General features: G+C 38.4%; 2 protein-coding genes across 5 annotated transcripts; both read left to right on the top strand.

The window, feature by feature from the left end:
* Positions 1–3,765: 3,765 nt before the first annotated feature.
* LOC307004485 (uncharacterized protein) lies at positions 3,766–8,131 on the top strand. 3 transcript variants are annotated; one of them, XR_013799049.1, is made up of 7 exons: positions 3,766–4,748; positions 5,044–5,146; positions 5,285–5,526; positions 5,616–5,669; positions 6,367–6,563; positions 7,242–7,334; positions 7,398–7,465. XR_013799049.1 is itself a non-coding variant. In XM_079623809.1 (7 exons), exons 1-7 carry the CDS (start codon positions 4,562–4,564, stop codon positions 7,801–7,803), a joined length of 1,068 nt encoding a protein of 355 aa, XP_079479935.1. In that variant the 5' UTR covers positions 3,766–4,561; the 3' UTR covers positions 7,804–8,131. The 3 variants fall into 3 exon arrangements, 2 of the variants coding, with proteins under 2 accessions (XP_079479935.1, XP_079479936.1); XM_079623809.1 differs by lacking the exon at positions 7,242–7,334 and adding an exon at positions 7,679–8,131 and having other exon boundaries at positions 7,398–7,557; XM_079623810.1 differs by having other exon boundaries at positions 7,242–7,522.
* A 9,951-nt stretch (positions 8,132–18,082) lies between these two features.
* On the top strand, positions 18,083–52,215 carry LOC307003766 (tripartite motif-containing protein 16-like). 2 transcript variants are annotated; one of them, XM_079622553.1, is made up of 8 exons: positions 18,083–18,154; positions 19,645–19,889; positions 39,438–40,011; positions 41,670–41,765; positions 41,851–42,084; positions 49,515–49,674; positions 49,827–49,874; positions 50,107–52,215. In XM_079622553.1, the coding sequence occupies exons 3-8, from the start codon at positions 39,442–39,444 to the stop codon at positions 50,637–50,639; spliced, it is 1,641 nt and encodes a 546-aa protein (XP_079478679.1). In that variant the 5' UTR covers positions 18,083–18,154; positions 19,645–19,889; positions 39,438–39,441; the 3' UTR covers positions 50,640–52,215. The 2 variants fall into 2 exon arrangements, with proteins under 2 accessions (XP_079478679.1, XP_079478678.1); XM_079622552.1 differs by lacking the exons at positions 18,083–18,154; positions 19,645–19,889 and having other exon boundaries at positions 38,525–40,011.
* The last annotated feature ends 19,874 nt before the right edge of the window (positions 52,216–72,089 follow it).

The following is a 72,089-nucleotide window of genomic DNA, read 5'->3' as shown; positions in this document are numbered from 1 at the left end:
TTTTTATTAATATCTTTCACAAGCGCACATACCTGTATTTACTTCCTGTTTTCGGTCGAAGTCCACAGTAGTCAACTGTCGAGTTCACGCGCTTGATTATAGACAACTAAGCAACAGTGGAGACTCAGATTGTCAGCTGTCAGCCGAAGACAGTGCTGTGTGGTGTTTTGAGAATATCAGCTCTGATGGATATTTGTAAAAAAAATCATCTTAGTTACCTATGATCACGCGCGTGAACTCGACAGTCGACTACTGTGGACTTCCCTCTACTGTGGACCGAAAACAGGAAGTAAATACAGGTATGTGCGCTTGTTGAATTAACATAATTTTTATTAATATCTTTCACATCTAATGCAGTCAGATTCACCGTGTTCACTCTGAAGGAATCATCTAACATGGCTGGGCACTTGTAATGACACATCAAGGATGATACGAGAAATAAAAGCAGGTTTAAAATTAGACCCCATTCAAGTCAATAGGGTGCAAATTTTAAAAAGAGGATAACACGGTGTAGGCAACACCGATTTTTGTCATTGTTCTCTGTATTAACAGCAAAATTAGCTCAATGTTAAAATTGACCAGAGTTCTCCTTTAAGACTTTTCAAAAATTACTTTTGCTGCTCTATACTCACCTAGTTTAGTAAATTAATTTGCCATAGCTTATGATGATATGTTTTTATTCATTTGTTGTTTTTCTCTATAATAAAGTAGTGTCTATTTAGTGGATTCTGGACCGTGTAACAAATAAAAGAGTGACCATTAGTCCCACAAACACAGATGTAGATATTCTATAGTGATTTCTATAGTGATTTTTACACACACACACACACACACACACACGTGAATGATACATTTATGGCCTTTTCTGTGATTGGGCAGTATTTTGTGATTGTTTCAGTTAGTATGAATTAATATGAGAGACAGAAAGTGAGAGATTTTTATACTAGTGCATCATTTTTTATGTTGATTTCTCATTTATCTGTTTCCCTAGGTTGGAGAAAGAAAACGGTTTCCCTAGGTTGGAGAAAGACAAACTCTATGTTTGATTCATTTCAAGATGAGTTACAGGCCTTTGGAGCTGCAGAGAACGCTACAGTGAGTATCTGTAATTCAGCTGAATACCAAGATCAGGGTGACCAGGGAGAAATTTCTGACATTGAAGATGATTCTCAGAGTGATGATGACATAGAAAATGTCAGTATATCACTAACTGAGTCTTTGTGTGACTGGGCAGTTCATTTCAGGGTATCTTTAGTAGCTTTGACTGCACTTCTGGCCATCTTGAGAGTTCATCATCCTTTTCTACCAAAGGATGCTAGAACTCTTCTCAATACCACTACTTCTTACAACATCCATACTGTAGCTGGTGGCACTTACCACTACTTTGGCATTTTGAAAGCTTTTTCAAAAAGCATGGAACGGGTCTGGTCTCACATTCCAAGCAGACATGAATTCAAATTGCAGCTGCATGTAGATGGTTTGCCTTTGTTTAAGAGTTCTTCGGTTCCGTTCTGGACAATTCTTGGCTTGCTACAGGGTGTTGTGAAGAAGCCAGTTGTCATTGCTCTATTTTGTGGTACCTCAAGCCAAGTTGTCTGGGTGAGTATTTAAAAGATCTTGTCAGTGAGTTACAAGTGCTAAGCAAAGGATTCCTTATAAAGGGGAAACAGTGCTTCTTGAAGGTCACCTCAGTCATCTGCGATGCTCCAGCAAGAGCTTTCACCAAAGGAACAAAACTTCACAATGGTTACTCAGGTTGTGACAAGTGTGTCCAAACAGGCATTTATCTTAAACATAGGATGACATTTCCAGAAGTCAACAGCCCACTCCGAACTGATCTTTCTTTTGAAATTATGTCTGATGAGGACCATCATGTCACAAAGTCACCATTAATTGATGTAGGTATAGGCATGGTGTCATGCTTTCCTCATGCTTACATGCATCTTGTATGTCTTGGAGTGGTACGCCAACTGTTGGATTTGTGGATTCCATCAGGGCCCTTACTCTGCCGCTTGTCTGCTCATCAGATGAACCTTATCTCTAGTGAACTTGTAGGCCTGAGACGTTTCATTCCCATGGATTTTGCTCGTAAACCCAGGGGGCTTTCAGAAAGGCTCAGGTGGAAAGCCACAGAGTTGCGACAGTTCTTGTTGTACACAGGGCCAGTGGTTCTCCAAAATGTGTTGTTGGCTTCAGTCTACAACAACTTCATGTTGTTATCTGTTGCCATTTTAATCCTTGCAAGTCCTTCATTGTCTTCAGATCTTCACGACTTTGCACACACATTGCTTGTGTCATTTGTGACACATTTTGGTGAATTGTATGGTCCTGAATTTGTTACTTACAATGTTCATGGGCTTCCCCATCTTTCTGGGGATGTTCGAATACACAGGAATCTGGATCTAATATCTGGATTTCCATTCGAGGATTATTTAGGTAAGTTGAAAAAGATGATAAGAACCCCGCACCATCCACTGGCCCAGGTTATTCGGTGAATCTCTGAAATGGATCCTTTTACAGGAAATGATAAATCGTCACATGGAAAGAGAAAGTTGCAAAAGGAGCATAACCATGGCCCAGTTCCGCCCTCCATGATGGGTCTACCCGTACTTCAATTCCAGGAGCTTGTCATAGGTGGTACCAAAATGAATGTATCAAGCGAGGCAGACAGATGTGTAAAGATTGGTGGCTCCATTGCTTTGATTGACAATGTCCTTCAGTCTCAGGGCAAGATATATATTGTCTTCAGGGAATATTAATTAATGGAACCGTTTTTTGAGTATCCTCTGAATTCTTGTGAGCTGGGTATCTACCTGGTTGGCAAAATCTCATCAAGCCTGAAAATCATTCAGTTGTTTGATCAGGTTGAGAAATATGTGAGGTTACCAAAACAAGATAAATTTGTTGCAGTGCCACTACTGCACTTGTGTCAATTATTTAATTTAGCCCTTTTTTCTTGGTCAGCTTTGAAGTGAAAGGAGAAACTGAATAAAAGCTGCTAGTTCCAGTGTTCCTGTTATCATAATTATTATTATTATTATATTCAGTTTTTTTTATCAGTTTCCTTTGTTCTTAGTTTCTCTGCCTGGACCTAGAATCTCGGTTCGTTTGATTAGTCATTTCATTCACCTGTTATCATATAAAAGTTCTCTGGTGTATAAATACTTTGTGTTTGGTTCAGTTCAATGTTGGACATCTTCAGTATTAAGTTGGTTGTGTTTATTTCTCCTGTGTATCCCCAGAGCCAATGCAAACTCCTCAGTCCATCTCAGAGCTTGGTGCGGACCTCTGCCTAATTAGATCTGTGGTCTCCAGATTCACTCCCCTGCCGAGCCCCCACCCTTGAGTCTTCGCCCTTCATGCCGGTTCTATCCGGCCATCTGGGTGATCCGGTTCCATCTGCAGGGTTCCCACGGGTCCTTGAAATCCTTGAAAGTTTGTGAATCTGAAAAAAAGTTTTCAAGGCCCTGGAAAGTTTTTTAAAGTAAACACACACAGATACAGGTCCTTGAAAGTGCTTGAATTTATTTTGTGTTAATAAATTTAATGAGTTTTCTGTAAAACATTCCATATTATTCCTTCCGGTGCGCTAATGTGTTATTTCGCCAACACTTTGTGGCCTATGCACACTAGCTTGCTTGATTTACGTTAGTTATGCGCATTCATGATTGTTAAGTGTTTCCCGCGTGAGGTTGTGGTACGTTGCCATGACGTTCACACGCGCAAAACTGTAACAATGTATCTTAAAGGTAACACGATGTAACCTTTCTCTCACTTGAAGTGTGTCCCCACATTAAGTCCTTGAGTTTGAGGGTATTGGACCTGGAAAGTCTTTGAAAGGTCCTTGAATTTGACGTAAACCGAGGTGTGGGAACCCTGCATCTGGAAATCTTCCTCCTCCTATGTTCCTGCTTGATTTCCTGGTCCCATCTCCTTTTTTTTGTCCATTTTGTCAAGTTCCTTGTGTCCTTCTGTCCCACTGGTGCCGTCCTGCTTCTCTGCTCTGCCCCAGCCACTTGCTCCATGCAGCTATCTGGTGCTGCTTCGGGCTTTCCGTCCACCTGCTCGACTAGAGGTTGAGTCCCTGGCTTCACATCAGGTCTCTAGGCCCTTGTCTCCACCTCGGCCTGGCAGCTCTGCGCTCCCTTGACTCCACCATGGTTCGTCAACCCTGGGACTCATCCCGGCTCCCTCTTCCCTCCGGATCAGCTGTCATCGCTCTGCCTCCAGCTGCGCCTCGACCCTCCACGCCTTTGGCTCCACTGGGCTTCTTCCCTCTAGCTTCTTTGTTGTCCTCACTCCCTACGCCTCGGGCTCGCGAAGCAGCAGCTCCACAGTGGGCCTCCAGGCCCTGGATATTGCCAAATTTCTATTCTAAAGAGATTTCTAAATAACAATGCCCTTGCCACACTTGTATTTACAAAAATATTTGGTTTTGATTTAAAAGAATAAATATCAAAAGAAAATGTGGGCATAAAATGGGGTGGAAACATGCATATGCGCCAAAATATGTTTATATTTGTGTATATGCTTATGAAAACTAGATTTTGTTCTAACAGATATGTTTAAGGTAGTAGAGTTTTCCGAAACAAGGGAGGTGGAGCTGGTCCCAGGCATTTGGGTCGAGAATGGCCAGTGCTGTTGGCCTAAATCATTAAGGGGCATGGCCCTCTACATGGCCATCAAAAACATGATGGCTCCCAACCAAGACTGGGACCGGTGGGAGGTCCGAACAATGTTTTCTACAGGTTAATTTTTATATTTTCATGCTGGTTTTGACTTATTCTGCCATTTTAGTGTATACATGACCACTGGCTAAGTTATATTATTACACGACCCTCTTGAATGTGTGACATTGATTGGTCCATTGTAGCATTTGATCGAGCAAGTGGTTCATTATTAGATTATATTGTCCAACCCGCAGTATAACTGACCGTTGTTAGGCTCAACAATGTGTTTTGTATGCTGTTTGGAAAATTATTAGCCTTAGTCTTGCAAAGTAATACATTTGTTCCTCCTTGAATTTAACTTTTTTTTGTACAGACAGTTATGTAGAGGGCAGGAGGAAGCCCAAAGAGGCAGAGACCTGGTCAGATCTCCAGTCCGAGGCAGAAGTGTCTGGCCAAAGACCACCTAGGCATAAAATGTATGGATATTTTTTCAGCACATTACTATTCCTTGATGCTTTCATGCTGTATTTTAAGCAATATTTATCATGAAACATTGTAGAATTTGTCAATATAGTTGATTTCATTTTGATCAATTTTGTTTATTATTAAAATAGCAAGAATGTCCGTATTGGTCCACCTGGAGGTCACGAGGAGTGTCTGTTAGACTCTGAGGATGAGTCTGCCCCACCACCCAAACAAAATGTACCATCTGCCCCCACTATACACTTCCCTACAGTGACCCCAAACACCAGTTTCCCCTCTGATACCACCACCACTTTACCACCACTATCACCAGCACCACTTGGCACATTTTCTGACATGATCCAAAACTGGCAGCCGATGGACAATATGCCATGTGAGTTTTCTTTTGCTTTATTATTTGCTTTTTTTGTAGGTATTAATTTAGTAGAATATTTTATCCTCAATTCAAGTTTTCTTTTGTAGCACTGCCAGGTTATCAGACATTTCGAGTGCCACCCCGGCAATCATCAGAATCAGGTAGGACTAACAGTGAATTCCACTCAGGCATCATACTGGAATATGTATAAGTTATATTAATAAGTAAATATAAGTAATAAGACTAAGGACCAGATTTATTACCAGCTTGCATCAGTGCAAACTTTCTTTTGGGGTTAAAAAACACTTTCAGGATTTACTAAATGACAATAAAAAATTTGTGCTGAAAAGGTATGGAGCGGGTATTTTTTGCGGCTGACGCAATATTGTTATATTCTAAATATTAAATATTAAGTATATAAATATTCTTATACAAGAAGTTGCATATGCAGTTGTAGGAGTTTCACTATCAGATGCAAAATTTATGAGAAGAGAGTTTTTAAACGAATCACAACGTGATTTACTAAAACTTGTGCTCGTCAGTTTACTGGTATTTGCGCTATTGTTGTTTAGTGCCCAAAAAAAGCATGTTAAACCAGCTGCCAATTTGCGCTGCTCTTGGTAGATTGCGTTGGTCATTATGGAAATGAATTGGCGAATCACTGCTGAATTTCAGCAACATACAGAAAAAAATTCATATTTACACAGGTTTATATTTTTGGAATGTTCTACATTTTTGGAATTGCTCTCACACTAATTTGTCCTGTTTAGTAAATCTGTCCCTAAGGATGCAGATGTATATTTTTTTGTTACTTTTTATATATATTTTTTTTCAAAATCATGAACTTCTTTATTATAGCCATGTTGAAGGAGGTGTTGACAAAAGTAGAGATGGTGCTGGACCAACAAACAACCATCCTAAGACTGCTGCAACTGCGGGAGGCCCAGGTGCAGCCTTTAGGTATTGAGGAAGGTTTACTGCCCCTGCAAGACCTCACCCAACTTCTCAGTCTGGAGCAAAGGATGCAGCACAACCCAGATTTCAAGCAAACGCTGGTGAGAATTTCTTTCTTTCTAGTTATTAATGATTTATACTACAGGGCCGTTGAATTATTATAACTTCTAAGACATTCAGTGCTTGGGTCACTTTTTCCAAAACTCTTAATACAGTTGTCCTTACCAGCTTGGCACAGCAATAAATGTTAAATTTAAAATGGACTACATCTACCAAATCACTTAATACGTGTCCCAAACAAGTTTTCTGCCGGCCCTTAAAAAGTCTTATATTTGGTTTGATTAAATTTAGGGCCATAAAAAGTCTTAAATGGTACAACAAAAGTCTTAATGAAGTAGAAGAATTGGACATACCTTATTTATTTTTATATAATGGGTTTGTTCTGTAACGGAATACGATTTTCATTTTATTTGTGCAGGTCATTTTATTTAACAGAGGTATTTAAAAGCCTTACATTTTAAAAACTCTGCGGATACCCTGCCAAATCAACTCATTCTTCCATAACAATAGCAAAGGTTGTCACTCAACAACGTCCTAAAAAAAAACAGGTAGCGTTACACAGTGACTTGTTGTATAAAATTTCTTTACTAAATAAAACTTAATAGTTTTGAAAAGAGTATGCACACCTGTGCAAATGGCCCTGTAGTTAGAGTTTTGGTCAAAAACAACTGTAAATAATTACATAGATACTAAAAGTGTTTTTTTTTTTTACTTGCCAGACCAATGTTGAAACAACATGAACATGAGGAAACAACTATAACCTAATTTTGGTAGAGGTGATAAACAGACCGTAGACAGGAGCGCTGACACAGGTGACGAAGCAATACATATTTATTCATAATTTTTATATTGTTTAAAAAAAAATTTGGTTTCAGGTAAACTGGTTGGGGCTTATTGGTGGGGCGGATATACGTGACTGCACCTGGCGCATAATGAAGAGGGTGATTGCCAACTCCCTGGCGAAGAACATGAATTGGAGGGGATTGAATGGAAAAACATCACTGGCCACTCTCCAACTCAGAGAAGTAGTGATTTGTAAGTATTTTGTTTTGTGCACATACATAAAAAGTTACATGTGTATTGAGTAATTGGTCATTGGGATTATAAAAAAAACTGTAATGCTTAAGCTTTAATAGTAGTGACCTTACAAATGCAGTTCGGAAGAACCCCCTCACGGCTGCTGAGATGGTGGTTGAGGGCGCCATGAAGAGGTGGCTCCAGCTGGCAGGAGATCGAGAGGGTGGACGCAAAAGGAGACTTTTGCAAAAGGAAGTTGTTTAGTGTCTGTGTGAGAGTGCGTGTGAGTGCGTGTGTGAGTGCGTGCGAGTCTGTGTGTGAGCAAGGTTGTATGTGAATAAGTGTGAAAGCGTGTGTGTGTGAGTGTGTGCATGAGTGAGTTTGTGAGTGTGAGTGTTCTTGTTTTAATTTGTTTTTACAAAAAAAATTTAACTTGCATATTTAAGTGCACTTGTTAATTTTTATAAATGTTTGTTTTATATTGAACATTTTGTTAACAACATGGTAAACATTTATGTATGTTATTCATTAATTTTGAATAAAAGCCCAATCTTTTTCAATTGATTTTGTGTTTCCCTGATAAAATGAATTACATTTAGCAGTTTCTGGGCCACATCTGGCCCGGGGACCAAGCCGTCTCTCAGCCAGATCTGGCTTACAGTGCCTGGGCCAGACCTGGGCCATATAAATAAATAAGAGTCATTTTACAGTGCCTGGGCCAAATCTGGGCCAGAGGAAGTTGTTTGAGTCCGTTTTCAGTGTGTTGGGGCAGTTTTGGGCCGGGGACCCAGCCAGAACTGGGCCAGAATTGAAGCAAGGATAAGGCCCAGAGTGGACCAGACTAATTTTGCTATCTGGGTTTAAAACCCCTTCCTCGGCACCCTCAATTTTGGCAAGTGATGCATTCATGACATAACCAAAATAAAAAGATTTCTGCTCAGAACTCATTCTGAATAGACACATAACCAACATATATTTAGAAAGCCAACCCTTGAGAGTTTACAGTTCAAGACTCAAAATTCATCAAACTGTTATAAATATTGAGATATATAAGGTCAAACATAAAACAAAAACAACAAATATTAAGAATATATTTATTAAATGTATAAAAAAATGTTTAATGTAGGATATCAACTTATAACCACAACTAAAGTGTAGCTACAAGTGTGGTCATGCTTCATTTTAAATCTGAGGATGATATCACTAAAAGTATGCATTTTATGAAGCCTATTATAAGGTCATATCATGGGAGGCTTTGGAGAAGTTTTAGAAAAGGCTGCTAAGATGCTTATCAGATATTTTTATTGCCCTATAAATACCCATTTACAGTCTTTGACTAATATCTGGCGAGGAGAAATGGCCCATTAGTGTAAATCGACCAACATTTAACACTTCTGCCAGTGAGAGACTTAATCTTCCATTATTCTTTTATTCTTATTCTTTAGTTTGAGATCAGCCATAATAGCCTGCATTCCTGTGTTATTTGCTTGGTCATCTAAATCTCTGCCATCCCACTAATACAAGTAATACATATATTATCTTCAGTCTACGAACAAAAAAATAACTGTTCTTGAAAATTCTTAAAAAAAAAAAATTGTATGGAATAACGTTAGTCAAGCTCATGTAGCAGGTGCATTTAGCTCACCATGTAGCCTCAAGCTAAATGGCACAATATAATTTATTACTATTACAGTTTTACTTAAAGCTCACTTTAAAACACCATCGAGTATTTGAATCATATTCCGGTCGTGGTTTAAAATAGTTTCAAGTCAAAAAAATATTTTGAAATATGTTTTATTTAGCATTTTATACGAAGCTAGGGGCTATCTTTACTAGCATGCATACTGTAACATTCTTTGTTCCTATACAATAACCACAATCGAACAGAAAGCACACACACAAACCAGATATACTTGAATCCTGAATTTATTAGCTTTTTTTAATCACACGAAGAGATGTTTAGTTGCGTTTGTCTCGTAGCTCAGAATGAGGAAGTAAACAGACAGCGCGTCAGTGAAGAAGGACAGCCTTTTGGTCACGTTGGACCAAGCGGCAACCTCCCCGTCTCTCTCTTGAAACCAACACGGAAGTGAATTAAACAGCAGTTCATCGACTGGCCGCTTGAGGCTGGCTGCAGAAGGGAGTCAAATCTGTATCTCCCCCATGTTAAAATGCCCAACTTTACAGCAGAAAAAAACATGTTTACAGCCTGGTTCTCTCTGTGGCTTTATAGATACAGCTAATTTTTTTATAACTCACCCGTTTAGTTGATTAATATTTAAAGTTCTGCTAAATTAAGGGTGTGTCCACTTTTGAGTGACAGGTGGATTCCCGCTGATGTAAATGCTAGCCGGTTAGCCGTCACTTCACCTCAGCAAATTCCAGCTGCTGAACTTGCCATCTCTGCCGTGTTTGGGCCTTTTTTTGGGATTATTTCATATAATTTAATACAGCCATTACTTCGCCCACGGCTTTGGATTCCGCCGTTGTCGTCGAGTGTCGTTCGAGAAAACAACCAGCGCTGTATTCCAGTTGTTCTCCTCGGTGAACATGCACTAATGGATGTCTGACAATTTCGATGCTTTTTGGAGTTTTCAGATTTAAAAACGTCTATAGATGTAAAGGCTACACTCGTTCTGCAGTGCCGTTGCTCTGGGACAGATTATAACATGCTTATGTTCCGTCAGATGAAATCCTGCAGGTGTCTGTGTTTCTCCGTCCATGCAATAAATGCACATCCTTGAATGAGCGCGGATTTCTAGCGCATTTAACGTTACTTGAACTTCATAGGTAATATATCTATGTTTTGACCCATTTGAGAATTGAGATGCGGCCAAAATCAGAATTTAAAATGGACTGAATAATAAAGCTCTCTACGAACTTGACGAGCGATGCCGCGCTGACGGACCATAGACTGTAATAAAGAGTGACTGACATGTATGCACATAAGCATAACCACGGTCACACACACACACACACACACTCGGAGTAATATTGTAATGTAAAGTTACTGCATAATACATTTTCAACTAGCAGAATAGCTGTACAGAATCACGATACACAGTCTCACTTGTAGCTATGTCTTTTAATTATTATAATATTTCGAAGGGCAAAAACAGGACCTTTTAATTGGCATTCTGATTTTAATCATCAACTGTCAGTGTCACTTTAGCGCGAGCCCCTGTGCAGTCGCAGACTTGGTACTGTGAGTAGCATATAGCATTAGCTCCCAAGCCTGCACTAACCATGGAGCTAACTCCATAACGTCGTGCTAGGTGGGCGTGGTTTCAGATAGCCAGGCTCCTCAGCTCCCCCTCTTTTCCCATATTCTGTTATCCGGGAGTGACGAGCGGTGACGCGAGGCCAAGATGGCGACGGCCGGCTCCGCCCACTTTAGGCTTTAAAAATGCTTTTCAGAAACCTACGGGTGACGTCACGGACACTACGTCCATATTTTTTTACAGTCTATGCGTTGGACACGTGAGAGATGATTGACAGATAGAAACTAATAATATCGCGCTGATGTCATGGTTTACTCGAGTCAGGAAGAGTAGAGTCATCGCTAGCTCTGTTTGCTGTTTTTAGCTCCCTTGATCGCTTATTTCAAGTATATTTAGAAATGAAATGTGTTTCTGCATTATAAAATATATTTTTTAAAAGTCATAATAATTCATTATATCTTCAAATGTGCGCACCATTGGACTAATATCCCTCGCGGATCGTGTATATTGTATGTATATGAACACAAATAAACCGGAGATGAGATGAATGGCTGCTGTATAAATGGTGATTTCTATTCAAAATAACGAACGTTACAGATTAATTATTTTTACACTCCTGGCATAAATTAAGAATTTAATGTCACTGCAAACCAGTTTAATTATAAACAGTGATCAAATATCATAGCTGGAGTTTTAAACCTTTCTAATAAAGCTAATATTGTCCAGATTAAGTAAGAGTGTGAAGTTTTAACTAGTAATGAAATTAACAAAACGATAATCCAGGATCACTGACTACGTTTACATGCAGCCAATAACCCGTTCAAAACCGGGATATTAGCAATAACCCGGTCGCGCACGGCCATGTAAACACCGGCAAAAACCCGGATATGCTCATATCCCGGTTTTTAAAAACCGGGATATTATACCTGGGGTACCCCTTTTCTAAGCCGAATATTTGGTCTTGTAAACGCGTTTCGGCATATCCCCATCAAAATGTGTGTTCTGCGCATGTTCTATTCGCAAGGAATCTTGGTCTTTTGAGTACAGACGGCGCATAAACAAAACCCGCGTGCAGTATAGCGGAGGAAGTAAACAAGTCGAGGTTAACATGGCGAGACGCAGCACAGCACCACACTTTTGGAGCGAGGAGACCAATTTCTTCATATGTGTGGCACAGCTCCAGCTACATTTCCCATCTCTTGCTCAATTTCTCTCCTTCTATTAATAAAGACCACGAGGCACAGTAGTGTCAAGTGCTGCTGGTGGATCAGTACCAGCGCCAAAGCGAAAACAAAGACTATCGCTATCTGCCCCAAACTATTCATTATCCGCGTGCTGCTGTTGTTGTTGTTGTTGTCTTTGGATACAGGAAGAAGAATCGGAAATGACGCATATTGCGTCTTAATGTTGTCCGTACGTCCAGGAGCTAACCGTGCGTCGCCATTTACATCGGGATATTGTGCGACTGATTACACATTCCATGTATACAGGAGTAACTCTCTCTGCTCACGCATGTAAACGGGTTATCCCGAATGTTTCAGAAACCCGAATAGTGACCTTAACCCGACCATAACCCGAATTTTAACAGCTTGTAAACGTAGTCACTGGTGATCCTTGCATAGAAAGGGGTTAAGAGCTGTGCGCGCCTGTCACGGTTCATGAATCCGTTGTCTCCTTCTGGTGTGTGTGTGTGTGTGTGTGTCTGTGTGGGCGTGGTTACCCATTACCATGCTGATTATCTGCGCCAGCTGTCTTCAATCCCCGTTCCCTTTATATGTGCAGTAATTCACATCTCATGTTGTCAGATCGTTGGGGCTTCCCCGGTGTCGTGTCCTGTTCCTGTGTGGCTCTCTCTCGTCTCCTTGTTGGCGAATACTCGTCTTGTGGATTCTCGTCGTTTTTCTTCACTCGTTCTGGATTGTTTATTTGTTCCTGGTTCCTGAGCATGCCGATCACCGCACGCCATCCCCGGGTTGCTTATCAAAGTCCCTGCGCCACATCTCCACCTGAGTGTTTGTCTCCCCGACCTGTGTTTATCTGACCACCGTAATAAACGCCTTTTTACTTGCACTTGTATCGTCTCTGTTTCATAACAGCGCCCTGTTGAACTGTCGGCAGCCTGTATTGTATGCGCCTCGATACCCCATGTATGCGGGTTATTTCTGTTTGATGCTCATTTTTATCTTATTTTATTAAGTAACGCTGTGGATGGTAGAACGTGTGACAGTTACACGAGTTTGATTGGGGAATAAAGTGCGAGTTGTAAGATGCCAATCGCCTCCATGGGTCTGTCTGGCCTCTGCTATAACTTTAGCTGTGAGCTACCGGTATCCCTATTTTTCTTTCTGACTTCTGACACAACACGTTACACAAGGTAGACACTTAGCGTGACGTCGACCATCGTAGCGCGCGTATTGCAAGCCTGGGGTTCGCTTCGGTGGAAAAAAATTCTAAGGTTCGGCCCAGTATTCGGCCGAAACCGAATCTTGGATTCGGTGCATCCCTAGTTATTATTTCAAAATAGACTATCCAAATAGCTATTCATGGGGAACGGAGTAAAATATACATTAGACCAACCAAAGGAAGCTTTACAAAGAAATGAAATGTGACTGACTGGTATGGGGGACCATACACCAGACGAGACCAAATAGAAATAGTAAAAAGTTTTAAAGGAAAGGCAAGGCAAGGCAAGTTTATTTATATAGCACATTTCATACACAATGGTAATTCAAAGTGCTTTACATAGAAGAAATTAAAATAATCAAAAGAAATAAGAATAATTAAAACAGTTTAGAGTAAAAAAAAAAAAAGAGAAAGAGAATTGCATACACAATGAAATGCGTAAAGGAATTTGATTTAGGAACGGAAGCATTAATGGTGGGGGTAAGAGAAGACAATAAAAAGGTTGAATTCTGGAGTGACCGAGTAGAGACTACATACCCCTGCACCGCAGAATTGTTTAAAGGATAATTCCGGTATTTAACACCTTGAGTCTATATTGTAGTTTGTTTTGGATGAACAAGAGTGGTGGACAACATTTTTTTGACAATGGTTCCTCTCTCGAGTTTTTGACTATAATAGAATTGGCCATGGACCCATTTAACATTGGAGTCAATGGGCATGTCCGAAAATGTCATTAAAACAGCCAATAATGTTCGTTTACAAAACTGTTAAACTCACCGAGTGGTTAGTGGTGTTCGTTGATGATTATAAACAATATATCTTCGCAATATATGATTCCAATCCGTTTATTTTGCTATAGTGGAACTATTTTTTCAGACACTTCACAACTGTGTAACTTCCGCTCAATATTTGAATCTGAAGCGTTAGCACACTCCTGACCACTTGATGGCGATAACTGATGTTTATGTCTCGCGGGACACTCACGGTCACAGTCGAGTTCAACTTCATATTACAAGTAAGAATTAATGAAATGTTTGTTTATTTCGCTTACTCTCCCGGAGCACAGTTGCTCTGCTCGCTAGCCTTATGAGAAACGGAAGCGAGCAAAAAGACTACATCGACCAAATGTAAACAGCCCCCTTTCCGTTTCCGGTAGCGCATTTATATTAACGAGCACTCAGTCCTTCAACAGAATTCAATGGGATTTTACAAAATGGCGAATAAAACACGACAGAAACTGTATTTCGCAACACTTTTTGTTTCTGGAACATCAACTAACATCACTAATCACTCGGTGAGTTGCACAGTTTTGAAAACTAATGTTAAAGGTTGTTTTAATGACATTTTCGGACATGCCCATTGACTCCAATGTTAAATGGGTCCATGGCCAATTCTATTATAGTCAAAAACTCGAGAGAGGAACCATTGTCAAAAAAATGTTGTCCACCACTCTTGTTCATCCAAAACAAACTACAATATAGACTCAAGGTGTTAAATACCGAATTATCCTTTAACAAATGGCAACATGCAACTTTCAGTGCACCCATAATGCAATAATATGCAGCAATGACTATAAATAAAAGTATTGCCAGAAACCATGTCCTGTAATTATGAAGCTATGGAAGGTACCCAGTGGACAAAAGAGAATCTGAAAATAACCCCGTTGATTCTGAAACAGATGATTGGAGAAACGCAAATTAGAAAAATATGCGCTATTATCCCCTATATTAATTATGAAAGTGAATGGAAAAGAGCTATTACACCCAGTTGATGATTTCCTGGAGCTTAGGAGCGCATTGGATACACCGAATAGACTTTTGGATAAAAACCAGGAGCCCTTCAGATGTAACATGAATAAAATCAAAAGTAGTGAAAAGAGCGTTTGAAGATATGGGTGGAAAAATTAAAGAAGTGGCAGAAAATGTATGGAACATAATAGTAGACACATGGGGAATACTAAGAATAGTACTATACTGCATAGGGGGCATAATAGTAACAATTGTGATTGTCTTAATTAAACTATTGAACATATGCATACATTGCAGGCAACTGCGTCAAATAGCTAATAAAGCCAAATATAGAAGAATCCCCCTGTCAGTCGATTTCTCAGAATCGAAAAATGACAGCGAAGCGGAAGGGGAGGGGCTTATAGCTAACTTGAGATTATAAAGGTTGAAAGACTCGGGGCATCAGCTCACTCATCTGGAGACCCAGCTTACTGACCTGATCTGCCGAGCAAGAACCTCTTTGAAGGAACCAGGGAAATGGCATTCACCTCCGAACCAAATTCATGGGTAAATGATTCCAATATGACTGAACCAACTTGCTCCAATCCGCCGGTAAATAAATCTCAAATCATAATCTATAATATAATTCTGAGCTTTTATTGGCTAATGATGATAGTGGGATTAAGGGGACTATGGCAAATTCCAATTGCGATGTGTAACAGCCTTATTCAATTTACGTAAAAGGCTGAATTTGGCGGGAATATTAATTGGACAAGTTGTGAAAAGCCCTAGAATGGAAACTGGGAAGTCCATTAACAGAAAAAAATGACTGTCCCAAATGTTTTTCCAGTCATGGTTGGATCTTTGGAAAAAAGTGTTCTGTTTGTTGAAAACATGAGAGACTTTGGCTATGAACTTGACACATGTAGCACTGTTCATGTTTCTCACTCTGTTGGTATGTTCAGTCAGACTTTTCAAACTGGTTGTGTACTTGCTTTAAAATGTGACTTAAGAGAAGAGCGTCTCTTTGGTGAAGTTTTACATATAGTTCCACATTGTGAAAAATAAATTGTTTTAGTTTTTCTTAGAGTTCTATCCAAAGACTGTAAAAAAATATGGACGTAGTGTCCGTGACGTCACCCGTATGTTTCTGAAGAGCATTTTTAAAGCCTAAAGTGTGCGGAGCCGGCCGTCGCCATGTTGGCCTCGCGTCACCGCTCGTCACTCCCGGAAAACAGAATATGGGAAAAGAGGGGGAGCTGAGGAGCTTGGCTATCTGAAACCACACCCACCTAGCGCGACGTTATGGAGATAGTGCAGGCTTGGGAGCTAATGCTATATGCTACTCATAGTACCAAGTCTGCGACTGCAAAGCTTTGGACGGAGCACTGACAGGAGGGGGCGGAGCTTAGAAGAGGTGCCACTTTCAAATCTGGCTAGCTCTCCAACATTACCTACCCTAGCTTTAAATTATATGAAATAATACCGAATAAAAGCACAAAGACGGCAGAGATGGCAAGTTCAGCAGCTGGAATTTGCTGAGGTGAAGTGACGGCTAACTGGCTAGCATTGACATCATTGGGACTCCACCTGTCACTCAAAAGTAGACACACCCTTCATTTTGCAGAACTTTAAATATTAATCAACTAAACGGGTGAGTTATAAAAAAAATCACCCCCCTCACAGTTGTTATGAAGGGAAAAATTAGCTGTATAGACCAAAACCACATAGAGAACCAGGCTGTAAACATGTTTCTTTCTGCTGTAAAGTTGGGCATTTTAACATGGGGGAGATACAGATTTGACTCACTTCTGCAGCCAGCCTCAAGCGGCCAGTCGATGAATTGCCGTTTAATTCACTTCCGTGTTGGTTTTCAAGAGAGAGAGGGGAAGGTTGCCGCTTGGTTCTATCACAAATGTACTTTCACCCACACTTGTATGCTTATGCCGTCCAAAGAACAATTGAATATGATTTCTTACAAAGAAAACCTTTTTGTAAATCCAAGATATATATATTTTTTTAAATGTCTTTATGAAATGTAGCAGTTAAGTTTTAATAAAAATATATTTTTAAAAAATGCTTTGTTTTTTCGTTCATTTTAACTGGTCAAAAATAGCACATCTATGACACAAATTGTGTGCAATTTTTCATTTAACACATCCGTTTTAAGAGTGTGGACATTGTGAGTCTTGCGCTTTCCCAGATATGTTTTCTACTAATATTAATATCGTAAGCTCTGCTGTCATCAATTTTCTCTGCCAAGCTAACTCTATGATCCCTGTAATGTCTCTGTTGAAAAATGTAGAAGCTATACAGTAAAATGTAGAAGCTATACAGTAAAATGTAGAAGCTATACAGTAAAATGTAGAAGCTATACAGTAAAATGTAGAAGCTATACAGTAAAATGTAAGAAGCTATAAAGTAAAATGTAAGAAGCTATACAGTAAAATGTAAGAAGCTATACAGGCTCGATGGTGGTAGTTGAACAAACAGGGTTACAGGATTATCTATTTACTCTGAAGATTATTTATATTACCTTTGCATATTTTTATTCATCTAAACTAAGTTCTTAATACGTGTTATACTACATAATATATGAGTATACAATTATTATTATAAATAAGCATTGCTAAAAGCCAGATTTTTGTCTATAAAGATTATTTGCTATATAGTGTTATTGTTTTAGTTTTATTGACAACCTTATTTAATGTAGTAAAATATTACATTTTAATATGCCTAGTGAAAAATGCATTAAACAAAAATAAAAAAAAATGGCTTGTTTGCATGAAGAAAATTGACAAATATGATTTCTGCACTTAAACATAACTGCTGTTGCTTTTGTAAAAAGAATCTCACATATTAGATGTTATACACATTTTCAGCACATTATTAAACATGTATTTATGTAATTAAAAAATTAATACCTGACACTTGCTTTATTATACACTGCAATGTGTAAACAGGACTTTTTAAACAATATAGGAGTTAAGTTTAAAATAAAAAATGTATTAAAGTCAGACAGGAGTATAATCAATTCTATGAAGCCTCTATGCGGGTAAATAAGGGGAATTTATGCTGGTTGATATGGGTAAAGTAGTACAGGAAAGTGTTAATGGTGCATTTCTGAGATAGGTGGCGGTAATGCACATATATGGGTGCGATCCGCCGTAAAACAAGAAGAAGAAACGGGACTTTTATTTTGGCGTGGCGGTGTGACGTCATAGAGTCGCGCTCCTGCGTGTGTTGTGATTTGGCTGGAGAAAGGTTTGTGTTTTTTAGCATTTAAATCATTGCAAACGGTTCTGTTCATTTTATAGTTTTTACAAGCGATGTTAAATTAATTGTTGTTATTGATTGATCTAACATTAATAAATGTTATTTTTAGTTTTAGAAAAGTGCATCCACACATTAGTAACAGAGACCAGACAGCAAGCCAACATTGAATAACGTTAAATATTGATTTTACATCTAAATAATCATTATGGTTTATATTGAAATTTCAATGCAAAATAAATGTTGAATCACCATTCATATATCGATGAAACCTGACGTTATTAATGTTGATGGCAACAACATTGATCTATAGTTATCTTTATGATTGATTAAGCATTGATATTTGGTTTACCGGGCGATTGCCAATGTGTTGAAAAGTCATTGATTTAGAGTTGACCGGAAAACGACCTGTGGTTGAAAAGTCATCGACATATCGTTGACCGGGAAATATGATTGAAAATCCATCGACTTAAGTGTGTCTCATTTCGCTCCCTGTATCGGGAACTATATCAGTTTATCATAAACACAAATAAGGTCATTGGCAAGATATTTTTAAACCCGTTGTTTCCCAAAATGATTTTTATTTATTTATTGAATGTCAGTCTCATACAAATACTAAACATGACAATAATCCAACATATAGTGTACAAGTATTAAATAATTATACATGACAACAAATAGGGAATATAGGCTATATGTTTAAGAAAATAACAGGTATGAGATCATCCTATAAATAGCATGAAAGCTTCATATAAAGACCCAAGACTCAACATGATCAATATAATTTTTTATTTCTATCTGAAATAACAAAAAGTTGGGGTTTCCTTTAGCCCATTTTTGTTTTATGTATATGGTATTTCCCCATAATTGAACATAGATTACCAATAAAGGCCACATTTGGTGGTAATCTTTGTCTATTAAAATAAAAAAATATTTTTCAGAAAAGTAAATTTCATTCCTAAACATTTACAAAGAAAACATTCCAAATCTACCCAAAACATTTAGCTATAAATGCAATTAAAAAATAAGTGGACAACATTTTCTTTCTCAATCCCACAGAAATCACATTTCACATCTATATCAGTTCGAAACCTAAGAGAAAGAGTTTTAACTGGGTGCATCCCAAAATGATTCAGTGATTCGAATCACCGTGCGCTGACGTCACGTGCTGGTCAAAACAGTGTAAATACAACGAGAACACAAACGTGTATAACAACTTTTACTAACAAATCACAAATGTTTGTGTTTAATTGATTGAATGTGATCTACAAATATAAAAATACATACCTAAATATGAATGTCCAATATTATTAAATTGTAGTGCCACTTTTTAATGCGTTTAGTCTAATCAGGTGATTTAAGTCCATTAACTCTCTCTCTGACTGACTCTCTCACCAGTGCACTGAACTAGAGCTGATTGAGACACAGAGATTTAGTGTGGATTTATTTTTCTTTCTGTTAATTATTCTCATCTCAAACAGGACAAACACACAGAACAACTCCTGGTGAAGCGACTGAGATCCACGAGACACTGTTATAAAGATGGCATTGATTAAAGAGGAGAGTGAAGACCTGACGATTGAGGAAGTATTCAGTGTGAAACAAGAAGAAACTGAGACACAAACAGATCTGGTGTTTATGAAAGAGGAGAGTGATGCTTTCGTGTTTATGAATGAGGAGCGTGAAGCTTTCGGAGTGAAACAAGAAGATGCAGAGGAACAAACAGGTTGGTTCTGTCAGGACCACTATTGTCAAATATGATTGACAATTAGCATACAATTAGGATTGGCGGTATGGTTCTGTTCTGGGCAAGAACTCCCTGCCAGTCTTGCATGGATAAGAGCAGCGATAAACAGGACCAACATAAATGTATTGCATTTATAACAAAGTATTGAACTATCCCTTTAATACCAGGTGTAAACGGTCATAGTTCAAGTTACGCAGTCCGTTAGTGTTCAAGAAGCTCTCCAGCTTCAGTGCATGATGATCAGTGCTGTTATTTGACACAGCAGCTAATATTCATTTTTAAAAATGAATATTTCCTTTTTCTAAAACATTAATGCCTTATTTTTTTAACACTTTTTTTTATTGAGATGTAACAAATTATTTCAGCATATTACAACATTATACATTAAAATAGTTAGATATTTTTTTTTACATAAGTTTAATATTAATAAACAATACTTTACAAAAAAAATACAATAATATTAATAATAAAAATAAAAGGTCAAAACCGTTACCTATACATTAACAAGAGTTGGAAATAGTCATGTATACAAGAGAAGCCAATTGTGATATAAGAAGGGGTAAATTAGGAAAAACATTAAATACATTACCGTATTTTCCGGACTATAAGTCGCTCCGTAGCATCAGTCGCATCAGTCGAAAAATGCGTCATGAAGAGGAAAAAAACATAATTCGCACTCGACTATAAGTCGCATTTATTTAGAAATTGATTTCACAAAATCCAAGACTAAGAACAGACATAAGTTATTCAGCTACACAACAGCACACAGAACAACAGGCTGAATAGTGTCCGGCATGTTAACGTAACACAGAGTTTCCCGCAGCACATTGGAACTCTAATGCACTTACTCTGTGTGTGCGGCTGCGGGAGAATAAAACATATAAAAACTAATAAATTGTTATTCATCTGTTGCAGAAAAGCAACAAGAACAACTAAAACAAAATAGAAACGATTTACAGGCCAGAGTTTCTATTTGTAACATGTTTGCAGCGTTGAGCGATGTAGCCAATCACAGACATGTGTGTTGATTTCTGGAACGCAATGGCCAATCAGAAGCATTTAAGATAGAAACCCCTCACCGCTGAATTCTGCATGCTGGAAAATCCTCGGATTATAAAATATATTATAAAAGCTTCATTATGCAGTCAGCTTTATTGACAGGGTATCTGCACATTTTTTTAAGTCAAATTTAAGGCTTTTTAAGACCTGAAGAAATCAAAATTAATACCGTGGCGTGCAATATTAACAAAAATCTGTATACATTTTGTTGATAATAATTAGATGATATTTTACTGATTTTGTACTGGTACCATGGCTGGTTTAGGCCTGTTGTTGACAGCAGACTCACGAAGATATTCATATTTCACATATTCTATGCAGTGGTCAGTTCACAGTAGTGACTGAAATAAAAAAAATTATTAAGGGGCAATATTTACCACCTTAAATTGATTTCCAGGGGCATTTTCACCTAAATATGGAAATTATGTATAAACGCATTTAGAGGTATGCATCACCTTTTATGTCAAATTAAATTCTATTAGAATAAGACCGTACCACTGTCAAACTAAATAATTTAATTAAAATCCATCCTTGCAGTGCAGAGGTGACACAGAAGCGGCATCCGAACTGGCATTACTATATTTACACTTAATTTGCAATTGCTTAAAGGTGCTGTATGGAGTTTTTCTACTAAAATGAATCCATTTTTTATTACCTGTGTGTGAAGGGGTTGTAATCTCACAATAAAATGATCCACTTGGCGGGTTTTGCTATTACCTCTGAAAGCAAGTATTCCTATTTCTATGTGAAGTCTCCGGGTCGGATTTGCCGCGAAATCCAGTGACGTGACTGAGACCTGCATGCGCGCTCCCGAGCGTCTCGACTCTATCCTCGTCTACTGACTTTGCAGTCAACAGCGACGACACTGCAACTTTATGACATGGAGTCTGCTAATACTAGGAAACGACCAGCACAACACAGACTCCAACACAAACTCCACATAATAATAAAACACAAAAGAAAGCACGCGCACGTAAACGTATTGGTTGCAATCTGAAACATCACCGCTAGATGCCGCTGAAAACTCCATACAGCACCTTTAAATAAAGCTATTCAATATTTAAATATGAAATTATTTATAATTTTAACATTTTAATTAAAGGGTACTTTAAATATGAAACGAAACCCGTGAGTAGGTGGCAGTAAATCACTGTCTTAAAGGGGTGGTTTACTGCTTTTTTTCTTTACATGATTGTGTTTATGGGGTGCAATATAATATGTCTCCGTCTTTTTTTTTTTTTTTTAAGCCTTATTTTTTATAAATTTTCCCTTTATTGTAAGCCGCTTTCTCCTCTGTCATTTGAACGACCGGTTGACTTCCTGATTCTATGAAACCACTCCCTCAGAAACAGGCATGGGCTCAGATTGGTTAGTTGGGCCGGTGTGTTGTGATTGGCTAAATTGCGCAGTGCACGTCGTCCGGAAACTTCACGCCCATCACGCCCATTACCTTTACGGGCGAAAGTCGCATGTGCTCCGGTCAAATGTAAATAATGGTGTCAATACTGCCGTCAGTTTGAGCCAGAATCAGACCCAGAAAGCGCCAATGAAGAGTCAAGCAGAACCTCCCCAAACACGGCTCTTACAAAACGTTTCTGAAAGGTAAATTTTTTTATTATTATTATTCTATTCTACTATTATAATATAATAATTTCGATACGCTGTTACTTGAAAATGCCACTGCTGTTTGTTAGCTTTTGAGATATGGTTTTCTCCCGATTAAACATTTCATATAACAGAATAAATGACTGAGTAACACCGCAGCTGAAGTTTGCTGTTGCGATTACATATACTTTTTTTTACTTTATACACGTTTGTCATAGACACAAGAAATAGCATAACTAAGTGGCTATAACGCGAGCGCTGGCATTTGTTTACGTCCTTGATCAAACTAAAACATTACGTCTGAAATTATACATGCAAATACATTTAAAATTATTAAGTCTTACTGTACTTACAGGTTGTGGCCCAACAACGGCTGCCTCTGCGTTTAATGTTGGAACTGCTTCATGTTTTAGTAACAGTTTCTTGTTTAATCCGGCATTGAATTAGTGGAGATTCTGGAAGCTGTCTTCCGTAAAATGCGCAGCACATAGAGCTACGATTGTAATTTTCAGGAACATAATCAAACAGAAATTGTAGCCATTGTTGAGGAACTACAGCGTCCATAGGAAGCCCGAACACAGAAGACCTGACAGCTGGGTGAAAATAACACACTTTCGACGGCATGGCTACAGCTCTCCACTATAATTCTTCCTCTTCCACAACGCCGCAGAAATATGGCCACGCCCCCTTTTTTGCATATTCCGGAGGGAGGGTTGATGTAAATGTATGGGTTAGCTACGTATAAAACCCGGGAAGTATCTCGTTGTAGTCCCATTCGAGTCGTTTTTGTAGGCATTAAACTTCCTGATTTTTAAAAGACGATATATCTGCTTACGTTGAACTTTCAGCGCAGCAACTTTGCAGATACTGTTCATGCACCAACAGCAACATTACACACTATTTAAAATGAAAAAAGTGAAATCGCAATCAACCACCCCTTTAAGCGAGTTGTTGGAGTCATTTATTCAACCGATTTGTTCAAAAGGCCGATTCATTCATTGAATCAAATTATTCGTTCAAAAAACTGTCTGTTGGACTTCAGTTTCATTATGAAATTCTCGTCGGCGAAATAAAGGGGGAAACAAACAATATTGACAATATAAAAAGTAACGCACAATGTTAACTTTATTGTTAATTTAACTGTTGTATAAAATAAATAGCACATTTGCAATTGTGCACAGGAAAACGGCACTCTTGCTCGTGATATTCTAATATAACAACATAATATAATATAAATATAATAAGACAAACTCATTTGAGGACATACCTATAACTGCACTGACACATCACACAGTGAAAGCAAGCATGAGACAAACGCGATGTCAGCTCGAACTCGCGGTGCCTCGTACGTAGTTAAAACAATGATTACAATATCATCATAGTTCATAGACAATCCTAAGCACAAAGAATGAATTTACTATTGAACTGACATTTACTCGTTCTCTTATCCTCGCGTTCAGGAGACAGACGTAGGCTAATACGCTGCCGTAAATGTTGTGAATTGTCACGTGAACAAGCAAATCCACAAAGATAGAATAATAAAAAATAATATGTACGCTAATTAGATAGTTTTCATTTGGAAAGTATTTAGATGCGTCAAAGTGTCATCTAAAATGTAAGATCTTTCATAGGTAAAAATAAGACTTAAAGACTTTTTATGGCCTTAAATTTAAAAAATCGAATTTGCAACCTTTTAAGACTTTTTAAGGATCCGCGGGGACCCTGATTGATAATAACAGAGATGTATGAGATCGCGATGAACTGATTAATAAGAGAGCGCGCATTTTCGCGCATTCAGTCATGCCAAACCATGCATGCAGCCTGCGTGCTTTTATGTTAAATTAACAGTGGTTTGTGAATGTTAATGCTTTAATAACAAATTATATTAGAAATAATAACAATTTATTAGGAGCATTTATGCTGATGTGTATGGTGGCGACACGTAGGCTAACACAAAGTTAAGTTAAGTTACACAAAGTTAAGTTACACCTTAACTAACACATTTTCTGCGGGAAACCCTACACAATAGCATAAAGAACATATACCTGGGAGGCTGAATAGGCTAAATTAACATAAGCCAGCGATTCCAACAAGTTACCGGTAAGCAAGTTCACCAAGCTCCCGCGATCTCATTCCACAACACTGAATCCATTGAATTATTCTTCCTCGTGTCGCTTGTGAACAACTCCGCTAACTAGAGCGCCCTCTCGCGGCTGTAGACGGTAATGTTTTCAGTTTGGTTCATCTCAGTCAGTATGAATTCATTTTGATATAAGTCACACCGGACTATAAGTCACAGGACCAGCAAAACTATGGAAAAAAGTGAGACTTATAGTCCGGAAAATACAGTATTTTTTGTTTCAGTAGCAAGAAAATGTGAGTGAAAATTATGGGAATTAACCTATATTATCTCCTTCTACCTCATTCATTATATTACTGAAATCAAAAAAAAAAAAAAGGTTGTCAAATATTTAAAAAATATTTAAATATATTCAGTTTACTTTTCAAAATATGTAATCTTTTTCCATCGACAAACAAAAGGACATATTATTGAAACAATTCATTATATATGGCTTTTCCACTTTCTTCCAATACATAGCTATTAGGTGCTTTGCATGAAGTATACACAAGTCAATGAGTTTATGTGCTACTACAATGTACAATATTCTCTGGAAAAATCCCCCAAATAGAAATGGCTGGTTTAATTGGGAGATTGACAGATACCATCTGAAAAATTATTAAAACTATCTCTTTCCAAAACACCGTCACCTTAGGACAATTCCACATGCAGTGCGAAAGTATCAGCTGAGCATTTGATGCATGTGTCTGGAGTGTTTGATTAATTTTGTTTAACCTTACTGGAGTAAAATATGTTCTCAAATTAATACAGTACAACTGGATTATGAGATTACTGTTAATAGTTTGCGATTGAGCTTTCATACTTTTCCCCATGTATCTAAGCATGATGCATTATTAACCCCTTATCAAGCACCCCCCTTTTTTTTAATAGAAATGAAAATGCACATCCCGAACTTAAATGGTTGTTATTCAAGAATGCTTTGGAATATTGATGTAAGATTGGTCTTGTTTTAAGACATTTGGCAGATTTTTGTAGAAGTGAAATAAATTAAGTTAAACCGAAAAAAAGTTATAGAAGTTTGAGTTTATGAAAATGTACAACGTTAAAAATTTAATTATTCATATTTTATATAAAATATATATTTTCAAAACCTGGTGGACTTTAAAACGGAAAAAAAAATCTTAAGTTGTGTTTTAAATCTCAAAAAAAAAAATCTTTCAGTGAGATTTTGTTTGGGTGCAGTACCAAACTTTTCCACTAGTTGACATTACTGCCCATATAAGGGCGCCACCATTTCCATATGTTGTTTGAGTGATCTGAACCATTATTTTTACAATTTTCATGAAGTAGACATTCTATTCAGAAGTAGTATTGGAAGTTTGGCAGAATTTGAAATGAATTCAACCTCTAAGAAACACAGAAAGAACACGTATGTGCATTATAGCTCGCTACCACAAATGGTGAATCTATAATTTTTTTCTTTATATTTAAAACATTTTCAGACCTTTTTGTTCTAAAACAATTGAATGGATGCTATCTTTTGAACTATTGGCATGAAAACAAACTTCTACCATTCTTTCATGATTTTTCATGTTCATCACTATTTCAAAATAAAGGTCTGAACACGCCTTAGGAGTATGAAAATATTCTTGTTGCAAATTGATAAATTACGGCTCCTCTGTAATGTATTTTAAAAATCAGTCACCAAATAGAGATTGTAAGCTTTCAATACTCTCTAGGGGTGTAACGATACACCAATGCCACGGTTCGGTTCATATCACGGTTTTGGAGCCTCGGTTCGGTTCGGTTCGGTTTGCTGTGGGTGCAGGAGGTTCCTGGCAGGGCACCAGCAAAAATAAAGAACACTATTCACTTTTAACTTAATAACAATACCAATAATTTAACTCATTAACTATCTTTTTACTGTATTATTTATTAATCTCTGTTAATCTTAGCTAATAAAAATACAGCTGTTCATCCTTTGTTTATTCATGTTACTTCACAGTGCATTAGGCTAACTAATGTTAACAACTTTTGATTTTAATAAGGCTACTAGTAAATGGTGAAATTAACATTAACAAAGATTAATAAATGCTGTAGAAGTGCAGTTTATTAATAGTTAATGTTAACTAAATGTACAACCCGAATTCCGGAAAAGTTGGGACGTTTTTTAAATTTGAATAAAATGAAAACTAAAAGACTTTCAAATCACATGAGCCAATATTTTATTCACAATAGAACATAGATAACATAACAAATGTTTAAACGGAGAAATTTTACACTTTTATCCACTAAATGAGCTCATTTCAAATTTGATGCCTGCTACAGGTCTCAAAAAAGTTGGGACGGGGGCAACAAATGGCTGAAAAAGCAAGAAATTTGGAAAAGATTCAGCTGGGAGAACATCTAGCAACTAATTAAGTTAATTGATATCAGGTCTGTAACATGATTAGCTATAAAAGGGATGTCTTAGAGAGGCAGAGTCTTTTAGAAGTAAAGATGGGCAGAGGCTCTCCAATCTGTGAAAGAGTGCGTAAAAAGATTGTGGAATACTTTAAAAACAATGTTCGTCAACGTCAAATTGCAAAGGCTTTGCAAATCTCATCATCTATAGTGCATAACATCATCAAAAGATTCAGAGAAACTGGAGAAATCACTGTGCGTAAGGGACAAGGCCGAAGACCTTTATTGGATGCCCGTGGTCTTCGGGCCCTCAGACGACACTGCATCACTCATCGGCATGATTGTGTCAATGACATTACTAAATGGGCCCAGGAATACTTCCAGAAACCACTGTCGGTAAACACAATCCGCCGTGCCATCTGCAGATGCCAACTAAAGCTCTATCATGCAAAAAGGAAGCCATATGTGAACATGGTCCAGAAGCGCCGTCGTGTCCTGTGGGCCAAGGCTCATTTAAAATGGACTATTTCAAAGTGGAAAAGTGTTCTATGGTCCGACGAGTCCAAATTTGACATTCCTTTTGGAAATCACGGACGCCGTGTCCTCCGGGCAAAAGAGGAGGGAGACCTTCCATCGTGTTATCGGGAGCTATTACAACAGCATGGCTACGTCGTAGAAGAGTCCGGCTGCTGAATTGGCCTGCCTGCAGTCCAGATCTTTCACCTATAGAGAACATTTGGCGCATCATTAAACGAAAAATACGTCAAAGACGACCACGAACACTTCAGCAGCTGGAAACCTATATAAGGCAAGAATGGGACCAAATTCCAACACCAAAACTCCAGACACTCATAAACTCGATGCCCAGACGTCTTCAAACTGTTTTGAAAAGAAGAGGAGATGTTACACCATGGTAAACATGCCCCCGTCCCAACTATTTTGAGACCTGTAGCAGGAATCAAATTTGAAATGAGCTCATTTTGTGCATAAAATTGTAAAATTTCTCCGTTTGTTATGTTATCTATGTTCTATTGTGAATAAAATATTGGCTCATGTGATTTGAAAGTCTTTTAGTTTTCATTTTATTCAAATTTAAAAAACGTCCCAACTTTTCCGGAATTCGGGTTGTAGTTAACTAGAGTTTAATAAATTGAACTTTATTGTAAAGTATTACCGATTTAGACGTCTGGTGATGTTGGATAGATCAGTTGTTATAACCATTCATAAATGGAATCGGTTCAAAATGAGTCATTAGTGCGCGAATCGGAGGAGTCATTAGCGGACGTGTACGCGTTTGTGTGATTACCCCGGCAGTTTAGGACATTGCACAAGATTTGTGTCAACACAGTAAACATTTAATCACTGGATAGGTTTTTAGGTTTATTAAAAGTGTGGTTTGTCTCAGCTGAATGTGCGGAATGCTTTTCAGAGAAGATAAGGCAACGTTTTTTTAGCATAATACACACCGGTAATTCAGGAAAAAAATCTCCGACCTTTTACCATCATGTCAATTCAAGATTTTGATTAATATGCGCGAGGGAGGGAGTGCAAGACAGTTAAGATGGTGAGAGTGCGCGCGCGCGGCCGGGCTCTCTCTCTCGTTCTCTAACATGCGCCCTGTCACAAGCGCAGCAGTCTGTCATGTACATCACTCACCGATCAAATAAGGCTTTGGCGGGATAAAAATTCACTTTGGCGGCCGCCAAAAAATTTTATATGTAGCGGACGGTGTTGATTCTGTGGCGCACCGCCCACGAATTAGTCTATGTGTGGGAAACAATGCAGGCTAAACTGGCAAGCGTGATCGATCACCAAATATAACGTGACATGCACTTGGAAATCAAAAAATAGTGTATATTTAGTAAAAATACAGCTTTCATTCGTTGTTACTCTGTAGGCTACTAATTACTATTTAATCAAATGTCAGAAAAAATTGTTTTGTGACATAAAGTGAATTGGGAGCTGGGCCGGGCAGTAGGGGACAGGGCGCTTTCGGTTTGAAATGAGAGTATCGGTTTTTCGGTTCGGTTTGAATATCGTTACACCCCTAATACTCTCCAAAACGGACATTTAGACATAATATTGTGTATTTGTCCATTCAGACGCGAAAGAGAGCTCAATTCAGTCCTTGACCGCAGCACGCTTCGGGTCGTGTGTGTGTGTGTTCGCACAGAAAAGCATATTGAATAAAGCTCTCTTTCACGTCGTCACTCTTATTCAGATCTATCCATATGTCTGCTCTTCTCTTTCTCCCAAACATTGAATTTTTTTTAATGATTTGAGACATGCATCAAGCGCATGCCAACTCGTGTGCCGCCGGTAGATCAGCACGCTACAATTCAAATGTGCGCATGCGCATCTACCACAAACGCAAATCAGTTCTGACTGGATCACTTCCCCAATCGTCCCTCCCTAACATTTCCGTCTAGTTTTTATTCGTTGACGAAAATGTCAATACGTGATATATATATATAGTGTATAAATATATATAAAATATATATAAATATAGTGATCGTCATTTAAAATGGGGTTTTATTTAGTTATTGTCTTGTTTTCGTCTGTGAAAAAATTAACACTGCCTAGGTTGCATTTTGGTGACAGTTACCCTTAAAGTACGCACGTACATGCGCGTAGTAACACAAGTGGCATTACGCATTCCTGATTTTTGTCGCGCATGCGTACCTGCGTACCAGTTATGTGCACCCCTGAGTATAGGATATTACTGTTTTAAATATATAATGGCCGTGGGCCGGTGCCAATATAAGGGGTTAAAGGGATAGTTCACTTTGAAATTAAATTTTGATAAGTTTTAGCTTACCTGAAGTTCATCCAAGATGTAGGTGTCTTTGTCTCCGCAGTAGTTTCAATTTTGATATTTTTAGGTCAAACCGTTCTTGTCTGTCAGTCATATAATGCAGGTATATAGGTACTGTCTCCAAAAGCATGCAGAGATGTCTCTAATAGCATACAGAGAAAAGTCCAAATGAAAAAAATCCCCATCGTAAGTGCACATTGATGGCCTAAGACACGAAACAAGCGGTTTGTGTGATAAAACGAACAGTATTTATATAGTTTTGATCTCTTTTACACAACGACATCCAAGTGATCTGTTTACTTAATCTGCGCAAGCACCGGAATGCTCCAGAAGTGGAGTTCGCGTGAGCTTACGTAATTTTTTTTTTTTACATTGGTTTAAACATCCCGGATAAGCGCAAACTAGTACCATTTCTATTAGCCGTCCTACCTACAATCTCTGTTCTGTGCATAGGTTCTGGTGTAAACAATGAGTGACGTACACGCGTGAGAGATCACTTCCGGCGCTTGCGCAGACTAAGTAAACAGATCACTTGGATGTGGTTGTGTAAAAGAGATAAAAACTATATAAATACTGTTCGTTTTATCACACAAACCGCTTGTTTCGTGTCTTAGGCCATCAAAGTGCACTTACGATGGGGATTTTTTTTTCATTTGGACTTTTCTCTGCATGCTATTAGAGACATCTCTGCATGCTTTTGGAGACAGTATCTATATACCTGCACTATATGACTGACAGACAAGAACGGTTTGACCTAAAAATATCAAAATTGAAACTACTGCGGAGACAAAGACACCTACATCTTGGACGCACTTCAGGTAAGCTAAAACATACCAAATTTTTATTTCAAAGTGAACTATCCCTTTAATAATAACTAGCACTCTAATTTATCTCGTATTACTTTCATCAACAATATGGTTTAATGAAATAATTTCATTAATGTCCATGTGAAGCCTATTCCATTTTATTTATGGCATATGCATTTTGATTATTTTTTATGCAAGTGACTTGTTTGCATTATTTAGCCATTGTTTTATTTCTTTGAATACAAGTAGTAATAGTCAGATAAATATGACTTAAAATATACAGGTGTTTGTCCACAAATGCAAACATATTTCTCAAGGTATCCAAGAGAATGTTGTCGTCTATGTTGCCACAAGATCTAATGATAATAGAAGCTGAAAACAAAACGGTTACTCTGCAAAACTGAACATGGATTAAAGGATGCTATTTTAGGCTAATTTTTGTCTGTTGCTTTGTGTCATTAGACTGGGTTTAACTTATGTGTCACTGTTCACCATAGACCTGATGGCGCTGAAAGAAGAGAGTCAAGAACTGAATGAAATGAAAGAGAAAGATCAGTTTGACAATCATCATGATTTCGCAACTGGAGAAACATCTTTAAATTTCTCAAAGACTGATAAGACAACAACTAGACGTTTTGATCAACAAGGAATTCTTGAAGTCCACATGAGAACTCACACTGGAGAGAAGCCTAACACCTGCCTACAGTGTGGAAAGAGTTTCACTAAAAAAGATAACCTTAAAGCCCACATGAGAATTCACACTGGAGAGAAGCCATTCACATGTGATCAGTGTGGAAAGAGTTTCGCTCTAAAAGGAACCCTTAAAGGCCACATGAGAATTCACACTGAAAAGAAGAATTTATCTTGCTTTCAATGTACACTGAGATTTTCAAGTAAGAAAACCCTTAATGTCCACAAGCGAACTCACACTGAGCTTTACACCTGCAGAAAGTGTGGAATACAGTTCAGCCTAAAACGAAACCTTACAATCCACATGAAATCTCACACTAAAGAGAAGCCTAACACTTGCCAACAGTGTAGAAAGAGTTTCTTTAAAAGAAAATGCCACATGAAAATTCAAACTGGAGAGAAGCCTTACACCTGCAAACAGTGTGGAATAGGTTTTTCACGTAAGGCAACCTTTAATGCACACAAGAGAACTCACGCTGGAGGGCAGCTTTACACCTGCAAACTGTGTGGAATACGTTTCAGCTGAAAAAGGAAACTTTAAAGTTCACATGAGATCTCACACCGGAGAGAAGCCGTTTACATGTGATCAGTGTGGAAATGGTTTCAGATGGAAAATATCCCTTAATAACCACATGAGGATTCACACAAAAGGAAACTGTTTTATGTGTCATCAGTGTGGAACGAGGTTCACAGACAGGAAACACCTCAATAATCATAATCAAGAAGCCTTTCACCTGCCTTCAGTGTGAAAAGATTTTCACAAATCATACAGACCTAGAACATAATTTGAAAACTTATCCTGGCAAGTAATTGTAGTGTTCTTCGGTGTGGCAAGAGGTTTACAAAATAGAGCAGTTTCACATTACACATTCACTCTGGATGAAGACCAATTCATTTGATCAGTGTAATAAAACATATTCTGTCGTCACACTTACATATGGTCATGCAGATGTAAGACCCTGTGTGTTTGTGTGGAATGCTTTTTAAATAATAATAATTTGTTACATTTATATAGCGCTTTTCTGCGTACTCAAAGCGCTTTACAGAGAAGGGGGAACCTCCTCAACCACCACCAATGTGCAGCATCCACCTGGATGATGTGACGGCAAAGAACGGCCACCACACACCAGCTTATTGGTGGAGAGACAGAGTGATGAAGCCAATAAGTATATACTGTATAGGGATGATGGACAAGGGGCAATGAGGTAAATGGCTTGATCATTTAAAATGGCACCAGAAAATGTGCATTTTTGTGAAAGTAATTTTAATCAACATATTAAAGTCACTTTCATCGTGTTATAAAATTACACAACATCATAACAAATATTCATAACCTAAAGAGCAAAATTCTCAGTTAAAAAATACTGCTCAGTGTACATGTCCCACACTAGAGAGTGTTAAAATAACACTGAACCAGTTTTTAAGATGAGATATTTGATTAATCGAGTCATGATTGAGCATTAGTGATGAACACCTGCTGTTAACAAGCAGAATCACTGAAGGAAAGTGGAACAAGAACAGAAAAAGAGAAGAGATGGAAACAACAGATTTACAGCTACACAGCCTTGGAAGAAATCAATTGCAAATAAAATGACACATTACATCTCTCAAAATCTCAGTAGAGAATGATTAAACTAAAAAAACAGTATTACCAGCTTCACTTATTACAAACAATTTTGTAATAAGTGTATATTAAATTTTGTAATAACTGTAATTTCTTTATTAGGAAAAGGAGAAAATCTTTAGCATATAGCAGGGCTGCCAACTCTCACGCATTCAGCGCAATTGACACTTTTCACACGTTCTCACTTAGAGAAAAATTGGAGCGAAGAGGACACTGACAGACTAGACAGAGCAGGTTACTTTTGATATGAAAAAAATTCTCAGATCTCAAGTTCTGTCCTTTTTATTACGAAATTTAGACAATAAATTACAGTTTTCCACTTGTAAATGTGACGTGACCGATCTCTGTGCCTCAGTTCAAGTAAACCGATCATGTTATTTTTATTTAAAGATACAGTACAACTTACCGAAAGGTATATATGCCTCATACATAATATCGATTAATCAGTGTTTTTCAACCACGGAAAGAGGTCAATAAAACAGCAGGAGAACAATTATGGCACAGAACTGTAAGCTGGAGAAACTGGAAGAACTGGTTGAGGAACGACCACTCCTCGAGAAGACAAAGGACCTTTCTAGAAAATAACATTTGGACTCTCTTGCCATATTGCCCCATTCGAGACACGATCACACTTGAGTTGACCACCTCCCAATTTGCACATCATTCCCTTCACCCATCCCTACCTGAATTCACCCAAAAATCTATATGGTTTAATATGATCAATTATCATACAATATTTGACATGTTTGGTATCATTTGAAATGTCTCAGTGCGACTGGTACAAAGGTCTCATTCCCAAAGAAGTGAAACAAAAGGTAATAAGGTTTTTAAGTGTTTATAGATAACTGGCACACAGAGGAGGGTGGGTCTCTAGACAAATCTCAAAAGTCTCCTACTCCCAAAAGGTGTCAACTCTGTATGTAAATTCCCATTGTTAGCAGATGTTTCCATATGAAAGAAGTTTCTGTCTGTATAATGAAATGCAACTAGAAGATCAGGGCGATTCTGTACCTCAGATCAGCCCATGATGTTGAATGATCTCAAAGACTACAGCATCATGTATTTCGTAATGTCGGGTTCGCATCTCTTCTCTTTATTCCAGAGCATTTTATGTTTTGTATTGATTATCTTCTAATTGATTATGTAATTGGCATGATACATTTAAGTGACATAATAAATTATAAACATTTGATTTTATTCTAGCAGACTCATTATTTGCAGCAAAGAGTTAAAAGTAATAGTCAAACTAACATTCATTCACATTTAATGATGCACAGATATCATTAAAACCTTTTCATTTATGGAGTCAGATGAAATAACGAGAAAATACATATATGAAAATGTATTTCATTTAATCAAAATATTTTGCCACGAGAAAAGACAGTAACACGCAGTGACCTTCCCCGCTGGTCGGATGCCTCCATTGGGCTGATTGAGCGCGGGCTTACAGAACATTACATTTACCTCAGGGGAGTATTTTGCTAAATATGTGCACTATATTACATATTTATTAAATTTTTACTTGTGTCATTAAATAATTGTTATTATAATGAAAACCGCATTATATTTAATTTAATTTGTTATTTTTAACCTTTAATAATACCAGATGATAGGGCTCTGTATGTTTACAGCATTATGTGAGATATATTTTTTCTTTCTACTGTAGCCTACCTAATATTTATCCAAATGAGTCAATATTGAATCAAGATTCAAATCCCAAGAATTGAATTGAAATAGTGAAAGTTGTGTTAAGCAATAATACAAACTCTACTATGTAAACATTGTAAACATTTTCACTAAACTTTATAAAATTATTTTTAGTTACCAAATGTTTTGACAATCACAATTACACCTATTGTGATGCAAGTTTTTTTTTTTACAGATCTCGACTTGGCATGTATAGCTCTACTTGCTTGCAGGCTCTTATACTGACAAGGAAATAAATTACTAGATTTGTTGCCTAATTTATAATTGAAGGATACTAATTTGACTTGACAAAATGGTATTATACTTCTATTTCAACTTCATAATGCTGGCCAAAACTAAGTTACTAGAGGATGCGAGACAACTGTATCTCTATCTCAGAAAGTCTTTTGCCTCCATGCTTTTTAAAATCTGTCTGGAATGCAATGACATGGTCCCTAATGACAGTTTGAGAACCTCCCACAAGGTTGAGTCAGACACATAATAATAATAATAATAATTAATTACATTTATATAGCGCTTTTCTGGACACTCAAAGCGCTTTACATAGAAGGGCGGAATCTCCTCAACCACCACCAATGTGCAGCATCCACCTGGATGATGCGACGGCAGCCATATTGGGCCAGAACGCCCACCACACACCAGCTTACTGGTGGAGAGGAGACAGTGATGAAGCCAATTAGTATATATAGGAGGAGGATTAGGAGGCCATGATGGACAGAGGCCACTGGGCAAATTTGGCCAGGATGCCGGGGTTACACCCCTACTCTTTCGAAAGACATCCTGGGATGTTTAATGACCACAGAGATTCAGGACCTCGGTTTAACGTCTCATCCGAAGGACGGCGCTCTTTGTCAGTATAGTGTCCCCGTCACTACACTGGGGCGTTAGGACCCACACAGACCACAGGGTGAGCGCCCCCTGCTGGCCACACTAACACCTCTTAACACTTCTTAACACATTTGATTGAACAATTTCAAATGGCTGTCAAGCAAAGGGTTTGATAAATATTTTTTTGGTTCAAAAACTGTTCACTATTGTTGTGTGAGGTGTGATTTTCAGTAATAAATGACAAAAATCTAATTTTCGTTTTTGAAATTCTCTCGATTATTGTACATTTTTCACTCATACTTCCTTTATAAACACATTACATATATCTTCTGAATCCATAGATACCAAACACATGGTGTTCCATCTCCATTACATATGGTTTATAAGCCCAAATGTAAAAATAGAGAAAACGGACCAAAAACGGCTTAGTCCCCAGAGGGTTAAAGCGATAGTTCACTTTGAAATAAAATTTTGGTATGTTTTAGCTTACCTGAAGTGCATCCAAGATGTAGGTGTCTTTGTCTCCGCAGTAGTTTCAATTTTGATATTTTTAGGTCAAACCGTTCTTGTCTGTCAGTCATATAATGCAGGTCTATAGATACTGTATCTAAAAGCATGCAGAGATGTCTCTAATAGCATGCAGAGAAAAGTCCAAATTAAAAAAATCATTGTTCAGGTCAATCAAAGGCATACGTTGAGCCGTACAGCCAATCACACGCGTTTCTGCTGAGTTTAAAAATGCAACGTCCAATCGAAGGCGGTTAGATTAGTTTCCGGGGAAGAAATCCGGTGTAAACTTGGTCACTTGGACGTTGTTGTGTAAAAGAGATAAAAACGATATAAATACTGTTCGTTTTATCACACAAACCGCTTGTTTCGTGTCTTAGGCCATCAATGTGCACTTACGATGGGGATTTTTTTAATTTGGACTTTTCTCTGCATGCTATTAGAGACATCTCTGCATGCTTTTGGAGACAGTATCTATAGACCTGCATTATATGACTGACAGACAAGAACGGTTTGACCTAAAAATATCAAAATTGAAACTACTGCGGAGACAAAGACACCTACATCTTGGATGTTCAAAATTAAATTTCAAAGTGAACTATCCCTTTAAGTAAGAGAAGTTAGGGGTGATTTCTCCTGACCTAAAGGAATGACTTAAGGGTGTTGCATATTACTAAATGGTTCTCTTAGGTAAGGAAAAGTGTTTCACACCAGCGACCCAGGTTTTTCCATTATAAAATTATATTGTTGCCTTAGACAAGCTACTGTATGTGTTAACCCAAAGCAGCTTCACAGAAAATAATCGATAAAACGGATATAGAAATGGATAAACGAAAGCAAAAAAAGAAAGCCAAATTGGACAGTGAAGAAATGTATACTTGATGAATATGGGATCTCTTCAGAATTCTGCCTTTTAAAACTTCTACTTAACTAAAACTAAAACTTAAAACCTTCAAACTTAAAAAAACATCTGACTTAAAGCTATTAAGTCTACTTCAAACTTTTTTCAAACATTTTTACTGGCTCCCACCCCATTTGTCCAGTCATCTGGTTTTGAGAGCAAGCATACCATCTGCTCTTACAGAAAGGTACTTGCACTCTAGGACACTCTACATCAGAGCACTTGATTTCAAATAGTCAGATGCTGGGAACGAACATGGTGCCAGATCTTTCTGTTGCTCTGCCCCCTTGTTTCTTTCTCTAGTGCCTCAGAATTGGAGAGTGTAACAGTCATGGCGACAGTGGCAATGAATCCAAACTCCATCAGGTGAAAGAATGGAGAAAAAACCTTGGGAGAAACAAGGCTCAGTCCGGGAGGGCAGTTCTCTTCTGGTCAACGAACAAACACGGTGTCATTATTGTCTAGTTGACAGGATGTCTATTTAATTTACTTAATGTTACATTTAATGCTGTTACATTTAATGCATTTAGTGCTTTTTTCTAACAGTTTGGACTTTAATAAAGAGAGAAAACCTGCACAACATTTTCACAGGCATTTTGTTTTAATAGTTAGATGGATATCGTAGATCATGATGTATCATTAGAGGATTGTCTAGCAATATATTGATTGTCACAGAATTGCTGTATCGTGATATTATCGGTATCGTGAGCATCGTATCGTGAGGTACCCTGTGTAACGAATAGGGGTGTGAATCGGACAGTTCATCACGATACGATATCGATTCTCTCAGCAAGCGATACGATATTTGCCGATACCTCAACAAATTCTGCAATACGATTACGATTCGATTCAGGGCTATATCGATCGATTAATCGATATTTAGATACTATGTGCCAAGTGTACACAACCAGTTACGTTTATTAACTCACAAATGCATCCAAAAATATATAACATGAAAGTTTAATTAAACTCTTTGAAAATTGCACACCCTCTCCCAATTGGGACATTTACAAGATAACGTTATATGAAAATGAACAAGAACGGAGTTAGGCCTATCTGTTTTTGCAAATGAAGCAAGATTCCGTGAAAAAGTGTCACAGTGTCTGGTTGGTGATCCCTGGGTGTCCACTAGAGGTCTTTATACCCTGTCTGTTCAGTCTTTGTGTAATGTCACCCTGTACAGTTGCAAAGGAACGATTCGAGCGTCGTCTTCTGTTCCTCTTTTAGAGAAAAAGGCAAGTCTAAATCTTTTATTGTAGCGCCCAAAGCCGTTTCAAACAACTGGTGTTCATCCATAGCTATCTTGCAATGTTAACTAATGACTAATGTAATCTCGCCTCTGGCCCGCTTATATCAGATAACCCGATGTGATTGGTACAGCTCAGATAGAGGGGCATATTTAATCGTGACCTACAAATTATGTAGAAAAAATTAACATTTAAGTTGTTCCAATATTTCTGGTATTTTTCATATGTGTAACTCAAAAGTATAATCACAGAAGGTACAGATACACTAAAAAGTCGAGCAACAACACTAGGGCAAGTAAAATAGTTGAGTTTACAGAATTAGTTTTAATAAGAGGGCAGTGAGAATAATGTAAATCACTATATAAGACCATTGTTGTCATTGTTACATTTATTTGTTGATTGATTGGTAGGTTTTATAATTTTATAGATCATGCTGCCAACAGCATTTTGGAAACAAAAACCAGTGAGGTCAGCAAAACCTTAGCCAATGACAGGAAGGTCCTCTGGCAAGGAAAGGCGAATACTTTGTCAAGCAGTCCTAATATGGCCTAGTACATTCAAATTAATATGATTTGAGAATAAACTGTTGACGCCATAAACTTTCTAAATGGATAATTCCGCCAGACATCCGAGTAACCATATTGTCAAGACGATACTGTTGTAGTGGGACTCATTTCTCAGTGGTCCAAAACACGGCTGCCCGTCTTCCCACTGGCAGTCGAAAACAAGATCATATCACCCCAATCCTACGTTCTCTGCATTGGCTACCAGTCCGATACAGAATTGATTTTAAAATGTTATTATTTGTTCACAAATCTCTCAGCAACCAATCCCCCAAATACCTTTCTGACTCAATTGTCACTCACAATCCATCCAGATCACTTAGATCAAGAGAGCAACATCTCTTGTCTGTCCCACGATCTCCCTTACAATGCAGGGGTGATCGAGCTTTCGCAGTGGTCGGCCCTAAACCACATTAGCTGAATTCAAATCCTCAAATCTTTTCTCTTGTGCGTTTAATTTACCGTAACTTGTATGTTTCCAGCCCTGTTCTTTGTTTCTTTTTTACAGGACTTTGGCCAACCAAGGTTGATTTTAAATGTGCTTTATAAATAAAATTGATTTGATAGACACATCTATTTAGCACACGACACTCAAACTCAGAACCAGGAAACAGGAAATCACATGATTTCAGGGAAAGTGAAACTGAAGTGTAGTTGAGCTGTTGTGTGTTTGTGTCTCTGTCTTCATGCAGTAAAATGGCAGAAGCCAGAATATCTCAGGATGAGTTCCTGTGTTCAGTGTGTCTGGATCTCCTGAAGGATCCAGTGGCCATTCCCTGTGGACACAGTTACTGTAAGATCTGTATTACAGACTGCTGGGATCAGGAGGATGAGAAGAGAGTCTACAGCTGCCCTCAGTGCAGACAGACCTTCAGGCCAAGACCTGCTTTAGCTAAAAACACACTTCTGGCTGAAGTGGTGGAGAAACTGAAGAAGACTAAACTTGCTGCTGACTGTTACGCTGGAGCTGGAGATGTGCAGTGTGACGTCTGTACTGGAAGAAAACACAAAGCCGTCAAGTCCTGTCTGGTGTGTCTGAACTCTTACTGCCAGAGTCACCTTGAACAACACGAGAGTTTGTTTAAAGGAAAGAGACACAATCTGACTGATGCCACTGGACGACTGCAGGAGATGATCTGCCAGAAACACGACAAGCTCCTCGAGGTTTTCTGCCGCACTGATCAGAAGTGTATATGTGTGCTGTGTATGGATGAACATAAAAACCACGACACTGTATCAGCGGCAGCACTGAGGACAGAGAATCAGGTATGAACTTACATACGTCCCATTATTATCATTTACTGTGTGAACTCCATTTAAGTTTCAGTTTCTTTAAAACCTACCTTCCAAAAATCGCAGTCTGCTCTGATTGGTCAACTGCCAACTGCGATGGGATGCCAGAATAAATGTCGCTGGCAATGAATGCTTATATTCACTCGTAATGATGATTGACAGGACTGAATGATAAGGCTCCATTTTAACCAAGGTTATTCTGCATTAGGAATTATGGTTTAGATTCAGGGTTGTAAAAACAGTGTCTTGAACAGCTGACAACACAGTACTAACTAACTCAACCAGGCCTCGCCTCTTTATTGAACATATGCCTTGGGCGGGTATTATTTAAATGAAGAATAGTGTGACGTGTTTGTCCCGGAAGAAAACTCAAGACTACAATGGGGACGTTTCAGGGAGTTCAGGAACAATAATTAAAAGTGACTTTGTCTTTGCAGACCTTTTTCATGCTCAAACAGCAACATCACACACTAAAGAAAGATGAACATGTAAAAAAAGCATAATGGACCCCTTTAAACCAGTAGTTCACCCGAAAAGTTATCAACGTTACTAATGGCGTTATGTTTTTCAGTAACCAAACGAATGACTGTTTCCCCCGTTAATCCTGCGTCTCAATGTCAATAATATCCATCCTAAACAGTATGTGAGATTAAAATATAATAATAAGTGTGTCAAAAAGCATAGTATGTTAAAAAGAGTATGCCAGAAGTCCCCGGATGGTCTACTATTTTCGCTGGATTTTCAAAGTGTGGATCCGTGCACACTCTAAACGCTAATATTACCCACAACCCATTGCAGTTTTGAGGAGGAACTACAAACACGAGTAAAGTGTTAAAAAACTACAAACACGACGGATTTGCACGACCGACGGTGAGAGGTTTAGATAACGGTTTGAGTGACTAATCAAAGTTTTAGCAGATAGAAAAATATTTATTTAATGTTATCCATTTTATATTTCATCTGCAATAACAATATGGACTTTCATAAAGATCCGTTTGGCCATTAACTTTTAAATGCACCATTATGCATTAACATGAGGAGAGTCTCTGCATAAAAGATCGTTGACTGCAGATCAACGTGTTACTGCATTTCTCTCTAATACGGTAGGAAATTAAATGTGGAGGATTTTAACTGTGACAAGGTGATTGACAGGTCAGTTTACAGTGACAGGATGCGACAGAGCAACTGTTAAAGACACTATTGTATGACTAGTTTGTCCCAAAGCTTGTCAACTCTTCTGCTACACTCAAAAATATGCACTTTTTTTCACAAAATGAGTACATACTTTTAGGGCAAAGTATAAGTAGGCGAATTGAGTCGCAGCAACAGTCTTTTGAAGTGATAAGAAAAATCAAATATGGTGGCATGATTAGTCATGTGACATGCATGAGCCAGTGAGGTTTGATGTTATTGACGTATCACCATATTTAATTTGGGCTTTTCAAACAGAGACATTCTTCAGAATATCTTCTTTTGTGTTCTGCAAGAGAAAAATATATAAAAGTTAGGAAAGAGGATAACAGGAAACAATGAAAGAATGTAGATTTCTGGGTGAACTATCCATATAAAGCTAGGCAATGATGAAATAATGCTTCACTGGATGATTGTGATGTCATTGGTTTGTCCTTTAGCTCCAGCTGAAGGAGACGCAGAGGTCGTTCCAGCAGCGGATCCAGCAGAGAGAGAAAGATCTTCAGCAGCTGAGAGAGGCTGTGGCGTCTCATAAGGTGAGTCTGGAGAAGAAGAGAAGTTTGACACGTCTCAGTCAGGACTCACTGAAGACACTGTGTGATTGTGATGTGTGTGTAACAGCGCTCGGCACACACAGCAGTGGAGGACAGTGAGAGGATCTTCACTGAGCTCATCCGCTCCATTGAGAGAAGCCGCTCTGAGGCGACACAGCGGATCAGAGATCAGGAAAAGACTGCAGTGAGTCGAGCTGAAGGACGACTTGAGCGACTGGAGCAGGAGATCAATGATCTGAGGAGGAGAGACGCTGAGCTGGAGCAGCTTTCACACACACCGGATCACATCCAGTTCCTGCAGGTAACACAGATCTAGAAGAACAGGGTCATAGTGGACTTGAGCAAGAGACTCAGAGAAACATTTCATGACAGCAGAATGAGCCGTCGACTGAAGTGTTGATCTGTGTGTTCAGTTATTATATCATCATCAGTCAGACTCTCTTTGAAATATTTTATTTTTACATTTTTCAAATTAAACAAACAAACAAACAAACAGGGCTCAGATGCAGATATTGCCAGTTGTTACAGTCACATTTAACACAGCGGTAGGAGGAAAGGTAGTTGATACAGGAACACAATTAGTTTACTGTATTTTAGCTTTTTCAAAATGGGTTAAAAACGGGTTCCAAGAACGGGAAAATGTTTCCAGTTGACCAGTGCGGAGTTTTTCCATTTGTACTATGGATAGCATATCGATGATCCATACCTGAAAGGAGGGGGGAGAGGGAGACTTCCATTCCCTCAATATCAGTCTCTTGGCAACTATCAATCCCAATTCCAATGGTTGTCGCATTATAGTTGGAATTGCCCTTGTTGTTTGTGAGCAGCCAAAAATAGCAAGTCCAGGCTCAGGCTGAAGAGGCCTCTGATATGCTTTGGAGTACCAGTCAAATATTTTAGACCAAAAGTTTGCCAATGAAGGGCAGAACCAAAAAGCATGGGACAGTGTACCCTCTGACATATTATTACACCTGTCACACACTGGGGAAACTGATGGATATATTTTATGTAATCTGACTTTGGAATAATGTAAGCGATGGACAATCTTGAATTGAATTAATTGGTGTCTGCTGTTTATAGAGCAGGAATGAATATTAGACAAACAGGCGCTCCACATGGATTCAGATAGTTCCACACCTAACTCTTCTTTCCAAGTATCCCTAGTTTTCACAGTGTGCGCAGCAATACAATCATCAAACAGACGTACAATTCTCGAAATGAGACGCTTGGAGAAAGGAGGGCTCTTACAAATATCATAAATTTCATGCTCCAGGGGTAGATTTTGAAAATCTTCAATACTTGATTGGGTATAATGCCTAGCCTGCAAATACCGAAAGAGATGGGAATTAGAGAGATTACATTTTCCTTTCAGTTGATTGAATGATGCAAATTTACCATCAACGTAAAGGTTATTAAGTGAGATCAAGCCCTTCTTTCTCCAGTCATGATACGATATGTCATGCCAGGGAGGCAGAAAACTATGGTTAAAGCATATAGGTGTTTGTACTGATGTATTTGGTAGTTTTAGAAAGCACCTAACCTGGTTTAAAATTCTTACTGACTGTTTTACCACAAAGCATAAATTCTTATAGGACTCTGGCATTTTAAACTTGGAAAATAACATAGCTGGCAATGAAGAGTTATTTACTGAGTTGGCCTCCATCTTAAGCCACAAAGGGGTTGCAAGCGTCTGATTCTCCAAGGATCCCTGTTGCCAGAATATTAATGGCCTAACATTGGCAGCCCAGTAATAGTGTTTAAATACAGGCAGGTCCAACCCTCCCTCTGATCTAGACTTCTGCAAATGTGCCTTTGAAATTCTGGCATTTTTACCATTCCAAATATAGGACAGGATAATTGAGTCCAAGTCCTTAAAAAAGGCTGCGGTGAGATAGATGGGGATATTTTGACATAAGTATAAAAATTTGGGAAGGGAGATCATTTTAATTGAGTTTATGCATCCGATCATTGATAAGGGAAGAATTTTCCAACATTCAATATTCTGTTTTAGTTTTGAAATAAATTCTGCGAAATTTAATTTAAATATTAGTTTTGGATCCTTAGGTGTAGTCAAACCAAAGTAGGTGAAATGATCGTTAACTATTTTGAATGGGATACTTTGTAAAAAACCTGTTCACCTGGCGAATAAATACTGGAAAGAGGCACAAACTCACTCTTTGACCAGTTGATTGTGTACCCTGATATTTTACCAAAAGATTCAATCAACTCAAGAAGAAGGGGAACTGATTTTTCAGCATTGTACAAATACAATATTACGTCGTCCGCATATAGACTGATAAGCGTTTCCACACCTCCAACCTGAAGCCCCTTCACCTGTGGGTGCTCTCGTATTGTTACAGCAAGAGGCTCCAGTGCAATAGCAAAGAGCGCCGGAGACAGTGGACAGCCTTGCTGAACCGAGCGTTCCAAAAAGAAAGGGGCTGACCGATCACCATTTGTCAGAACAGAACAGCACAGTTTTGCATATATCAATTTCACCCAAGAAATGAAAGTATCCCCGAATCCGAACCTGCGCAGTGACTCAAACATATAAGGCCACTCTACCTGATCAAAAGCTTTGTGTGCGTCAAGTGACAAAATAGAAGCTCCATTAGTGCCACTAAAATCAGAGTAAATAGTATTGAGCAGCCGCCTGACATTAGAAAAGGAGAGTCTGCCGGGAATAAACTCTGTCTGGTCAAGATGAATGATAGAAGCCAGATATTTGTTCAATCTAGTAGCCAAGATTTTAGTTATTACTTTACGATCAAAGTTTTGAAGCGCAATTGGCCTAAAACTTGCAGGGTCGGTTTCGTCTCTGTCCTTTTTTAAAATGAGAGAAATGTTTGCTTCATAAAGGGTATTCGGCAGTTTTCCATTATTTTTAGAATTATGCATCATCCTGAGCATAATTGGTGCAAGAATATCACAAAATCTCTTATAGAATTCTGCGCAGTAACCATCAGGCCCAGCAGCCTTGCCTGACGGAAATGACTTTATGGCATTGATGACTTCCTGCAGTGTAAAGTCTGAATCAAGACATTTTGCAGCAGCATCACTCAATTTGGGCAATGATATAGAGTCAAAGAAATCATTCAGATTAGATTGTGAGACATTGTGTTTAGAGGAGTAAAGCTCCGAATAGAATTCACTAAACCGATGGTTTATGTCGGAAGGATTGGTTAGAAGAATGCCTGTTTTAGACTTAATACCACGGATTGCTCTTGAAGCATGGGCACTTTTAAGTTGTTGTGTTAACAGTTTACCAGGTTTATCCCCGATCTCAAAGTGTTTCTGCTTCAATTTCAAAAGTAAGTTCTTAACTTGGCCACTCATAATATCATTGTATTCATATTTAAGCTTCAATATCTCTTTATAGTGATCCGGTGATTTAGAATTTTGGTAAGTTCTTTCCAAAATAGGAAGAGCGTTGTTAATTTCAAGCAATTTTCTCTCTCTCCTTTCTAATGGCTGAGGTATAGGAGATTATATCACCACGCAAAACGACTTTTAATGTTTCCCAAAGGGTCAAGTCAGACACTTCACCATTATCATTCAATTCTATAAAATCTTTCAATTTAGAGGTTGTATTCTTAACGAAGTTGTCATCGCTTAGAAGGTTTGGGTTAAAGCGCCAAGAATAAGTCTGTTTTGGGAGGGAAATATTTAATGATATTGCTAAGGGGCTGTGGTCAGAAATCAAAATATTATGGTATTTGGAATCGGTTATTTGAGAAATAAGGTTAGAGCTAGTCAAAAAATAGTCAATCCTACTGTATGATTTGTGAACATTTGAATAGAATGAATATTCTTTGCTTGTAGGATGCTGAATCCTCCAAATATCTACTAGATTTCTAGTTTTCAAGAGGTTGTTTAAAAGCTTTACAGATGCAATTTCAGGTGCTGGTCGTGTAGATAATCTGTCTAAGAAAGGATCCAGATAGCAATTAAAATCCCTGGCTATTATTATGTTTGAGTCACTATCGTCTGGAAGCAGATCAAAAACCTTTCTGAAAAAATTTGGCTCGTCTGTGTTCGGACCATATATATTAAGCAGGGTTAATGAGAACGAGTTTATCGTACCAGAGACCAACAAATATCTACCAAGAGGATCATTGTTAACAGAGGTTACCTGGAATGGGATATTTTTTCGAAACAATATTGCCACACCACGGGCATGCGAGGTGAATGGCGATTGGTATGTCTGAGATACCCAATTACATTTCAACCTATGTTGCATAGCTGCTTTGATATGGGTCTCTTGTAAAAAAATGATATCCGCAGAAAGAGATTTCAGGTGTTTAAAAAATGTCCCCCTTTTTACTGGACTGCCAAGCACTTTCACGTTCCATGAAATCAGTTGTAAATCTCTGCCTCCTACATGCATTTTACCTTGTATTTGAGTCATTTTTAAAAAATGCGAAAAAATACAAATGCTGTTGTAACACCGAATGCAAGTGAGTAAAACATGTGCATCTGAGCCGAACAAGAACAACAATACAGTCCCACAACCACCCCCCCCCTCCCTCACCTCCGCGTCCCCCAAACATGACGCGTATCTTCCCCTCTTGTTCAAAACAGGAGCTGCTTGACAAATAGTAGGCCGACCCAGGTAGCGCCCTCCACCACAACATAAATATAAGCTTGAAAATTGAAAACTAGTAACACATTTGAAAAACAAAGTAAAATACGCCTTAAAAGGAAATTGTCCTGCGCCCATATATTAATAAATGTTATATGTCTGGGCAGTTACTTATTGGCGCGCATTTCGTAGAATGGTCCACAGTGTGGCGCATTCAGCACAGAAAAGCGAACACGCTCACCGTGAATAGAAAAATAAAGAATAAAAAATAAAATGGCCATAACATCTTTTAACCGTCTGCCGAAGCGCTACGTCCCTTCAGTGAACGAGCCGCCTCGGCTGCCGCTGGATCATTGAAAACCTCCGGAGTATTCTTCTCATCCCAGTAAACATGAAGCCTGGCCGGGTAGCGCAGATTATGTTTAACTCCTCCGTCTCTCAGGGCTTTCATCACGTCTCGGAAGGCACGGCGCTGGTCCATAACTTCACTAGTATAATCAGGGAAGATCAGAACTTTGTTTCCCTTGTACTCCATTGATTGCGTCCTGCTGAGGTGTAGAATTTGCTCTTTCACCTGAAAATGATGAATGCGAGCCATGATGGTGCGCGGCTTCCCGCCCGCCGCTGATTTGGGCTGCAGAGAGCGATGCGCACGATCAACTTTCACTGGATGTGGAAAGTGCTGTTTACCTAGCAGTTCAGGAATAATTTTGGAAACAAAATCAGTTGGTTTTCCTTCTTCTGAATCTTCTTTTATACCAACAATCTTAATATTATGTCTGCGGGACCGTGCTTCTAAATCTAGTAGTTTGGCTTGAAGCTGGCTGGCGTACTTTGTTAAATCTTCACATTTGGTTTCAAGCACTTCCACACGCTCTTCAAGTGCACTGGCCGTTTGCTCTTGACTGACCATGCGGTTTTTGCAGGTCAGTTTGCACAGAGAGCACAGACTGAAACTTGGTGTCAAAGGCATCAAAGCGTTCATCGAGCCTCCCCAGAATCGTCTCCGACATTTCTTTGCACATTTCCCTGCACACCTCGTACATGTGGGTTTTGTCTATGGGCATAATATCTGAAGTGGTAGCCGGAGGTTTAGCAGAGGGCTCGTTAAAGCGGCTATCGTTAGCACCAGCCCCGCTAGCATTAGCACTGCTGATGTATCCATCATCGATGGTCTTGGACTTCCCAGGAGGGTTTCTTTGCCGTGACATTTTCAGATTAGCGAAGTTCGGTGGGTGAGGTAGGCGAGCGAGCAAAAAATATCAGCTCTAGTACAATTTTATCGAGGTGTTCGTTGATTTTGCTTAAGCTGTGGTGGAGAGCACAAGCTAAACACGTCTACATCCTACGCATGTGTGGCATTCGAGATATGAACAGACAAAACACCGACTACGCCACCCTGGGAATTTCACCCAGGGAATGATTTTACTCCCTTATTGAAATTATATTAATACAATTAAGGACACACAGGTACACGTACAATACAGCCAAAGACGGGTTCAAATTTGAAGAAACTACTTTTATTTCAATAATTTAAAACACTGTAAAACCATCTCTCGGGGAAGAGAACACAGAAAAAAACAAAACAAAATAACAAACGTATAAATGCTGAGGCTTACCGATGGAGGAGAAAGGAGTCAAAGGCAGTAAGAAATCCCAGGGAAAGTTCCCCAGTAAACACACAACCACACCACAGTGAACACAAAAGGAAAACGAGAAAGTCAACAGCACACCGGAAGGGGACACCACCACCCAGACACCAACACCACCATCGGCTCTCAGTCACTGTAACAAAAAAAAAGAACGAAACAAGCACACACACACTCGATTAACAAGGATTCACCAAAAATAATAGAAAATACAGAAAATGAAGATCTTTAAAGGAAAGAAACTAACCAGCTTATTAGAAAATAGAAACAATGACTGCCAAAACCAGCAATGGTTATAAAAGGGCAGTATAAAGAAAACTATATATATCCAATGATATATAAATCCAGTAATCAGAAAAGAAACAAAAAGGAATCAAACAAAATATAAATACACTTGTTAATCTAAATTGGAATTAACACAAACAAACAAAAAGAAAACAAACAAACTCCTTAATCAGCAAAATTATAATATAAAGCCCCAACCCCTTGAGCTATATTCAAACGTCATAAAAACAATAGCCCACATGAAACAAACGGCACATACTTTGGACCATGCAGGCGTAATTGCCCAGTAGTACAATGGCAAGACGAGCGCACAGCAATCTGCTTCAGTTGCTGGTACAATATAAATATAATGCAAACAGTAGTTCAGGGGAACCAACAGTCCAGGAAAGACAGCCGTACAGGTCAAAACAGCCGTGAAGGCAAAACAGCCTTATAAGCAAAACAGCAGCTAGCGAATCAGTGTTGCTGGCGACGATCTCCAGCTAAACCGGCCTCATTCCTGTTGTTTACACACAAATATTACCATTAACCCTAATTAAAAAAATGAAATGAATAATCACACATCATGGCATACATACCGATCAAGCAGCATTCATTTACACCCGAGGGAGACAGCTCGACGCGTGCCGACGTCACGATAATGCAGTAGCGTTTATTGAATGTGCTGACTGACGATGGAAAACTGGGCCCCGAAACGGAGATCTATGAGCGTCCAACACATAATAACCATCACTGCAGATAAGAACAATATATTCACATGAAGGCAACGAAGCCGCTACCCTACCTGTTGCACAGCAGAGCACACGGAGAGAGCGACCCGGAAGCACAACACAACTTCCGTCACTGACGAGCAAGAGAGAGCGTTAGAAAGACTACTCGCGATATTTATAGGACGGAGCCTCACATGGGGATTGGCCAAAAGTACGCCAGTTACACATTACGTATTTATTAATACTGCTACACATGCGCACTAGCGCCCCCCCCAGTCAGACTCTCATCTGATCTTCTTCTGTTGAACGAGACACACTTACAAATGCAGTTCAGCTTTCAAAACTTCACTAATATTGAAACTCTTATTTATAACAATGTGAAATCCATGAAGTTGATGGCACCAGCTTCACTACTAAAGATCAACAAGAGCCGCTCAGATCTGGCAGTAGTGCAGGTTATTGATGAAGTGTGGAGGTGATGAGCTTTGATTTGTGTTTTCTGTAGAGTTTCCAGTCTCTCTCAGCTCCTCCTGAATCTACAGACGTAAATGACAAACCCTTCAGTTCCCTCTCCGCTTTTGATGGCGTGAGAGAATCTGTCCGTCAGCTGAGAGACAAACTGGAGGATTTCTGCAAAGAGGAGCTAAAGAAGATCTCAGACAGAGGTAAAGTCCTGGAGATTCACCAGCTCTCAGAAATAATCACCATCATCTCATATCATGTAGAAGATCATGTTAGAAATGTCTTAGGAAGGGATGCAGGGATAATTTTCTCTCGACATGATAATCACACTCTTCATGTCTGTTGATTTCCACAGTCACTTTCACCAACATTGTTCCCAGAACCAGGAACGACTTCCTACAATGTAAGTCACTGAGAAAACAAGCAGAAAAACTCACTGAGTGTCTTCATGTTCTTCCTGTAGAAGGAGAAAGAAAACATGACTGAAGAGTTTTAGAGTTGATCATGTGATGATTTGCACAGGATATCTGGTAAACTGCACTGAGACACTGCAGATATATTGAACATGAAGAGTTCAGCTATAATAAAAGATCAGATTCATAATTCCTGTTTCTGATGTGTTTTCTCTCCATCAGATTCTCATCAGTTCACTCTGGATCTGAACACAGTGAATGCACACATCCGTCTGTCTGAGGAGAACAGAGTGATTACCAACACTGGCACAGTTCAGCCGTATCCTGTTCATCCAGACAGATTTAATTATTATCGTCAGGTGCTGTGTAGAGAGAGTGTGTGTGGACGCTGTTACTGGGAGATTGAGTGGAGAGGTGGTGTGTTTGGTGGTGTGTGTATATCAGTGTCATATAAGAGCATCAACAGGAAGGGACGGAGTAATGCGTGTTGGTTTGGATATAATGATCAGTCCTGGAGTTTGGACTGCTCTTCCTCCAGTTCCTCATTTATACACAATAATATAAAGACTAATCTTTCTGTAAAGTCCATCATCAGGAGAATAGGAGTGTATGTGGATCACAGCGCAGGAACTCTGTCCTTCTACAGCGTCTCTGACACAATGAGCCTCATCCACACAGTCCAGACCACATTCACTCAGCCGCTCTATCCTGGGTTTAGTGTTTATCTTGGATCATCAGTGAAACTGTGTTTATGAATGAGAACAGACTGTAGAGAGATTCTACCCATAATGCTTTGAGCTGCATGATAAATCAGTAACAGTGAGATGTTATAGAGTTTCTTATTTTCTCTTCATTACATTAATACTACAGCTGAACTTCTGTCAGTGTAACATGTAACATGTCATAATAAATGTGTGTAATGATTCCTTTAATGCAGCGTTTCTCAAACTGTGGGGCGCGCCCCACTGGTGGGGAATAGAGACGTGACAGGTGGGGCGCGCGCCAAACGGAAGGAAATTTTCCTTTTTTATGGTAACGTAAGATCAAATCTTCCGGAATCTGGAGCACGACCGCGCACTAGACTAGAGAGTGACTGCGCGGTGTGTGTGTTCAACACGTCATCTCAGTTTTATTTTTGTATTCATGGTTACAAATGAAATGTTTAACCTTTTGTATCCAGTTTGGTCCCATATATAGGATTTTTTTATTTCTGTGCCCCTGAGAGTACTGTCCCACATATGGGATTTAGAATGTTCAGTGACGTGACGTGACATCACTGCCAGATTCAAATTGTGCTCGCGCGTTGGTTGGCGCTGAGCCAGAGACGGACGCGCTCAGTGCTGTCATATATCACAACTATGCAGTGTTTTCAACCTAATAATGTTTATTTTAGGTTTCAGCCATTTAAATACACATAAGCACTAGTAAAACAATACGGAGTTTGTAAAATACACACTGATGTCTGTGGAAGCAGCAATAACAATCTATTCAAAATATAATTTGCAGACGTGTGTTATTCACATCAGACAAACATAGTGGAAGTAACTATAAAGTTTACTCTATTCTTCTTGGAGTTCACCGGCCACTTTCTTGCATGTATTTCCGGAGAAACTGATGGCAGACAGGACTCTCTGAACTGCGTCGCAAAGAAACATTGCGGCGCCCATCTCACGTTATAGATCAAGATTATTTATAAAGGTTTTTAAACGACCAAACAAACTCACTTACACATTTTTGAGAATCGGAATATCAGATAGTTGATGACATGGTAAGCAAGTTTGTGAATATTTTGAAATAAAAAAGGAAAAAGGAAATTAAGGCGATCTGTCATACAGTATTGTGGCTGCGGTGTGTCACGTGACAAATATGACGCGTCGCCATGGAAACATTAAGCGGGAATGTTCTAAAATAACAGTTGCCTTGAAAAAAACAATAACAAAACTAAAATAACAGTCGCCTTGAAAAAAACAATAACAAAACATGGATAAATTTGTGACACGGACCTCAAAAGTTGTCGAGCCAGCGCCAGCAGAGAGACACAAGCCAGACGGACCTAATCAACCAAAAAGCCAACCGAAAAGAAAATATGATGATGGGTATCTTGCTCTTGGATTCACGGCAGCGGTGGTGGGGGCAGAGGAGAGACCGATGTGTGTTCTGTGTCTTAAACCGCTAGCAGCAGATAGTATGAGACCCAACAAATTAAGACGACACCTAGAGACCACACACCCCAGTCACGTCAATAAGCCACTTGATTTCTTTCAAAGAAAACTTGCAGAATACCGTCAACAGGAGACTCGCATGGTAAAAGCTGCCTCAGTAAACAGTAAAGCACAGATGGCGTCATATAGAGTGGCATACAAAATTGCACAATCCAAAAAACCACACACAATCGCAAGCTCATTCTCCCCGCTGCGCTAGACATGGTGTCAATTATGCTCGACGAGACAAGCGCAGCAAAATTAAAAGCTATTCCCCTGTCAAACGACACAGTTGCAAGACGTATATGCAACATTTCAAGTGATCTTGAGGAACAACTCATAGAAAAATTAAAAGACAGTCGTTTTGCATTACAAGTGGACGAAGCTACTGACAGCAATAAAGACTGCTTGTTCATCTCGTACGTCCGCTTTGTGAATGGCGAGTCACTGTGCGAGGATTTGCTGTTTTGCAAATACATAAAAAATAGAGCCACAGCTGATGAGCTGTTTAAGATCATGGACAGTTACCTCAAAGAACACGGCCTTAAATGGGAAAACTGTGTGGGCTTTTGCTCTGATGGCGCACAGACCATGGCAGGGTCAAGAAACGGGCTGCAGGCACTTATAAAGAGGGTTGCGCCAGATGCGCACTGGACGCACTGTGTCATTCACAGGGAAGCGCTCGCGTCAAGGCAGCTCAGCCCTGAATTAAATGAGGTTTTGACAGAAGTAGTAAGCGTGGTAAATTTTATCAAAACTCGACCCCTGAAAGCGCGACTGTTCTCCGCACTTTGTGAAGAAATGGGAGCTGATCACACATCTGTGCTGTTTCACAGTGAAGCAAGGTGGCTCTCCCGTGGCAAAGTGCTGTCGCGCGTCTTTGAGCTCAGGGCAGAGATTCGGATGTTCTTGGAGGAGGAGCGCATGTATGAGGCTGCAAGCAAATTCAGTGATGAAGAATTTCTGTTTAAACTGGCCTACCTCAGCGATATGTTTGGCAAGCTGAATGAATTAAATCTTCAGCTTCAAGGCAAAGACAAGCACATACCTCACCTGGCAGATAAGATCAATGCATTCAGCCGAAAGCTTGAGGTATGGGACAGGCGCCTCGATCAGCAAAACATAGATGTCTTTGAGAACCTGAGTGAAGTTGCTGAAAACACTGATTCTGGAGCCACCACAGTTATCCCTTGTATTAAGCAGCACATCTCTTCCCTCAAAGAATTGTTTCAAAAATGCTTCCCGAACAACAGTGCTCAGTATGCCTGGGTTATGGATCCATTCAATGCAGCAGGTTGGTATTTTGACATTTTATTGAATATTATACTCATATATTATGCATTTTATTTATGTTATGCTACTTACTAACTGGAATAAGACTGTTGTCAAACAGATTTCTTTGTGTTTATTATGCAATGACAAATAAAGTAAGCCTATTTATTTATATTCTGTCTGCAGCACCTGCTGATTTTGGGTCTGCTGAGGAGGACCAGTTTATTGATCTGACATCTGACTCCACCCTGAGGCTCAGGTTTAAAGCTCAGAATCTTAGTGAATTCTGGTTTGGAGTGGAGAGGGAGTATCCACTCATCGGGCAGAGAGCTGTGTGCATTCTTCTTCCCTTTGCCACATCATATCTCTGTGAGATGGGCTTTTCAGCTGTTGCTTCGCTGAAAACGAAGTACAGATCTCAGCTGAACATTGAGCATGACTTGAGAGTGGCAGTATCAAGCCTCAACCCCGCTTTGAAAAATTGTGCAATGCAAAACAGGCCCATTGCGGCCACTAATGCAGGGATAACCTGCCGAATGGATTTCTCTTCTTTTCTTTTTCTTTTACAGATTGCAAAGTGGCACTTTTATATCTTTTCTATTTTTGAAATTAGTAACATTTTTGACACAGCTGCACTTTTATTTTCTCTATTTTTTTAATTTCATGCAAGTTATGATGACACAGCTGCACTTTTATTTTCTTTATTTTTGAACTTTCTGTTATTTTATGTATATAGTTTGTATTTTAGATACAACTTGTTACTCTGATACTACTTGTTAGTTCAATAAATTGGAACATGTTAAGCTTGTTGCGCATTTTATTAGCATTGTGTTGGGGCAATGGGGGTAGGTGGGGCTTTAAAATTCCCCCTTGTCTGAAGTGGGGAATGACCAAAAAAGTTTGAGAACCACTGCTTTAATGGAAATGTACAGAGATCTGTCTCTGCAGCATTTACATGACCACATAAGCTCATAAGAACTGAATGTCCTCACTTAGAATATGTGTGTTGATTTTTGCTTTATGCGTACATAGGACATCACACTATTATTGATGAAGAGGATGTGTACAAAACTCTCATATGAGTGATGAAATATGTTTTAGTGCCGTTATACCCATGTATTAGAGACTTTGCTATGCAAGACATAAACTACCAGTTAGACAAAGAGCGAGCTAAGAGATTTGAGCCTTTCGAGACAGGATGGTGTTTGGGTATGGGGTGTGAAATTTACTGTATAAGAGACTTAGAATTCAAGTGCTTTGTGTCTTCACACTGCAGAGTACTTTGTGTGTTGAACGCCTCTTTCTTGCGAAAAAGAAAACGGTTCCTTTGAGAAACCTGTCTTGTCCAAGTTTGTGTCCATAGCATTTGAATTTCAATGACAATTTAGCAACGAGGATGGGATTGCAAAGCTGATGACCACCACGGAGGAAAATTGACTGATCATGCCGAGGCATCCACTGTTTGCGGCTCTTACCCCCAGATTCAGGGAAAGAGAATTATCTTCATCCACGGATGGACTAGGTGGACGTAATCCCAAAATAAAGAACTTTAGGAGATTCAATTTAACCCTCTGGGGTTTTTGGGGCCCTGGAGAAGTTCTGACATGCCTTGACATTTGTGCTTTTTTCAGTTGCTTTAAAACATATTGTGGCGGATGTAGGTGATCCTGGGACAGGTCGGTTTATCTTTTTATTTAATGGAATTTGTTCACAGTAATGTCACGAACACACACAGGAAAAGATAGATCCAATAGCAGTATTTATTATAAGGATAATCCGTACTCACAATCAGTCCAGGCAAAGGTCAAAATCCATACAAAGGCAATCCGAGGAACAACAAACAAACAACAGGACAACAGGCTCAGAAGCATAACGGAAGTGTGGGGACAATATACAAGGACTCCGTGACAAACACTGAAACAGACAGGGTATATATACACACACAAGTGCAAACAAGGTGACGAGAAACAGCTGAAGGAAATGAACAATCAGTGACAGACAGGATTATGGGAAATGTAGTGAAAATGCCTAGACACCGTGAAAACTGAGACCTCTAATGTTAAACCCAGGGAACCACCAGACACTGTGACAAGTAAAGAATGCACAACAACATTATTTTGGTTTCATAAACTTTATTTAAACTTTCGTTTGGAGTTAAGTGCGCACACTCTTTAACGTTTAGTTTGCTGAGTTTATTCTTACCGTTTCTTTTGTGTTGTTTATGTCTGAGTCCTGTGAGCTGGTGTACCATCGAAAGTGGTTCGGGCGGAAACTTCGGACGTATATATACAGACTCAACCAGAATACGACTTTTACTGCCGCCGTTCCCGCGGCGGTAAAATTGCGGGTGTGTATTTGCTGCCTTTGACCGCTAAGAGGCGCTACATTCGCAGACTTTGAAAAGTGTCAGTTTATTCTCTCTATTGCGTAATCTGCCGCCGCGCCGCGGCTCATTGAGAGTGGTTGAAATGCGGTAACAGATCAATTCAAATGAAACATGTAGTTAAACGAATTCATAATAACAAGACTGAAATTAAATGTAATACATTTAACAAATAATGAAAACATTTCAGCACAAAACATTGCAATAGAAAAATATTAGGCTACATCAATGAGGCTTTGTAAGAGCATAAAACGTGATGTTAACAGCAGTCCGACGATAGCTCAGTGGACAACGCAACAGCACGAGCTTCACGGAGTTTCAAGCGATGCGAGATCGAATCTCAGCCTTGGCTGACAGCGTTAAATGTTTTACCATTCTTGATGCTTAGATAGGTAACTGTTTATTGAAGTCAAGCGTTTTGTTTAATTATCAATGGCACATTTCAACATAAATTTGCTACATTCCAGTAGAGGACAGACGAGAAAACTGATGAAGGAAGATTATCAGCTTATAAATCAGCTTATAAATCTCGAACCACAGTGCTTGCTGCCGCTAAACTAAATAACATTTATAGAATAATTATGAACTTAAATGAAACAATATCGCAACATTTCGACAAATACATTATCTGATCTGTTTTTACAATTTAATTCAGGGCGATTTAGCCTAGACTACATTTAATTATAGCGAGATTTTCACCCTTGTCCGTTCATCATTGGGAAGCGCTCACATAATAGCTAAACATGTTTGAGTAGATCCTCTGCACTTCTCGGTTTCATACGGATTACCTAATCAGATAACATTTATTAAATATTTAGACATTTAAAGGCTTTAGACATAGTCGATTTCTTATCGTGACTGAGCGGAGGAAAGTGGCTTTCGGTTCACTTTTGTGACGCGCAGTTCCCGGGGACAGAGACGACAGATAAACTTTTGTCGTTAGCCTAATATGAATAAAAGTTTACAGTTTTGAACGATGTAGGCTACTCTACTCTGATCTGTATGACTAAAAAACTACGGAGTAGCCTAAAGGGCCTAAGTTATTTTAGCTGTCTGTTATGAGAAAAATAAATCCAAATAAATGCGCCGCCGCGTCTGCCGAACACTAATTCAACATGCCAGAATAAAACCCGACTTTAGAACAATGGATAGCGCCACTCGGCGTGGTGTGCCAAAATACTTAATTATAAACTTCAATATTTCATTCAAAATAATCTCAAAACCCTTTGTGACATTTTGAAAGCCGTGCATGCATTAAGTGAACCATGAACGTAACTGAAACTGGTTCTGATTTTATTGTTTGTCGTTTAAACGTGCCTGTTGCATATCTTTATTTTATATATTTTAAATGTCTATTGGTGAAGTAATTTATAGCATTGATTACTGTGGAGGGAGTATTCAAATAATTCAGCAGAAGCAGGGATGTTTAGACCAGAAGGAAATCCCCGTCCCCCCTGGCAAATCGCACCTTGCTTAAAACCATGTTTTTACAAACTCTTTAGGCTAGGAACCAAAAAAAAAAGGCTATCCTGTATAAAAAATATGTTTTGTTTGTTTGATTGTCTGCATTAATAATAGGCTATGACATGCATTATGTAAACTATATGCCTTATGCTTCGGACTCTGGGTCCGGATGAATTAGCTCAAATGATCTATAGGGAATTTTAATAACTAATCATGAATATGATTAATATTCTGCATATTACTTTACATTAAATTATCGAAATTGAAAATGTATAGATTATACGAATATATGAATAATCGATCACAACGTCTTATAATTCCTCATTCATATCAATAATCTTATTTAATTTCGATTATGAGATAACCTTTAAGGGAAATTCATGTAATGATCAGATAGGTGTTTGTCCTGCAAAAACCATCAAAGATCACCCATCAACCTCTCAGTAAAGCTATCTCCTTATAACCTCCAAGAAACATTAATTTTCTGGCCGTGAACATTAATTTTCCTGTGTTTATAAAATTAAAACTAGTAAATAATAAGAGCTCTGGCAGCTCTTGGATCTTTTAATCTCATTGACGTTTGTGGTTTTACGAGCATTTTTTCACAGACACAGTCTTGAATATATTGTTTTAATAAATGCAAACTACAGAATATAACGGATTACACATATTGATTATACACCGATTATATCTATGTACATAATTTACAGTAAACAATACAAGACACGAATAGCGGATAAGAGAGAGAAAGTGAGAGATAAGGAGAGAGAGAGATTATTCTGCTTTAAGCTGGTGCTATTTAGCAGTAGTAATCGCACACCTCGCACGCGCGGGGAGCGATTTACAGAGGTTTTTGGTCGTGCGTTTGGGAGAGAGAATAAGAGGGAGAGAATGAGATCGAGGGCCGGGGCGCGCTCGATTTGAATTCGGAACAGAGAGAGAGAGAGAGCGAGGGAGAGAGTGCTCTGGGGCCCGCGCTCGATTTGATTGCGGGACAGAGAGAGAGAGATAAAGAGGATGAGAGAGAGAGAGAAAATGGTCACGTGTGACCATAGAACAGCAAACATCACAGACCTTTGAGAGAGCCATCAATCGAAACAAACCTTAAAACATTAACACTCGGTAGAGTTTTGATACTTGCAAAAAGGTTCGTTTGTGTGTGTGATGAGCTGTGTCCAGCCTGCGCGTGTTCTCGGAGCAGAGTGCGCGTTCTAGTGCTGAGGCGCGTTCTCTCGGACAGGGTGCGTGCTCTGTCTCCGGGGCGCGCTGGGCGCGGGAGTTTTGAAGGCTTCTTGTTGTTGCTGAAGGAATTCAGGCTTCGTTCGTTCGACTCGTAGGTGGAAACGAGCAAAGTGGAATTTGGAAATTAAACAAAAGAAACTTTATAAAGAAAATAAAAGCAGGGAACTCCGTGAGGGAGTTTAGATCGGAGACGTCACATGATGAGCAGTGATGAAGGCAGGGAGCGCAGAGCAAGAGAGCGCAGGAAGAGCTTTGCTCTTTCCTTTAAAGACTGTATGGGTCACTCCTTCGTTCGGCGCGTTGTCCAATCACCTTCAGTGATCTGGGAGCGGGAGAATCTTCTTTGTCCTGCCAGAAGACCCCAGTCTGTGTAGTTTATGACAGAGCTTTGCCTTAGTCGTTTCTATGACTAAAAAGGATTCATCTAGTAATAATCATATCATTGCAGTCTATTATCGAGATTCAACTCCGTTAGGTCTCAAGATTTAAAATGGTATCAAACACATTCAGGTTGGATTATATGATAACGAAGTTACATAAGATATACAGATTAGAAGCATTTAGATTTTGATTAATATGAATTAAAACTTACATTAAATCCCAAAACTGTCATGACATATAAATGGCAACACATAATACATTTGGTAATGTTTTCAATATGATTCGTTTGAAGAAAAGTCTCTTGTGTGTGTGTGCGTATCTCTCTGGAGACGTGGGTGTTCTGTCACGTGTGTTCCTTGGAATTTTTGGGGTGTCGTGTTACGTGTCTCTTTGTGTGTGTGTAATGGAGAAAGAGACAGAGACCTCTTGTTTGTTCACACAACGAATGAAGTGTTTGCAAGAAATCACGATTCACTAAATTTGATAAGCACCTGTCCGGATGTCAATGTTGCTACAATTAATAGGCTAATATAAAATGTACAATAGTTTATGTTTGTCCGGGATTTGAACCCGTGTTATCCAAATGATCGATACGTAAGTTCTACCACTCGGCCATGAATTTACTCACTGAGAAATGCCCGGTTTCTCCAGTGTGTGTTCTCCAGAAAAACGCTCTTCATTCGTCTCATTCCTCAATAGAATCATAAAAAATAATCAGCTTCATTGCACCTAATTTATTTTTGTTTGTTATTTTTGTTATTATTATTATTTATTATTTTATCACGCTGCTCCCAACGGGCAATAGGCTTATGTCGCCCACCGACGTCTAGGCGTAGGCTACAATATGAAATAAAGGCTATATTGTTCTCGTCTCTATTTTTAAATTATGATTCTATTTTTCTGTCCTAAACAATGTTCTATAGTAGCCTATTTCATCTGTTAATTGACATTAACCCCGCTTACATTTCAAAATACGGCAATAGCTGCTGTTTTGCACAATGTCCCTCTGCGCCACCTGGCGGTCATTTCACGAATGACTTTGAAATGCGACTGGATTATTATTACCGCGGCTGTGGCTGGCGCGGCGGTAATAGGCATTCTGGTTGAGTACCATCTGAACGTGATCGATAATAATAACTGTTATATTTATCCTATTGCATTGTTGAATTATTAAGCACACTTTCGTGTTATTAAGTTATAAAATGTTGAGGATATTAAAACAAAATACATTAAAACATTTAATTACATTAAAATAAAAAAGTGTGAACAAATTCCTTTATTTCTCTGAATCAAAGGGTAAAAAAATTAAATAATAATGTCCATAACATGATCATAATGTTTTGTAGAATTATCAACCTTTTTTATTAAAGGATTAGTTCACTTTTAAAATGAAAATTCTGTCATCATATACTCACCCTTAAGTTGTTTCAAACCTGTATGAATTTCTTTCCTCTGCTGAACACAAAGGAAGATATTTAGAAGAATGTCAGTAACCAGACAGTTTTTGGTTCCCATTGACTTCCATAGTATATTTTTTTCCTACTATGGAAGTCAATGGGAACCAAAAACTGTCTGGTTACTGACATTCTTCTAAATATCTTCCTTTGTGTTCAGCAGAGAAAAGAAATTCATACAGGTTTGATACAACTTAAGGGTGAGTATATGATGACAGAATTTTCACTTTAAAAGTGAACTAATCCTTTAAGGATATCATTATCCATCATCCGGGTTTATATTGGAATGAGTTGGTGACTGACGAAGTTGCCCTGGGCGTCCAATAGTAGCGCGGATGGGTTTACATTGGAGTTAGTGTGCGTTTCCTATAGACGCTGAAGGGTGCCATGTGCATTGGAAGTAGACGCCGACGGACGTGACAAAAGCGTAAGGATATAACGCCCTGGGAATGAGCCGGTTGGCCTGCTGCATCCATGGTACACGCCGGAATGAGAGTAGTCCTAGCCATATAGGCTTGGAAAATCGCAAATTTTCATTTTACGTCGATCTCAGTAACTACAGAAGAGTCAAGTTTTAAATAGGAAAAATATTGAAACTCGTTGGTCATTTTGAAAGAAATGCTACTGGACCCATCAGAATCAATGATCTATGCTAAGCTATGCTAAAACTGGTACCGTCAGACCCGGAGTTCGGCTGAATGGATTCGAAAACGGTAAAACTCAACTGTTTAACTCTGGGGGAGTTGTAAAATGAGCCTATTTCCCAAAAAAAGTGGAGTATCCCTGTTGTGGCAAAACAATATTTAACAAACGCAGCATTCCCAGGCAAAAGAGACGTCGATATTCAAATTGTATTTAAAAGAAGATATACATTTATTCTTGCAAGAATAGTTCCCATTCTAGCCACACAGGCCAGCTGCAGGGTGAGGGTGAAACCCACCAACCCTAACAGCCCAGTATGCAGGCAGAGTGAGACCAAGGTAGGTGTTCTTTCTGGAGTCGTATAATGTTCTCATTAAAGCATTCTTTAAAACACCCACCCCAGGGGGCAGGAACTGAGGAACCCCCATGGTTGCCTCAACCCCTCCCTAGTCTTCTGTCTCAGTGTCACAATCACAGCTGTATCAACGTTACAGCATAAAGCTCAAAATACAGAACATATGGCATTCATATATTATCATTGAGAAAACACAATAAGAAATAAAACATTAAAAACTGCCACTACACTTCTCCCTGTTTTTCATACTCTGAAAACTAAATCAATGCAACAATTTTAAGTCATTTCATCATATTTACCCCTTTCATTTCAATCTTCCTTTTTTATCCCTTCCTTGACCATGTGACTAAAACCCAAATGTGAGACATTCAAAACTGACCAATCAGATAATTACAACTTCCCTCATTGTACCAAAGTTGGGACAATTTCATACCCCCAAAATACACACATCTTAGGCCTACAGGCCTTGATAACTATCAGCACCTCGGTGCCTTTACAGACTCCAAATGGTCATTATGGAAATAGGTTGTCAAAAACAGTAAAGCAGATGTCTTTGTTCATTTCAAATATCTTGGATTATTTTCAATCCTACAATTTGCCATTGGTCCCGTTGGCCACACACATGGAGTCCAAAGGTGACACAATCCATCTTTCTGTTTTGTGCAGTTGCATCTTCAGACTTTTCGTCCAAGCTTGTAGCAATAACAGTTTGTCAGTTGTTCAGTCTTTGTTCACCATCCATCCCTGCAGGAGTAGGCTCTATCAAATTGGGTTGCACCGTTAAGCAAATCATCCATCGAATACCTGCACAAGAACAGGCACTGAATCTGGGAGCAAACGAGTGGGACAGCAGTCTGGCAGCTGTCTCTTTCTGAACCAGAACACAAGATATGAACTTCGGTAGCAGTGATCCTGTGATTTAAAAGACAATCTAATACAACAGCAAAAGTAGACACCTCTCATTTGTCATTGGTCAGAGGATTGATATGGTCAGATTGAAATTAGTCTTCCGGCAAAAAGCCCTTAAATTGATGTACTTTAAAAAAAATATAGTCAAGGAATGATAAAAGAAGAGATCTTACAAGTTCTTACACTGTTTCAGGAAACACTCAAATAAATTTCATTACAACAAAACAACAACTGCTAGTTTAAAACATCATTTCATGAAGAGTATCAGCAAAATATTCAGTGTAATCAAACACAGAGATTCAATTCAATTGATGTCCAAAAATATTCTTGCAAGTCAAATGGACAAAATACAAATAAACAAAAATCAAATAAGTTTCAGAAAAGTTTCAAAATCATTAATGAGAATACAAATAGTTATACTTCGGTTAAAATGAGAAATACTGACATATATTTTAAAAGAACTTGGTGAGACAAATGATTACTTAAGTGATAAAGTAAATCCAAAGAAAAAAAAAAAAAAAAAAATTACTGGATGCAATACACTGTTATCATTCAGTCTAGATCTAAAAACTTAATAAAAATCTTATGCATTACATTTTTGTGAAAAACAAAACAAACAATTTTCCATATAATTGATCACTTGAACCTTGTTGAAGTATCAAGAAATTAAATATTAACTGAAGCAGGGCTAAATGGGTAAGCTCTGTCACCACATTCCCGAATTCGGACCCGCATTCACTCCAGTATAAACAAGAAATTGTATAGATTGTCATAGTATGAAAACCATATCAATTCAACACCCAACCCGATCTCACCAAATGCGTCTATATAGCACGCAGTGTGTTTATCGTGTAATATATACGCGAAAATGACTTTTTACGTGCATAGTATACGCATGGATAGCACATGGTTGGGTTTAGGGTGGGGTAGGGTGCGTGTGTATTATACGCTTGGGTAGGATTAGTGGTGTGGGGTGCGTGTGTATATCACGCAATTAAGTGCGTATCATATGCACGCGCAAAACTGCGTATCATATCCACGTAAAAACTCATTTTCGCGTATAAATTGCACGATAAACACACTGCGTGCTATAGAGACGCATTTGCGTGAGAACAGGCTGCAACACCCCTGGTTGATTTGAATAAACATACAAAATAGTAAAAATGATAACAAAACCCCTCATTTCAAATCCTGTCCTTGTACGTCATCTCGTAACACGCATGATTGCTGCTTTTAACCCTTTTTACATTTCATCGTCTTCAGAAAGAAAAACAAAAGAAAATCAAAAACAGAACAAAACAAAACAAAGAAAACAAAAACATATCTTAACTCAATTAATACATTTCACTGTAACTTCCGCTACTCGAATCGTCTGCATAATTTTGTTCATCCTTCTAACCAATGTAGTTTTTTCAAAATTTACTCTAATATTTCCATTATGGACCGTCTTTTTTGCTTATTATACATTAATTAATAGATTTTCTACATTTTCACCAATCAAATCAATACCTAGTTTGAATCAATCAAATAAAATCATCAACATCATCACAAAACAGATTCTTCTGCTAAACCATTAGTTGGTCAAATCGTCTTTCTCCCTCGTACGTAATGGATGCTGTTACTAACACAAGCCTTTGATCCCTCACTTTATACTTCGTTGGCATGTGTGGTTGCTGATATTGGTTGGTGTAGTTTAAGGTAAGATGCTTTGACACAGGTGTCACAATCTCCAACCTTGTTTTAGGACTGAACCATTTCCTGGCTGCTGTCACCTGTGAATTCAGATCTTAAAGTGTTTTTGTTAGTGACAGCTTGTCTACTCGGTCGTCCCTCTTGATTCGACCTGTGGAATCATCAACCTGAAACATTATCACCAGATCATTTCTTGCACTCATAGTCCTTTTCCCCTGAAACACACTCAACCCACTTTGCTCATGTTAACAAAACAACATTTATACATTTGGAACAGAATCAGTTCTGTTTGATGCAATCCATCCTGACATCCTCTGTAAAGAAAAACAAATGTCAAATAGTTAATTCTTTTGTTGTTATGCTGCTGCATCTTCCCTGTTTCCTGTTGAAAACATTTCTTGTTAGCACACTTTTGTCCACCTGTGCGATGGCTTTCAGCAAATTCCAAACCATTTTTACTTGTGCATCAATTTAACATAATTGTGTTTGGATTTATTAAACTAAACACTGTCCTGTAGACATCTTTCTCTGTCTCTTAACCAAAATGTTATATTCTTCACTCTAAGTCACAATCTCATCTTCTTATCAAATTATTTGAAATGCAAATGGCACTCTTTGCTTATCCTGCTTTTCTGGACTGCTCTCAACAGTTTGTCTCTCAACTCAATCTCAATTATCAGTCATCTGCAAAACTGAATACAATTGTCACTCTATTTCCCCTCCTCCGTGGGCTTCACTGTCCCTGCATCTGTAAGATCAAAGGTATTTATTTATGGTCAAATGGCCCCTCTGGCCTCCCTGACAATGATCCTTGACCCCCCCCCTGGTTTGATAACCCCTGTCTTTTCCTGCCTGGCAGGTGTCCCGTGAAATGTTAATTATCTCAACAGCTACTGCATGTCCTGCTTATTTTAAGCCTTTTACAAACATTCACACATACCCTGAAGAGAAACAAATACTTACTACAATTTCTAATAAAGTTAATATCTAAACAAAAGGTAGAAAATATGAGTTTTCTACCACACCACATTCTCATCTTCCTATTAATGTGTTTGAAATGCAAATGGCCCTCAGTCATCTACAAACATTTCTTAAAGTCATCTATTGTCTTTCTTTACAGACTTTCTTTTGTCAGTCGAACAGCGTTCTCCCCCTTTGTTCACACAAGTATTAAAGCCTCTCTCAATAATTTGATATTGATCTAGCCAATTCATTCAAATCTACTGTATATCATAAATGACCAAATCGATTCAGAATTATCAACTTCTCTCAAATTTTTTCATTCACCCATCTGTAATTGATAAAACATTAATGACACATCTATGCACACTATTCAGACTATGAATAGCTATACCTAAACTCACACTTATCAAGACATAAACTGCAGTCATCATCAAACACACCTGACTATTAACCGTTCATATTTCTTGTCTTTTCTCCAAAAAGATTTACATTTAAATCAAAATTTTAAACTTACATTTTGCTGTAGTTTTTACCAAATTTTTTGAATGTCTATTGAATGTCTATTCATTTGCTTTTACAAACGTCAGCTGTGTTGTTTTTTTTGTTCATTATCATTACTTTGTTTCACCATGTACTAACGACCTTCAGGAGTTAAAACTATCTTATAGACACATTAGTTAAAAATCAACAAATCAAAAACAGTATTATTTTAAAAACTTCTTTTAAAGTCATTCAGTTTTACTTCTAAAACATTTACAATTTTCCCTAATTGTATAAGATCCTGTAACATTATTTCCTTTAACATCTCTGTGCCTATGAATTTCAACTGAAACACTGCCTAACCATAAATAGCTCATTAATATTTACAACGCAGGCTCAGATAACAGCTTTTAGCTGACATTCGAATAAGAGAGAGACTTTTGAGCCATCCCTGACTAATATTTCCACTTTCATAAACTAACTTAAGACTTCATCTATCATCTTGTTAACTCTAGCCTATAGCTTGCGTTATCTTTTCCATAAATTAAATGCATTTTCAATTCAAGCATAATTTTTATAGTTTCCTTTGCCCCTATAAGGAATTTAGACATTATAAATTCCTACTCAGAATGAGTCTCTGTTGCACTGAAACTGTTTCAGCACACATCAAATTCAGAAAATCAAATTGTTTTCAACCAAATCATAAACTTTATCTTTTAAAATTAACACATCATCTTTTCTTTCATGGTCAACAGGAACCAGCTCAAATGCCTTTTACACATTTTACATTTAGCAGCTGTTAATCCCTCAACACTGCTTCTACGTAGCCTATTTGATTCTTTAGAGAACAAATAATTATTATTGAGTCTCAATAACGTTTCAAATTTCATCTAAATTTTAGTTGTCATGTTCTCAAATTACCATAGTTTTAATATCTTACTTCCATATTTTCTCTTCTATGAGTTTATCAAGCTGCAATTATGATCATCTAGAACCTTTTTAAGCGTTTCATTAAAAGACAATCATTTTATAGCCTTCTTCAGATCTTCTCTCTGTAATTTTCTGTTTATTCTAGTAAGACCAGATCAAGCTGTTTTTACAGAAAAGGACCGTCGAAAACCCCCCAGGGTCTTTTCTTTACAAGCCAACCACACTAAAGAGTTCAAAGCCTCTTTCTGACCATCTGTTTTACTTTTTTGAGTTTCATACTGTCTGATCCCTATCATCTTCTGAATTCACCCCCGCTTTACTGCCCCTCCTTGAAGCAGTGTCCCATTCATGATTTCACCCAGAGCCTGTGAATGCACCCCCCGCATATTCACAGAGCCACTGGTAAGCAGTTCTCTATATTATTTTACAATCTCAGTTCCCGTAAACTAGATCTAACTGGAATGAAATAGAATAGAATTCTAAATTCCCCCATTCACTGCAACATCCCATTCAGCAATGCAAAACAGAGTTACTAATGCAATCTCAGTTGCAAATTCAATTACATAGCCAAATCATAGTAACATTACTCTATTTTACTAATCCATGTTAACACAGAAGCTTTCTTCAAATTTGTATCATTTTGGCATTTCTTTGTTTGAAACCAGTCTATGTTTATTGTTTCTTTACAATCAGAATCAAACTTTTACAAAACCATCATTTGCAAATCTCTTTAAGGTGAGAACTTCAGCTGGTTACAACATTTGCTCTCTTTTGTCTCTATTATTTATCAGAACTATAAACCAGAACTGTTCATACAGTATAAAGACATTTAGCATGTCATCAATTTCATTAACACAGTTTGAAAGCTTTTTCTTTTATCAAATGGTTAATCTGCAGACTGCTCAATTTAATAGCATCATTATTCCTCAGTCCCTAAATTACAGACAGCTACCATAGCCGCTTGCACCTTCAAATCTTTTATAAACTCTGTTATAAACATATAGAAGTCTATTCTTCAATTCCCTTGTTTTCATAACATTAATACAATAAAGCACATTCACATCATAACACTGACATATAGACTTTTCCCATTCTGCTTAATGAAACATTCCTCATGTTAATCCCTGTTAATCATACTCAATGCCTTATTTTTATCTAAAAACTCACTTTTCAGACCATTTCAACTTAATTTGACTTTCTTTTTGCTCTGCTTCAGTTCAACAGTTCTGTCTGTTCACAGTTTTACACACACGCTGAACACGATCACAAAAACCCTTTTGTTACAATTATCCGTTCCCCAATTTCTTGCATGCTTTTCTGGCCATAATTATTTTCCCATTTTACAGAACAAAACAACCGGTGTATTAAAATTATTTAGCTTACTCTTGTGTGACCCCATATTGGCTGATCCTATCTCTCCTGGATTTTCCTTCGACGCGCGTCTAATAATTTGTAGAACGTCAACAAATCCGATTTTGTCACCTCAAATCGGCAAGGGTAGCAAATATGCTCTGTTGGCTCTTCCGTCCACGATATGGCTCTTCCGTCCACGGTATGGCTCTTCCGTCCATACTTACGAGCTAGTTTTCGGCATAAAATTGGTTACAATTTCCCCCTCGAAAACTTTCTGTGCCCGCACCAAAGAGATAGTTCCAGCCACTATGGTTCACCCACAGTTATACCAAAAGTTACCCCAACAAAACAAAATAATTTGATTGTTTTCTTTACCTGAAATGCTCTTACTGCCACGGTTCTTTTTCCTTAATTCCAGTGGAGTTACCCACTGGCTCTGATACGATCGGCCCCATCTCTCTTAAGTCTACGAGGTAGGGCTGGATTATACTTTTAGGTCCAGGTTGATCAATCACCGTTCGCTCAGGGCCAGCGGTCACTTCCAAGGAATCCTCACTTCTGACACCAATTGTTGTGGCAAAACAATATTTAACAAACGCAGCATTCCCAGGCAAAAGAGACGTCGATATTCAAATTGTATTTAAAAGAAGATATACATTTATTCTTGCAAGAATAGTTCCCATTCTAGCCACACAGGCCAGCTGCAGGGTGAGGGTGAAACCCACCAACCCTAACAGCCCAGTATGCAGGCAGAGTGAGACCAAGGTAGGTGTTCTTTCTGGAGTCGTATAATGTTCTCATCAAAGCATTCTTTAAAACACCCACCCCAGGGGGCAGGAACTGAGGAACCCCCATGGTTGCCTCAACCCCTCCCTAGTCTTCTGTCTCAGTGTCACAATCACAGCTGTATCAACGTTACAGCATAAAGCTCAAAATACAGAACATATGGCATTCATATATTATCATTGAGAAAACACAATAAGAAATAAAACATTAAAAACTGCCACTACAATCCCTTTAAAGCCCTTTGAAGCGGCACTGACACTGTCATTTGGACCTTGAACCGTTTGGTCCCCAGTGAAGTACATTATATGGAGAAATGTTTTCATCAAAAACCTTAATTTCTTTTCAACTGAAGAAAGAAAGACATGGACATCTTGGATGACATGGGGGTGAGTAAATTATCAGCAAAAGTTTTTTTTAAAGTGAACTAATCCTTTAAGGCCACTGGAACCATGAACGTCACTGAAACTGTTTCTGATTTTATTGTTTGTCATTTAAATGTGCCTGTTGCATATCTTTATTTTATATGGCCTATTGGTGAAGTAATTCATAGCATTGATTACTGTGGAGGGAGGGGGGATTAAAATAATTCAGCAAAAGCAGGGATGTTTAGACCAGAAGGAAATCCCCGAAATTGCACCTTGCTTAAAACCATGTTTTTACAAACTCTTTATATAGGCTATAGGGAACCCCCCCCCCCCCCCCCCCCCCCCCCCCAAAAAGGCCATCCTATATAAAAACATGTTTTGTTTGTTTGTTTGTCTGCATTAATAATAGGCTATGACATGCATTAATAGGCTAATATAAAATGTACAATAGTCCATGTTTGTTCGGGATTTGAACCGGGGTCATCCAAAGGATCGATATGTAAGTTCTACCACTCGCCCATGAATTTACTCACTGAGAAATGCCCGGTTTCTCCAGTGTGTGTTCTCCAGAGAAGCGCTTCATTCGTCTCATTCCTCAATAGAGTAGTACAAAAATAATGAGCTTCATTGCACCCAATTTATTTTTGTTTGTTATTTTTTTTATTATTAGTAGTATTTTTTTTTATCACGCTGCTCCCAACGGGCAATAGGCTTATGTCACCCACCGACGTCTAGGCGTAAAAAAATGTTCTATAGTATTTCATCCTTACTGTTAATTGACATTAACCCCACTTACATTTCAAGATATGGCAATTGCTGCTGTTTTGCATAATGTCCCTTTGCGCCACCTGGCGGTCATTTCGCAAATGACTTTGAAATGCGACTGGATTATTCCGCGGTGGCTGGCGCGGCGGTAATAGGCATTCTGGTTGACTACCTACTGTATAACAGAAGAGTTAATTTGCAAAAACAGATAACTCCATTCTTGTTCATGTTCATATATCATGTTTTTATTATTATTGTGCATTTGAATATCAATCAAACTGCAGCTGGGTTGTTTTGATTAAGTAATAATAACAAAAAAAATACAAGTAACTTATCAAATTAAAGTTCATTGAAAGTATTTTAATTTTTTCTTTGTGGCAAAAGCAGATAACTCCACATTTCATGTTTCAGAATTAAACAAAGCCAAGTAATTGCTATGATACATAATAAAACACTTGCTTAATCTTTGTAACATTAATCTCCTCAGCTGAAATAGACGCCTGTAAAACTTTGTTGTTGTGATTAACGTACACGCAATACAGAGAGCTTTTCCCTCACCACTAACGTTCTGCTTCAGCAAGGTTACGTGAAAAAGTTTCAGGTTTTATTTTCCCTTTACGCCCCGAAGAAGATATCACGGGTTCATCAAGTTCGTTGAAATTCATTCTTGTTCACTTAAGTCAGCTTTGACGAAACTCCTCTCTGCTAGCGCGTCTTTTCAAAGTGACTAGCAGCCTTGTCACCTGACCTGAATACTGCGCACTGATTCGCTAAAACAGACTTTTCGGGTCTTGTCATTTCTGCTGTAAAACATGAACTCGCGATTGTGTATGAAATGAACATGAACTCGCGATTGTGTATGAAATGAACATGAACTCGCGATGCCCTGACAGTGGGTAATACCGGCTTTTGTGAAAAAGGGTTCAGTCAATCTTGTCAGGCGTCTATTTCAGCTGAGAAAAGTTACGTGAGGATGTGGAGAGTGTCAAAATAAAGGTACCGTATATCAATATTTTATGTGTGGTATCGATGCATCGTATCGTAAGACATTTGATTGATGCATCGATCCATATCGATGTATTATAACACCCCTAGTATCGATATCGGCGATACTGGCCCTGTATTTACTTGGTATCAGATCGATACCGAAATTTGCAAATATCGCCCACCCCTAATCTGTGGTATAATTTATATAGGATGGTATTTTTTTTGCTATCGGTTGAATCTGTGGATGATTTATGGATTTTAGGTAAAGCATATAAAACTGGAATCCTAGGATATTCATTAATTAATTTCTTGTTTGTAAAATTGTATCACTATTTTTATAAGTCTTATTTATAAATCCAAGTTTCTTATAAAATAATTAATCAAGTAACATCACTTTTATTATAATTCACAACAACCCCACCTCCTTTATCTGCTCGTTGAATTGTCAAAGTTGGATTATTAGTCAATGCTGCTTAAGCTTCTCTTTGTACTCTTGTTAAATAATTTTTATATGATACACTTCAATGTTCTTGTTTCTATCAGGACCACTATCGTAAAGATGACTGACAATTATCATACAGTTTAGATTGGCGGTTCCATTCTGGGCAAGAACTCCCTGCGCATCCATGCAGCCTAGCATTGATAAGCAGTGATAAACAGAACCAACATAAATGTATTGCAGATATCATTAATGTCAATATTTTATTGTACAACATAATTTGAGAATTTCGTTTGATTCAAAGGGGAATCAGGCAAGGCAAGGAAAGTTTATTTATATAGCACATTTCATACACAATGGTAATTCAAAGTGCTTTACATAGATGAAATAAAAATAATCAAAAGAAATAAGAATATGTAAACTATATGCCTTATGCTTCGGACTCTGGGTCCGGATGAATTAGCTCAAATGATCCATAGGGAATTTTAATAACTAATCATGAATATGATCAATATTTTGCATAGTACAGATACATTAAATTGTCGAAAGTGAAAGTGGATTATATGAATATATGAATAATCAATCACAACGAATTATAATTCCTCATTCATATATCAATAATCTTACTTAACTTCGATTATGAGATAATCTTTAATGGAAATTAATGTAATTATCAAATCGTTGTTCGTCCCGCGACCAACCGTTAGATTAAGTGATTAATTTCTCAACAAAGTTATCCTTTCTCATAAACTCCAAGAAACACCAACCTTCTGGCCGTGAACATTAATATTTCTGGTGTTCATAAAATTAAAACTACCTAATGTAGTACACAGGGAGCGCGGTAGCGCTGATCTGATCTCATTGACGTTTGTATTTTTACGAGCCTTTCACAGAAACAGTTGAATATATTGTTTTAATAAATGCAAACTACAGAGTATAACGGATTACACATAGTGATTATAGGTTTTATACGTCTATGTACAGTTACTTACATTAAACAGACAAGACAAAAACGGGTAACAGCTGATGAGAGAAGGAGAGTTATAGAGAGTTGGGGAGGGGCGCGCGCCGTAGCACGCGCTGAGATTGTAGAGAGATAAAGAGAGAGAGAGAGATTATTCTGCTTTAAGCTGGTGCTCTTT

Source organism: Phoxinus phoxinus (assembly GCF_949152265.1).
Source record: "Phoxinus phoxinus genome assembly, chromosome: 9".
Classification (NCBI taxonomy): Eukaryota; Metazoa; Chordata; class Actinopteri; order Cypriniformes; family Leuciscidae; genus Phoxinus; species Phoxinus phoxinus.
This window is presented reverse-complemented; position numbering and strand designations above follow the sequence as displayed.

Excerpts from the sequence above, each read along its gene's own strand:
- LOC307004485 (XM_079623809.1), top strand. The coding sequence starts at position 4,562 with ATGTTTAAGGTAGTAGAGTTTTCCGAAACAAGGGAGGTGGAGCTGGTC. Across the intron at positions 5,527-5,615 it reads GCCGATGGACAATATGCCAT|CACTGCCAGGTTATCAGACA; the intron begins GTGAGTTTTCTT and ends TTTCTTTTGTAG. Across the intron at positions 6,564-7,397 it reads CAGATTTCAAGCAAACGCTG|GTAAACTGGTTGGGGCTTAT; the intron begins GTGAGAATTTCT and ends ATTTGGTTTCAG.
- LOC307003766 (XM_079622553.1), top strand. The coding sequence starts at position 39,442 with ATGGCAGAAGCCAGAATATCTCAGGATGAGTTCCTGTGTTCAGTGTGT. Across the intron at positions 42,085-49,514 it reads ATCACATCCAGTTCCTGCAG|AGTTTCCAGTCTCTCTCAGC; the intron begins GTAACACAGATC and ends TGTTTTCTGTAG. Across the intron at positions 49,875-50,106 it reads CAGGAACGACTTCCTACAAT|ATTCTCATCAGTTCACTCTG; the intron begins GTAAGTCACTGA and ends TCTCTCCATCAG.